At 35.3% G+C, this 65,238-nt stretch overlaps 2 protein-coding genes across 4 annotated transcripts in view; one reads left to right on the top strand and one right to left on the bottom strand.

Moving 5' to 3' along the window:
* Positions 1-6,229: 6,229 nt before the first annotated feature.
* Positions 6,230-38,549, bottom strand: LOC127841294 (sorting nexin-17-like). Of its 2 annotated transcripts, XM_052370016.1 has the most exons (16): positions 38,135-38,549; positions 25,754-25,828; positions 25,158-25,275; positions 24,181-24,245; positions 22,762-22,872; positions 19,831-19,924; positions 17,511-17,601; positions 16,527-16,596; positions 15,199-15,291; positions 14,777-14,917; positions 13,603-13,665; positions 12,531-12,635; positions 11,890-11,967; positions 10,849-10,935; positions 9,973-10,041; positions 6,230-9,142 (listed from the first exon to the last, which is right to left on the bottom strand). In XM_052370016.1, exons 1-16 carry the CDS (start codon positions 38,192-38,194, stop codon positions 9,059-9,061), a joined length of 1,404 nt encoding a protein of 467 aa, XP_052225976.1. In that variant the 5' UTR covers positions 38,195-38,549; the 3' UTR covers positions 6,230-9,058. The 2 variants fall into 2 exon arrangements, with proteins under 2 accessions (XP_052225976.1, XP_052225977.1); XM_052370017.1 differs by lacking the exon at positions 9,973-10,041.
* Positions 38,550-46,979: 8,430 nt separating this feature from the next.
* The window catches only part of LOC127841297 (heat shock 70 kDa protein 12A-like), a 19,227-nt gene continuing 968 nt past the window's right edge, over positions 46,980-65,238 (top strand). Inside the window, exons 1-9 of one of the 2 annotated variants that reach the window (XM_052370020.1) lie at positions 46,980-47,099; positions 60,639-60,789; positions 61,068-61,216; positions 61,498-61,577; positions 61,744-61,882; positions 62,618-62,765; positions 62,991-63,125; positions 63,279-63,484; positions 63,907-65,238. The exon at positions 63,907-65,238 is cut by the window's right edge and continues 968 nt beyond it. In XM_052370020.1, coding sequence (XP_052225980.1) covers positions 47,097-47,099; positions 60,639-60,789; positions 61,068-61,216; positions 61,498-61,577; positions 61,744-61,882; positions 62,618-62,765; positions 62,991-63,125; positions 63,279-63,484; positions 63,907-64,110 — 1,215 coding nt within the window. In that variant the 5' untranslated portion in view covers positions 46,980-47,096 and the 3' untranslated portion in view covers positions 64,111-65,238. The remainder of the gene's footprint in view (positions 47,100-60,638; positions 60,790-61,067; positions 61,217-61,497; positions 61,578-61,743; positions 61,883-62,617; positions 62,766-62,990; positions 63,126-63,278; positions 63,485-63,906) is intronic. The other variant, XM_052370021.1, reaches the window with a different exon arrangement.

The raw sequence follows: 65,238 nt of genomic DNA, 5'->3' as shown, positions 1-65,238 counted from the left end.
CAAATGCAACTTCCGAGGTGGCGCTCGGGCCCGGATGTTTTGAAATTTAACGGATAATTAACAGGGTGAATAGGTTTAATATGTTTTTCAACATATATCGCAATATTTTTAAAAAGTCGGCCAACGTAGTGCGATTCAGCGATTAAAAATTCATCTCAAACTGTACAGAAACATACAATCAAAACCCATTTGGAAACGTGAGGACCTTTTTAAGTTGTTGCATGGTAGAATTCGTAAAAGCAAATCGATGTCTTTTGACTGTGTGACGAGAAAATTCCCTGCCAATTATATCGCCCATTACATAAAACGATTGCTTTAAACCTGTACAAGTTAATGCGTGCACAAAAACATCGGCTTCTAGCAGATCTAATAGATAAATTTGCATTTTTCAAAAAGAGATGGAGCCCATACCATGGAGGTGGCGCTCAGATAAGGAGGTGGCGCCAATGCACATTTATAGCTATTTTGAAGTGAAATATTTTATGTTATGGTTGCTATTATGCTTACAGGACTCACATTATTTTTTGTTAGTTTACTTCTTCAGCACATTTGAGTCGCATACGTTTTTAATTAGAAAAAAGATAGTTTTCTAATAAAATATTGATGGATTTAAACGTTTGTCTTTGTAAGATAACAACATTAAACATGTATAATACAACAAGAGGGCCATGATGGCCCTGAATCGCTCACCTGACTCATTAAGATCAGATGAAAACTATGACCTCTATTGTCTACACAATGTTTTTCTATGATTTGACCTAGTGACCTAGTTCCTGACTCTAGATGACCCAAACACAATCCCAATACAGATTTCATCAAGATAAACATTCTGACCACAGTTCATAAATATTCGATGAAAACTGTGACCTCTATTGTCAACACAAGGTTTTTCTATTTATTTGACCTAGATTTTTACCCCAGATGACCCAAATACTATCCCACCCAGATTTCATCAAGAATCCTGACCAAATTTCATAAAGGTTGGATGAAAACTGTGATCTCTAATGTCTACACAAGGTTTTTCTATTATTTGACCTAGTGACCTAGTTTTTGACCCCAGATGACCCAAATAAAATCCCAACCCAGATTTCATCAAGATAAACATTCTGACCAAATTTCATAAAGATTGGATGAAAACTGTGACCTCTATTGTCTACAGAAGGTTGTTCTATTATTTGACCTAGTGACCTTGTTTTTGACCCCAGATGACCCAAATACAATCCCAAACCGGATTTCATCAAGATAAACATTTTGACCAAATTTCATCAAGATTGGATGCAAACTGTGACCTCTACTGTCTACACAAACAAATTGTTGACGGACGGACGCACGGACACACGCAGGCACGCACAACGGACGCCGGAAATCACACGATCACATAAGCTCACCGTGTCACTTCATGACAGGTGACCTAAAAATATGTGTCGCAGATAAACATGAACAGTTGTGGTTAAAATCCCATAGAAACAAGGGCTGTTTGTAAAACATGCATGCCCCCCCTATATGGGCTATAAGTTGTAGTAGCAGCCATTGTGTGAATATTTTTTTTGTCACTGTGAATGGTGGTGGTGGTGGTGGTGGTGGTGGTGGTGTAGTAGTAGTAGTAGTAGTAGTAGTAGTTGTAGTAGTAGTAGTAGTTGTAGTAGTAGTAGTAGTAGTAGTAGTAGTAGTAGTAGTAGAAGTAGTAGTAGTAGTAGTAGTAGAAGTAGTAGTAGTAGTAGTAGTAGTAGTAGAAGTAGTAGTAGTAGTAGTGGTAGTAGTAGTAGTAGTAGTGGTAGTAGTAGTAGTAGTAGTAGTGGTAAAGTAGTGGTAGTAGTGGCAGTAGTAGTAGAAGTAGTAATGGTGGTGGTGGTGGTGGTGGTGGTGGTGGTGGTGGTGGTGGTGGTGGTGGTGGTGGTGGTGGTAGTAGTAGTAGTAGTACTAGTAGTAGTAGTACTAGTAGTAGTAGTAGAAGAAGTAGTAGTAGTAGTAGTAGTAGTAGTAGTGGTAGTAGTAGTAGTAGTAGTAGTAATAGTAGTGGTAGTAGTAGTAGTAGTAGTAGTAGTAGTAGTAGTAGTAGTAGTAGTAGTAGTAGTAGTAGTAGTAGTAGTAGTAGTAGTAGTAGTAGTAGTAGTAGTAGCAGTAGCAGTAACAGAAAGCAGTAGCAGCATTACAAGACCAATACTTAAGAATGATCAACTGGGAAAAGGTAACCTAGAACTGGCAGTAAATATGGGGCTCATTTACAGGTCAGATTTGGAATCTCTGCTGTAAAATGAGATTTTGAATGAATTAAAAGAAGGCAAATCTGTAATAAAAAGATCATGCATAAACCGTAGTTGTTTCCCTTGTTTGAACCATGCTAAATCCTTACAAGTTTGGAAAGAATTGGATGAAAAATTTGGACTTAATTGCATAAACACCATTTTCTCAATTCAAGGGGAGGTAATTCTGTACTTCATGGACCAATAATGCTCATTTTTTGTTGGGTTCGTGTCCTCATTGATATAATAACACTGTGCAAATTTGGAAAGGATCGGACAAAAAATGTGGAAGATTTTTGAAAGTTTTCACAAAATAGGCAAAAACGAATAAACATGCAAAGTTCAACGAGCTCCTGCGGCCATGTTTTTTGACGAATCAAATTTCTTTGAACAACTTTTTCAGGGGAGCCTTCAAAGGTCATCCCTGTGAATTTTTTTGAAAATCTGATGAGCGGTTTCTGACAAGAAGATTTTTTAAGGTTTTTACCATATATGGTCATGGCGGCCATCTTGGTTATGTGATCAATTTTTTTTTAACAATTCTTTTGTCCCATGACCTAGGAATGCTCCACATGAAATTTAGTTGAAATTGGCAAAATGGTTTAGTAGAAGAAGATGTTTACAAATTGTTTACAGACAGACGGACGGACGAACGCCGGACGCTGAGTGATCACAATAGCTCACCCCGAGCTATCGCTCAGGTGAGCTAAAAATGTTAACGGAAAAAGATACGACTGTAAATTGATACATCCTGCATTGGCGCCACCTCCTTTCATTAGCGCCACCTCCTAAGCATTGGCTCCATCTCTTTTGGAAAAATGCAAACTTATCTTCTACGTCAGCAAGAAGCCAATAGTGTGTGCGTGCAGCATCTAAGATATGTTGTACGCAATCGTTTGATGCCATTAGCGATTTAATTGGGTGGACATTTTCTCGTCACACAGGAAAAACTCATCGAAATGCTTTTTTTTTAAACTCCACCATGCCACAACTTATAAAGGTTCTCACGTTTTTAAATGGGTTGAGAATGTATGTGTCTGTACATTTTTGGAGGAATCAATCTTCGCTGAATTGCACTACATTGCCCGATTGTAAAAATAATGCGAATTAAGTTGAAAAAAAAACCTAATCACCCTGTAAAATTGTCCATGAAATTTCTAAACATCCGGGACTGAGCGCCACCTCGGAAGTTACATTGGCTCATTTATTAATGCAACGCAAAAAAAGAGATGGCGCGCGTGATTAACGGAAGTGTGTTAAGTCTGGGTGCGTTATAACTTTTTCCTAGTGTGTTATATGCGTATGTCATGACATTATATTTTCCCTAGAGTGTAATATGCGAATGTCATGACATTCTATAAGTTTCATTCACTTGAATCATAAAAGTTGCCTCTAATTCATTACAAGATTTGTGTTTGACCTTATGATCTAATTTTGGACGCACGTGACCCGGATCGAAACAAGGCCTAAATGTCAAGATTAAGTCATAAATGTGGCCTCTAGAAATGGTAACAAAGTTTGGGGCGCACATGATCCAGATTTAAAATCAAAATCGCCTAAATAGTATCCAGACAAACACTCTGATCATGTGTCATGGATGAAACATGTGGCGTCTGCAGTGGTAACCAGCTAAAAGTTGACGACGTACACCGCAAGACACCGGATGCAGGACAAAGGGTGACCACAATAGCTCATCTTGAGCACATTGTGTCAGATGAGTTAAACATGAATTATTCCGTACACAGGTGTAGCTATTCTTCCTGTTTGATTTATTGCATTATTTTGGCACATGTTCTCATCGTTACAACAAAACAGTCACAAACAACCTTTACACGACTAACGAAACAGCAAATCTATAGACTAACAAAGGTCTTGTTCAATCGACAAACTTAACTCCACTACAATTATGTAACTTAACATGTGATTACGGAAACTAAAACTCTAAAGTCAAATATGCACTGGTTATCTCTAAATAATAATATTTATATACAAATTATATGAACAATAGCCTTGGACAAAATAATGAACAAATTAAATATGTAACTATAAGGCTTATGAATGTTGTGGCACAGGTATAAGCAATTGATAAAAAAAAATAACTACACTGACATAAATTGTTTTAATAGAATTAAAATATACGAAGACGTATGTTGAAGCAAGTATGTGTTTAGGTTTAATGCTCGACTTATATCTGCTATATTTCGCGAGGTATTTAGTATCTGGCCAAAAACGAATACTTTGACCTTACACAATTGTTTGTTTTCCTTAAGTAACAATGATAAACAGGCTTAAAAATATATAGCTAAACAACAAAATATTCACATAATTCCATCTTTATAATATTTATGATTTATATGAGTAAGCATAATCAAAGAAAATCAACAGTACACGGTTATATCGTAAATAAATCTATAAGTTGAGAATGAATATTTAGTTTTCTAGTTCAGCGATTGGGATGGCATAACACATGACAAATGTTGGTTAGCATAGCACATGACCAATGTTGGTTGGCATAACACATGGCCAATGTTGGTTGGCATAACACATGACCAATATTGCTTGGCATAACACATGGCCAATATTGCTTGACATAACACATGGCCAATATTGCTTGACATAACACATGGCCAATTGGAGGCTGATTCGTCTTTGAGTGCAATGCAATACATGTAGTATGCTTTCAACTGCAATACTTGCTTGAAACCCACTCAATAGGTTGAGTGTTGATTCGCATGTTTTATGTTAGTTTTACCTAGCGCTCGGCTATTCAAAATCGAATCATTAGATATTAATCACAAAACATGTAGTTTGTTCATGGGAATCTCAATCTCCAACGAAGAAAATATAAACACGGATTCTGGAATGTCAAAGTGCATTCATGGATAAACGTTGTAAACATAATCATTTTAGGAAAACGCGTATATCAACAAATCACAAAAATGTACATCCAAAATGAATACTCTGAATAACAATATAGGAATAATAATGAATAAAAAATGTATTTTCACTTCAACTAAATATTTTAACAGCTATAAACCTGGTGAAAAATGTAACTATGATTTAATTTGTGACAAATGTATGTTTATATAAGGATATATATAAATGTTAGAATAATGCCAACAATAAACGACTTTTTTTACAAGAAAACGATGCAATTACGAGTTTGTTAGTTTTGTTTTATTCTAGGTTATCCGTATTCCATCCTAGATTATCGGCACTAATTATTTTACAACAAAGTATAATTATAAAATAACAGTAAGAGACAGGACAGGCGGCAACGAGTAAATATGGAATTCAACACAAAATATGCTATTCTATATACAGTCTTATCAAAAATTTTCAAAACATTACTACACCAACTCTGAATATTCAATATGCCTACAAGTTAAACATCAGCCATTAATTATATGAACACAACTATTCGAAATTATTATAAATTACGTTGTTGAAAGCTGTATCTGAATAATGTATGTAAAATGCAACCGTAGTTGTGTTTATGTAAACGACAATAATATGGCACATGCTCATCTGAGTCAACAGTTACATATTCAAAGTTCAAAATTTGTCACAAAATATAACAGAATGATACAAATATTACAACGTTAAAATATTTCGTGAATTTTATAACTAGATACTAAATAGTCATATACAATTCAGCTCTGTTTAGGTATAAACAATATGAACACATGTTTTTTTCACAAAAGGGATACTCTGGAGTAGACTTATGTTCGTTTCACCTTGCAAGATTTAAAACATCAGGTACATACATGTGTAGATATCATTTACATTATTATAAGTAGTAGTAGTAGTAGAAGTATATAACTGTTTAATTCATTAATGACTTTTTGTGAATGAATTTATTTATTTAATAATAACAATAAAAACAATCTTAAAAATAATAGTATTTTTTCTTCTTTTTCCTATAGATTATTTTTTAATTATTATTATCATTTTATGGTAGGTTTAGTTTTCTGAAACAAACCCCTTTTGTATACAATAAGTAAAATGCATTGATTTGAAAAATATAAGGAAAACATATTATTTTGATACAGACAAGGTGAATCATAGTTATCATTTCAATACATCCATTCAAAGCCAATTCATCTTTAAATCAATCCAAATAGTCCAATAATAGTTATGTTGTTTTAGCCTTCGTTGAAAAATAAACATTTGTTATCGCTAACATCAAACTCTCTACACATCGCAAGTACATATGCAATTAAAAACATCCAAGCAAAATGCAATATATTGGATTGTAATTAATTCAGGTGGGAAAATTGTGTTTTTTATATAAAAATAAATAAATACAGCGATTTTACCTGAGATATAATTAGATTACAATAGTAAGTTTCAAATATTAAAAACTGGCATTCTGGACAACAAATCCGATAAAAAAACATGATTCCATTACAAAAATAAGCAAGATTTTCTAAGTTCTTATGACATCATATTTATGACGTAAAATACGTTAAATATAAGGAAGTTCAATCGTCCATTATGGCGTATTTTTCAATCAAAAGCATTCAATTTAAGATTTCAGTGACAAATTGTATTTCATTTCATTGATAAATAAAAATTACATAGTTCTAACCATTACAAATATGCAAATATAATATTTAATTAAATTACAATCTTACGGTGAAATCAACAAAGTCTGTATTGTTTTCAGGTTTGTTCCTTTCAGTACAAAAAATAGGGAACAAATATGATGACTGCAAACTGTTTTGAAAAAAAATGAGTTTTGAATATGTCATCTGAAATGACGCGTTTTCGTTAAAATAACAAAATAATATATACCCATATGTAAACAAGAACAATGACAACGATTTAACAAAGCAATTACTTAACAAACATTATGTTGGCATGTCATCGACATATTTATGTTAGACAATATTGATAATACTGTGTATACTATGAACAGAACAATACGCCCTATGAGAGGTTCGTAAATCTCTCTGTTATTGTTTTGATTGTGTACAAACATCTTCATTTGATAAAAATTGGTCACACAAATAGTCCGAACAACAGTTAATGGACTTGTTCACATTTAAAATAACTTTAATAAAAAAAATGAATGTAAGCACTATATATAAACAATTAAAATAGCACTCCTAAGAAAGAAAAATGTTTAAAATATCGGCATGTTTATAAAAACTTATCATTTTTAATCTTTTCAGTTATAAACCAAGTGTAAGGATTTTCATTCATAATACTACTCACACAAAAGTGTATTACTAAAATGGCGTTTTAAATATGCTGCCAATTTAGAAAGCCTGAGTGCTGTAAAGGTAGTATATTAGCTTTTACTCCTATTGGTACCGGGCTTAAATCGCAGTGAAGACAAACTATATTCCAAATAATACAGTTTTCTAATGAAAAGTTGAATGACATTGTTGGCAAATGTAAACAACTCTGATAAAGTTTGTTAATTAACAGCTACAATATCAGCATTTCAATGTAACAATATAGATCAATAATTGACAATTACATTTCGTTCTTACAACAACTTCTGGTGGATATATTCAGCAGCAAATCACATGTTTCATTTCCGTAAAGAAAAACACATTAAAAATCTCTACAATTAAACCCCACCTGCCCTTCTCTTAGAAAAGAGCGAGTTCATCTATTTTAGAAGAAAACAAATCAGAACACGTTGTTTAATACAACAAAACATTTCTACTTCTTTTCCATGAAAAGTCAGTTTCATATTTGTTTGTGGCAAAGAACAATCCACTTCATTTGGAATCAACCCAGCTTAACTGTATCCAAATCACTTTGTATCACAATCAAATGAAAGTAGTCCATGGCAAGAGAACACACACAACCTTGAAAAATGTCTTTTGTGTATTAAACACTACGAACTCTTTGTCATAAATAAAAATATTCAAATATTGTACCGAAAACTGCCATTCAATGATTGGTACACAAATTCAAATGTTAAATGTGAACACATTGTAAAGACGACTGTGAATGGCTTATTCTATATTATTTCATAACACAACTCATTTTTATACGTTAATAATTCATAATGCTTACTTTAAGTCATGTCGTTAGTTGTTTAATTTAACCATTGCCATAATAACAAACATTTCATCATTGCAACCCTCAATATGAAACCAATCAATACAAACCAATATCTTAAAACAGGGAAATGAACACAAACTATCTATTAAATCAATGGTTTTGATCATCAGTGCATATTTAAATGTCCTTTTAAACATTCATAGAAAACACCAAAAATATGTTAGAATTTCAATTGTTGAATGTAACTCTAAAGTAACCCTATACAACTGACATATCTTCAACAATTGTAAATAAAAGCGTTCAATTCAAATCTTATGTAGCATATTCGATAGTATTTTAAGAATGGAGGTGCAATTCAAATATTAAGTTGCAGTGCAATTATTAAATTGCAATTGGCATATTAAGTTGTTATTTAGATATTAAGTTGCAATTAAAAAATTAAATTGCAATTCAAATAATATTAAGTTGCAATTCAAACAGTAAGTTTCAAAGTTAAGTTGAAATTCAGATATTAAGTTGGAATCAACAGTACGTTTCAGAGTTAAGTTGCAATTCAACTTAAAAGTTGCGATTCAACTCTTAAGTTGCAATTCAACTATTAAGTTGCAATTCACATATTAAGTTGCAATTCAAATATTAAGTTGCAATTTAAGTACTTATTAGCATTTCAAACATTATGCAGCATATCGAAGACTATGCAGCATTTCAAATATAAAGTAGCATTTCAAACATTAAGTAGTATTTCTCGTCATCATATGAACCACTAAGCACACTGAATTCCGACCTTTCATCTAAAGGTCATCATCGCCGATGGCAGCGTCAAAGGCACTGTTGCCAACAGCGTCATTCCCTTTGCCTTTGAGTGACTTCAAGTCCTGAAATGTAACATTAGCTTTTGTTGAAATAGCAGCCATAAAAGGATTCAATGCTTTGTGCTATATTTGAACTCTTTCTCTGTGAACTAATGTGTATTTATCTAAGGTTGATTTGGTTAATATCATATAACTATGACATCTATGGCGTACTTTAATTTATTTCAATACAGTTTATAGAATTTATGACATCAAAAGCTAATGAAAACCAGAGAACTGTCACTAACATGAATACAGGTAATTACCCTGCATCGACTTGAAAGCATGGAATCATTTGAGATTGAAAAGTCATGCTTGACATAATGATTCTGACATATTTATTATGTTTCGAATTAATCGGCTGAAATATGTGCTAGTAATTCGCTTTGGAACTTCTCACATATTATGCGAACACATTGACCAACTAACCAACAGAACAACAGACAGAGTGACTCCAATATACTCATTCTTTGCGGAGATATAAACAAATGATAAAACATTATGCATTTGCAGTAAATTATATGAGACAATATAAGAAAAAGAAACTATAGCTTTTTTATACCTTTCCCCCATAAGAAGGAAAGTGAAAATGGCTTTTGCAACCAGCCTAAAACCAGAACAGCCTGAGAGTAACTCGCTGTCTGTTCAGTTTTAATGCTGTTTGCTGCTCATCAAGAACTAAGGGTTGGAAATAAGGCCTTTAATCTTTAGTAAGAAAGGTTTTTAATTAAATGTTACTTTCTAAGAGACTACAAATGCCTCAAAATACATATCTACGTGGTAAAGGTTAAAGGAACCAAACTTACGTATAAAAAATGCACTAAAAAGTTCCCATAAAGAACCAACACACTTACCGAAAACTTCAAAGGGTTTGGAACAGGTTTGTGGGAAAGCAGTACTTTGGAAGACGTATTTTCCTCTGCCTACAATGTGGGATAGCATGTGGGAATGTGTGGGAAGGTACATGAAAAGTGGTGGTGGTGCTTGTTATAGGGGTTACATAGCATGATCAAGAATAAAAGAGAGTATTTGTTACTCTGTAAGAAGACTTATGATGTAAAGAGTATATGCCCTCTGTGGTTTCATACCATATTTCAGGAAAGTGCAAGTATGATGTTACTCAGAGTGTATATTTCAAACATCATTTGTAACTAACAGTGTGACAAATGTATACATATACACTTGAAGTTCTGTCTTAAATTTTATATATTGATACTTGTGCACATGTCACTCAGTAATACATGGTTGCAGTTGAATAGCTCTTATATTAAAATTCTGTTTGAAATTATTAAGAGCTCTTGTTGCCTAAAATCCTTTAAGACACAGATATAGTTTTATATGTTGATGTTATTTTATTCAAATAGCGCCGAAATAGCAAAAAGTCTACAAAGGTACAGACAACAGACAACTATTGGCTTTAAAATATATGTTTCAATGATATTAATGTTGACAAATTGATTTGTTTTAGTCTATTCTGGAATAAAACGAAGAAAAGACAAAATAAAAGAACATTATGTCAATAACACGTGCGATATGCGCGGATTTGCTTCCATATTCACAATGTAAGTGTGGATGATGCATATCGACAAAAAAGTGTACAGAGATTGAAAATGTCACACTTGAATGTGAAGTATGGTCGCTTTTCACAAATTCTACAAGGAAATGCCATAATGGAAATGCATAATGGCTGAAGGGCAAAACACGTATTGGAGAAGTCTTCTGTATTTTACCTCTGAACTGGGTTGCTGTGTCAAGGTGGATGCAATGCTGTTCTCTCTATTGAAACTTCTTTTGCCTTTCTTAGACCGATCGGATGGCTGAAACAAACACATAAAACTAGACCGATCTGAAGGCTGTAACAAACAAATAAAACTAGACTGATCCGAAGACTGTTACAAACACATACAACACTGCTTACTTTGACAACAGTGATCAATATGCGGATTGCTTATACATATGGCTGCTTGGTTGAAACATTTAAGACATAAACAGACAATCCATTTGACCTCATTAGAAACATCAAACAATATAACGTTTATTTATCATCTTGGTAAAAGACAGAAATTGAGAGTATAGTGATAATGAAACTTCAAAAAACAAGATCAGGAGAGATCAAAATGTATCAACATCAGCTCTTTTTTTGTTAAAACAAGCACAAATTGCCTATACAATACAAAATAATGCATAAAGCAAAGACGAACACACAAAATTGATCAAAACTATACTCACTGCATTGAAATGATAAATGTAAAATAATTTTGGTGGTTCAAAACAATTCCTTAAACAATACCTGTTTATTAATATAAATTCATCAAAGGCACAGTTGTAAAGTTGATATTCCACAATTTATAAGTGTTCCGTTTTAAAAGGAAAGGCTTTTAGACATAACACAATAGACTTTATGCACAACAAGAATTATAAAAAGCAATAAAAACAATTGTGTTTTGCAATAAAAACAACACTACATACATATAGTGTTTATCGATTCTACATAGTTTTATGAAAAGAAATATATTTTACGCAAATATTCTTTTAAGTTTTTTCATCTTGTAATATATCTAAACATATTTTGTTGGCTTTTTGCTACAAATCATTATACAAAAATTAATTATCTTTGTGGTTTGCAATAAAAGCCACACCAAACAAATAGTGTTCATAGATTTTATATAGTATTTTAATTATCTTATATGCCTGAGTATGATACACGATTTTTCTTCACAAAAGGGTATTCAATACTTTGGTTTCAACAAAAATGTAATGGTGAAAGATACCTTTTTCATCTTCTTGCCTTGTTTCTTCATTATCAATTCTTCAACCATTCCTTGCAAGCACATCGACATTAGTATTGCCTAAAAGTCATTTTGAAATCAGCCTTAAATACCGCATTGTATTATTATGTTGAAAAAATAATGAGGAACTTAAAATATGAAAATATATATAAATATAATTTTATCATACACTATAGTTTTGAGGGCAGATTCCTTCGTCAAAAGTTGATTTAAGATGTTTGTATTAAAACATAATATTTAATTGTGTTTATTTACAACTCTTTTGTTCTAAATAACTAAAATTAAGAAACTACATGTGGATTATATACCAAATTTGGTAATTTTTTTATTGGCTTAGATAAACAGGAATTTTATCATATGATTTCTTGATATCATTTGGTTCAAATCAAGGAAGATAAATATATGAGCAGCTCTCTGGAAAAACGGACAAAACATTCCCCTTTTATGCTTGTTTTTTTTGTCTATTGTAAGTTTCTTCTCAGCAAATCAGTTTCAGCAAAAAGTGTTGTCCTTGATTAGACTGTGAAGACTGCACAGGCTAATGTGGGGCAACACTTAACTTTACATGCATATAGACCGGATTTCCTAGAGCAGCACTCACATTCATTTGCAGTCATGCTTACCTGATCAGACTGGATTGTGATCCACTGCAGACTGTCCCTAGCCATGAGATACTCAAAGGACAGTTCAAGCTGAGTTGAGTCCGTCTGCCGAACACCTTCTGGCACCTACACACAAGGTCACACAATATGCCAATCCGAGTTTAAACTCCCCCCAACCCCAAGCTATCGTTATAGAATAAATTTGAGCAGTGCTCTGTGAAAACTTGGCTGATCAAATGTGTGTAAAGTCTTGTCCCAGATTATCTTTGGCAGCACGCACAGGTTAATCAGGGACGACACTTTTCGCTTTCATTGAATTTTTTGTTTGAATGTAGTCTCTTCCAAACAAAGCTCCAGTCTAGGCGAAAAGTGTCGTCCCTGATTAGCCTGAATGAACAGCACAAACATTTAGGCACATGCATTAAGTCCCATTTTCCCAGAGCGTGGCTTATTAACTATCATTCATATCACAACCATTTATTGCTGCTATTCTGGAAATCACAAACAAAGTGCACAACTTGTTTATGAATATAGTTGTATAGACAGATGGTGAAACTAATATATGCCAAAATATTGCTGTGACCAAGTGGATATGGGGCCCGCCCTTTGACGGGGAGGTGAACGATTCAATGGCCCTATGGGGAGTGTTCTCTAGATCTCCCCAAAAGACATGAAGCACTGGTTGTACCCAGCAAACCGACTTGTGAGCAATTCAATAAACCTTAGTTTGGCTTTCGATGCAATTGAGCTTAAATGAATAGGTTTAAACTTATTATTTGCCCTCATTTGCGAGTGTTATAACTAAAATCAAATGCATGAGGGTTAAGTATAAATAAATACTTATCACACACAAACTATCTATTAACCCTTACAGTGCGGGAACCGAGTTGTGAAGGCCTTTGCAAACAGTTTGGATCCAGATGAGACGCCACAGAACGTGGCGTCTCATCTGGATCCAAACTGTTTGCTATTCTGATAGTATTCTTTGAAAAAAAATCGAAGAAAATGCTAATTTTAGAAATTTAGAAGACGACATTTTAGCAGACGACAAATTTCCCAGCATGCAAAGTGTTAAGATCTCAAGTCTACCTACAGTGGTAGTTATCCTCCAACATCGTATTCGGGTTATCTTAAATGATCCCTCTTTGACTGAGTCCTGCAAAACAAAACACACAATTACAAACAATCAAACAAAATAATGTCTACACGAAAAGTTCTTTATCTGAAACATTTGGAAACTCATGTTCATGCAATTGGAATTTTGTGTGTTCTCTTAAAAATACTACATTTATTTTTGTTGACATGCAATTTTTGTGGATGCATACAATTTGGCATTTTTGTTAAATCTTAAATATACGGATTATTATATAATATCTGATATTACATGTTGTACTTTAACGTTTGATTAAATCCATTAAATTTGTGTCTGCTGAGTAATTTTGGTTTCCCAGTAACACTAGAACTTTGTCACAAATGCAACCTATACAACCACACCGATTTAAGAATGAATAACTTAACTAGAGGGTAAACACGGTTTTACTATAGCCATATAATGAAAAAAAAGCCCCACCACCTGGTGGCCATGTTTTTCAACCAACCTGCACCATTTTAAAACTTGTCCAAGATATCATTGGCACATATCTTCTGACCAAATTTCATGAAGATCAAACAATCAATGTTGCCTTTAGAGTGTTCACAAGGCAAATGTTGATGCTGAACGCGGCAAAAAAGACGATCATAAAAGCTCACCATGAGGTGAGCTTAAAATGGGAGGATAAATGGATATGAAAAACATTTCTTGCATGTTTTCTGTGCGTGTGATGGCAGTTTTGAAGTTTCAATATAATCAACCGAGTCATAAGATATAAGTTTGATCCACAAACCTTTTTTGCTGACTTACAGAATGACCGATTGAACGACAGACCAAACAAGTGACTCCAATCTTCCCCCTTTGTATTGGTGTATAAACAAGAGATGTGTTTGTCAGAAACACAATGCCCCCTACTGCGCTGCTTTAAAGTCATATTTGACCTATTACCTTGAAGGATGACCTTGACCTTTCACCACTCAAAATGTGCAGCTCCATGAGATACACATGCATGCTGAATATCAAGTTGCTATCTTCAACATTGCAAAAGGTATGGGCCATGATAAAGTTTGCTGACGAACGGACAGACTGACAGACTGATGGACAGTTCAAAAACTAAATGTCGCCCTTCGGGGGCATAAAAATTGAGGCAATATCTGATAAACTCAAGTTAACTTACTGGAGCCAGCTTCACTCTAAAACTGAGCTCCTTGTTGCCAGCAGCGATGAGCACATGGGACTGATCATGCGGGTAGTCTGCCACACACGGGTGAAACTGCATGTACCCATAGTGCTTCAGTGTACGCGCTAGACGCAGGAACTGAAAACGTAAAACAAGATGGCGGCTTTGTTGTTGTTTCATTGTTGAGCCTTGTTCTGGGAAAACTGGGCCTAATGCATGTATGTGTTAAGTGTCATCCCATAATTGCCTATTATGGAGTCAGAGCTAATCAGGGATGACGCTTACTGCCTACACTATATTTTCGCTATGAAGAAACTTCCTTTAAACAAAAAATACCATAAAAGCCGAAAGTGTCGTCCCTGATTATCCTGTGCACACTGCAGCTTCATGAGTTATATAGTAATTGAACAATCACATACCTCTCGTTTTGATCCTTTTTGCTGTAATGATTTTAGATGTTCTTGCTGCTCTTTTGTTGTTATCACCCATCGCCTTTCAATATCATTCACAGCCTGGAAAAAGTAGCACTCTGAATCACTTGTCATTCCATGGACTATAACCCATGAAAATTTTGATGCTTTCCAGTGGTTTAAAGAGAAATACCAGTGAATTAAAACTGATAAATCACTGTTTTTTAGACAGTGAAAATTAACAGTGAAACATATCAATAATGTTCACTGTTATACTGTGAAATAACGTCATTTTATGTCGTTATTTGTAAGCCTAAAATAAAAAGAAAATTGATTTTTTGTTCACTCGTGATCATAGAAACAATGTTTTTTCAACGATCACTCATACATTAATATCATTATTCCACTAAATCGATCAAAAATCCTCTAAATAAACATATATGAAATATACCAACAAACAAAGAAGTGCAAACAAGGTTTTACTATAGCCATATAAGGAAAATAGCCCCGCCCCCGTGGTGGTCATGTTTTTAACCAACCGGCATCATTTTTAAACTCTTCCAAGATATTATTGGGATGAATCTTCTGACCGAGTTTCATGAAGACCAGACTATAAATGTGGCCTCTAGAGTGTTAACAAGATTTTACTATAGCCTTATATAGCCATATTAGGAAAAATGCCCCGCCCCTTTGCGGCCATGTTTTTCATGCAAACGTAACCATTTTCGAACTCATCCAAGATATCATTAAGACAAATCTTCTTACCATATTTCAGCAAGATTGGACAATAAATGTGGCCTCTAGAGTGTTAACAAGGTTTTAATATAGCCATATAAGGAAAAATGCCCCGCCCCCTGGCAGCCATGTTTTTCAACCAACCGGCATCATTTTCAAATGACGTCATTTTATGTCGCTACAACACCATTATTTAAGCAAAAATACAAAAATAATTATTTGTTAGCCTGAAATAAAAAGAAAATTGATTTTTTGTTCACTCGTGATCATAGATCAATGTTTTTTCAACGATCACTCATACATTAATATCATTATTCCACTAAATCCATCAAATATTCTCTACAAAAACATATATGAAATATACCAACAAACAAAAAATTATTGGTTGTAGCCGACAGGTACATTAATTTGAGTTTTCTTTTTTTCAGATTTAACTGATAATGTTATCACATAAATTAAGGAAAACAAGCTTAGTCATATATGAGTATATATGTATTTACATACCAGTCACCAACAATAAATCTCAATTTTGTTCCAATTTACTGAGCATTTTGACGTCATAATGTCAAAACAAATAATCCAGGTAGTATAAACCCTCTTACCTGAACATATAGAAGATTCATGGTAACTTTGTTTGCAAGCAGTTCATCATCAAAACTTGAGTCCCAGTAACTGAAATGTAGTTTTAACACAACATGACATTTTACAGATATTTTACAACAATTACTTGGCCATAATACATTGAAGTTTTACAGATATTTTATTAAAATTTTTTAGACATAAAACAATGAAGTTTTGCCACTATTTTACAACAATTATTTGGTTGTTACAATGAAGCTTTACCACTTTTTTACAAATTTTTTTTGGTCATATACAATGAAGCTTTACCACTATTTTACAACAACTATTTGGTCATAATACATTGAAGTTTTAAAGATAGTTTATTACAGTTATAACGTATGGAGATGTAAATATAAATATCAAAAGACTCAAATGATTATTTTTACATTATGTTATTATTTATTTAACAGCACACCAACCATCTTTAAATATTAATCTATCTGTAAAATATAAATCTCAACATACCTACAGATAAAAACTTGAAAATTAACAAAAAAGTTCTTGAATTGATGTCCCCGCTGTTTTCAAAGTTTGCGACAGACAAGATAGAATCTATATCTCTTCCCTTTAGCGCGGGATAATAACAGAATAAATGGATTTTTGGAAGACATGTCAAAACAAATGTATTTGTCTCAACATTAAACTAAGAATAATTAATCGGAAAATGGAACTAGAAATAGAAGTTATGTAGCATTTCCACGAAAATATATCAAGAAATATTGAGAAAACCACAAATGTTTGAAAATTAAGTTTGATAGTTTTTTTTTGTAAAATGTGGGAACTTTGTTATATTACTTGGGGAATTCTTTGTTAGAATCCAGAAAGTTTTTTAATGAGAATTAAAAAGTTTTCTATAGCAGAGTTGACTTTTTTTTATGGAAAAAAAGCTATATTTTTCTTTAGTAAAGGGGCAGATATTCTAACTCATGAGAACAGCAGAAAATGACCTGCAAGAATAATTGTACCTTTTCCGCAGTACTATTCTATGAACGCCTTGTTTGGTGGCCGACTTCAGTGAAATATACGGACTCTCAAAGTCTTGAAGTTTACGTACAACTGAAATAGTTTACAGAAATTAGCCTTCCTCTAAGAAAAGGGGGTTAAATGCATGTACATAAAGTGTTGTCCCAGATATGCCTGTTCAGACCACCCCTTGAATTGTTTTTTCCTTTAAAGGAAGACTCTTCTTGAAGAAAATCCAGTTTAAGCAGAAAGTGATGGCCCTGATTAGCCTGTGCAGACTGCACAGGCTTATCTGGGATGATACTTTAAACGCCCATGCATGGAACCAAAATTTCTAAGTTTACTTTCAACTGAAATAGTTTACAGAAAACTAGTCTTCAAACAATAAATTAACATCTTAAATCATGACAATAGGTTATAATTCATTGATTACTGTTACAATGACATACTACTAAGATTTTATATTATACAGGGGTCATTGCCAATTTAGAATGTTCATGGTTATTGAACAAAAACAACAAAAATCGTTGTAAACGATGGATGCTCCCCTTGTTTGACCCTGAGAAAATCTATTATTAGCCTTGGTGACATTGACCTTGACCCCAGTGACCTCAAACCTCATGAAAAGGTAGAGGCCCATGCAAGGTACCTACATGCCAAATATGAAAGAGATCAGTAAGGTATTGAAGGTGCTATGAGAAACTGTAACAAAAGTGCAACTGAAAATCGATTATTAGCCTCGGTGACCTTGACCCCAGTGACCTCAAACCTCATCAAAAGGTAGAGGTCCATGCAAGGAACCTACAAGCCAAAATCTGTGACATATTATAGGCGCTATGAGAAAATGTAACAAAAGTGTGATGGAAGGAAGGAAGGAAGTAAGGACAATCTAGCAACTATATGCCCCCTGAAAATGTTAGGGGAGCATAAAAACTGTCAGGGTACAACTGTTACTAATTATACAGTTTAAGGACGTACGTGGCAGATTAAATGCAAATTTTGCCACACATAGAATTTGATAAGTTTTGGTATTTAGGTAGAACCATCTGTTGTGGATAGAAAAATAAAATAAAAATCATGGGTCACCGTTGTTGTTCATTTTTTATTCGCACTTGAACAACAAGCATATTTTAGCACAAGAAGAATTCACCAATAAGATAATAAAATAAAAACTAGAGTAAATTACTGGGAAAAGTGTTGAAAACAACCTCTACTTATCACAAAATATGTAATACTGATTTAATAAGACTGTAAATTTAAATTAAAAAAAAATAACATGAATCGATTGACTAAAGTTTTTTATCAATTTTTAAACATAAACAAAAACAACAGAATTTCACATATGAAAATAAATAAAATTCATCAGTCATTTTAATTTTTTAGTGCCTTCCTGCACCTAGATTTTTTCTAAATTTACCTAAATGTTAAATGAGTTATAACTTAATACAAATATAAAAAGAAAACAAAAGGTCACCATTGTCATTTGTTCACAAAATTAATGCAGTTTTACGGAAGGTATTAAAATGCAATTTAAAAGACAATGAAAACCATGTACATGGTGCAGGTCAAAAAACATACTGGTGCATGTATTGCTGTATGCCAATGAAAATGTAGATTTAAATGTAAATGAAAACACAAATTATGTGAAGCAAGATGAGTAAAAGAAGAATAATACAGTAAATAACTGAAAACACGATGTATACAATATATTCAAGGGGCCGTCCAACAGATTTAGGCATGTATTGAAGCTTGTCATTAAATACTTTAAATGCTTTATATTGATAAATTTAAACATTTAAACTAAAAATCTCCAGTAAAAAAAAACAAGAATACAATTTTTAAAAAAGGAAAAAAGTAACCCTCAACAGGGCTCGAACCACTGACCCCTGGATTCCTGGAGAAAAAAGCCTACCGCCTATACCACTCGACCATCCAGGCTAATATTGAGAGCGTATGTATTTTTTACCTATATAAGCAATCCTCGTAGTTTCCCAAAATATTGTTTCGCGTCGATACGAGTTTTATCTGTTGGACGGCCCCTTTAAAGGGGCATATCAAAGGTATTTCATTTTCATGGACAGAAACTGATCAAACAATAAATATGGCCTCTAGAGTGTTAACAAGATTTTACTATAGCCATATAAGGAAAAACGCCCCGCCCCTTGGCAGCCATGTTTTTTCAAGCAAACGTAATCATTTTCGAACTAATCCAAGATATCATTGAAAACAATCTTCTGACCAAATTTCATGAAGATTGGACGATAAATGTGGCCTCTAGGTGAGCTAAAAACAACAAAGAATAAATATATTTCTATCACCTACTTGTCATTTCTCCATCACTCGCTTCTTTGCAGACTAGATATAGACCGAAGTAGTAGACAAAGTCTTCTGGCAGATCGATCTGAGAAGCAACTGACTGAAAATAGGAGACAGATCACAATAAAAATATGTTATAAAAGAGGAAATGGCCAGTATGTTTTATAGACAGAACAAAAATACCAGTATGTCATACAAAGAGCAAATGACTGCATGTTATACAGAGATAATGACCAGTGTATTATACATAGAACAAATTACCAGTATGTTTAACAGAGAGAACAAATGACCAGTATGTTTTGCAAAGAGCAAAAGAATGCACGCTATACAGAGCAAATGACAAGTATATTATACAGAGAGAACAAATGACCAGTATGTTATACAAAGAGCAAATGGCCAATATGTTATACAAAGAGCAATTGACCATTTTGTTTTACAAAGAGCAAATGGCAAATATGTTACACAAAAAGGAAATGACCAGTGTATTATACAAAGAGCATAAGAATGTCCATTATACTGAGCAAATTACCAATATATTATACAGAGAGAACAAATGACCAGTATGTTATGCAAATGAGCAAATAGAAATATGTTATACAATGAGGAAATCACCATATGTTATACAAAGAGCAAATTACCACTATATTCTACAAAGAACTAAAGACAATTATGTTATACAAAGAGGAAATGACCAATTTGTTAGATAATAATCAAATAATCAGTAAGTTACACAAAGAGAGAACAAATGACCATTATGTTAATTTAAACATAGAGCAAATTACCAATATGTAATGACCAGTATAGTATACAGTGGGTGCATGATCTGCATGTTATACATGTACAAAGAGTGAATGACCAATGTGTTATACAAAGAATGAATGACCAATGTGTTATACAAAGAGGAAATAATTAGCATTTTTTCTAACACCCTCCATATTTTAGAAAAGTCCTACATGATTGCAATTGTTTAAAGATTTTTTTTTATTGCAGGGAAAAGTTATTCATTGAAAACATAAATATAACAAAGCTTTTTGCAAACTGAAATATTCTTTATTGGGTCAATACATTGTATTTGAAATAGGTAAAGTTGCCAGAAACAACCTACTTTTCCCTGTCATACAATGAAGCTTTGCAAACTATAATTACTCATACACAAATCTTCCCAAAATCTTATTTTTCATTTAATCTCATGTTTCATTCTCTATGAAATCTTACAAAACATTTACAATTCAGAGGTGTGATTGAAGAACAACCTTAGGGGAGGAAAATACCCTACCCCTACCCCCCTTACAAGGCTCAACTAAATCTTCATGTGTATATAGCCCAGTAGATCTAGCAAAGTTAATAACTACAGTATCTTTCAAGTGATTTTGATATTGAAAGGGAGGAAATCAGGTGAAAGAATGAAAAATCACACCCCTTTGTGTATTGTCATTAGATCCTACAACAAGAGCTGTCAGAGGACAGCGGGCTCGACTATTCGAGTGCTTGACAGTATAACGTAAGCCATCATGGAGAAGGGGGGGGGGTATAATGTGGGTGTGTGGTCATTAAATAGATGCTTTTCAAAAATAGGGAAAAACACTTTTTTTTTCTTTTTTTTTGGGGGGGGGGGAAATTCTGGGGGGGGGGCATGGGGGATGGTTTGGGTGGAGTGCATTGTGGTATGTCAGGTAAGTGTTGATTTGTCAAAGTATGAATCAAATGTGATCATAAATAAAGAAGTTATGGCAATTTAAGCAAAATGTTCAATTATCTAAGTATAAAACTTAAAAGGGGCCATAATTCTGTCAAAATGCTTGATACAGTTGTCTGCTCTTGTTTATGAATGGGGTCATGATGGTAAACAAGTATGCTAACTATGAAAGTGATTTGTCAAGGGACACAGGAAATATTTGGGGTAGTACGCAAACTTTAACATAGATTTATCAATAATATGCATATACTAAGTATAAAAGGGGCAATAATTCTGTCAAAATGCTTGATACAGTTGTCTGCTCTTGTTTTTAGGTTTGGGTCATGATGGTAAACAAGTATGCAAAATATGAAAGCAATATGTCAAGGGACATAGGAAATATTTGGGATAGTACGCAAACTTTAACATTTGCACACTTACGCCAAAGCTAACGCTAACGCCAACACTGACACCGGGGTAATATTTGGGGTAGTACGCAAACTATAACATTTGCACACTAACCCCAACGCCAAGGCTAACGCTAAGGCAAACACCGGGGTGAGTAGGATAGCTCCACTATATATATTTCATATATAATATTTGAGCTAAAGACAAACTATTTGTTTCAGCCTTATAATAAAGCGTTAGAAATTACACTCAAAAGTCAGGGAAATCATTACATTCTCACTACAATGTCACCAAGTTCTCACTAGAATCTCACTATACAAAATGTGTTCTTACTAGAATCTCACTACAATGTCACCTAGTTCTCACTATGATGTCACCTAGTTCTCAATAGAATCTCACTATACAAAATGTGTTCTTACTAGAATCTCACTACAATGTCACCTAGTTCTCACTATGATGTCACCTAGTTCTCAATAGAATCTCACTATACAAAATGTGTTCTTACTAGAATCTCACTACAATGTCACCTAGTTCTCACTATGATGTCACCTAGTTCTCACTATGATGTCACCTAGTTCTCACTATGATGTCACCAAGTTCTCACTATGATGTCACCTAGTTCTCACTATGATGTCACCTAGTTCTCACTATGTTGTCACTAAATTCTCTATAGAATCTCACTATACAAAATGTATTCTTACTAGAATCTCACTAAATTTTCACTTGAATCTCACAACATTCTCACTAGAATCTCACTACATTCTCTCTAGAATCTCATTAAATTCTAACTAGAATCTCACTAAAATCTCATCACATTATCACTAGAAACTCACTTAATTCTCCAATAGATTTACCTCCAGTACGTCCTCTGTCTGGTCGGTGGACACGACACCGATAGAAATCTTGTGTCCGTTCATCAGGTACACATCCAGGGAGACATTCTCAGACTGCTCCTTCTGGGTCTCCTATCAAAGCAATGGAACTTTGTTTAAAGTTACGAAAATTCAACTTTTAACCTATTCATGTACATGTATATAACTTAAAATATTCTTACTAAAGTATTTTTACTTAAAAATAAAAGCTTCTGCATCACAAAGGAATTGAAAACTTTTTAATTAGCCTCCTTCTATGGAAAAATCGTCTTAAAAGTTGTGTTAGAAGTGTCGTCCCTGATTAGCCTGTGCAGTCAGCACATGCTTTTCAGGGATGACACCTTTTGCCTGAACTGCATTTTATTTAGAATAGACCTCGTTGAAACACAAAATTCTATTAAAGCGGAACTGCCCAGGCAAATCTGGGACAACAATTTTTGCATTTGCATTACGCCCAGTTTTCGCAGATTGAGACTTCAATGAGGTCATAGGGATTTCAGTAGTAATACAAACCCAGCCTCAATTTAACTTTAACATTTTTATTTATAATTATATACTTTAAAATATTCTTACTAAAGGAATTGGAGTATTTCAACTTAAAAAACAAGCTACTGCATAAGAATTCTGTATCTCACAAAATACTATATGTCCAAAATAAAGGTCAGGGGGCCTCTGAAGGGCAGGGCAGGGCTTCGGAAGGGTATGGCAGGGCGCCCTTTCATTTAAGCCTAGCTGGAGCTCTGAATGGAGTATGGTTTATTTATTGTGTAACAACCATTCAAGCTCCTGAGACTGTCTGTGACCACAGGAAGATGGCAGTCAAAAGCATGTACATGATTAATCAAATAACAAAGGGTTAAACTAGGCCCTCACCCTTTGTCATTCAGATACACATTTTGACCCTTTTGAAGTCTCTTAGAAAATCAAATGAAACAAGAGTTGACTATTGCCAAGCAATATATGTCCCTTACCGGCTCCACCATTGTCAGAATTATTTTTTTATTTTTTTTATTTGTTGCCATAGCAATCAGAATTTTTTACGTAAGAACAAAATGAAATGAAGTGCATAATGTCCATATTGCCATATATATATGTTTCAAATTTCATGAAAAAAATATGAAGAATTTTAAAAGTTATCGCAGGATCCAGAAAAGTGTGGCGGACTGACAGACAGACAGACACACAGAGCACAAACCATAAGTCCCCTCCGATGAAACCGGTAGGGGACAATAAAAGAATCTTCCTAGATGCAAGTTTTAAAGGCTCCATTTCCAACCATAAGATACTGATTAGCAACAAACCAGAACAGCCTGTGAATAAATACGTTGCCCATTTTCTTTTTTTTTCTGAGCGGAAACGGTTAAACAAAGTTTGTAAATCCGTGATCATGCCTCATCATACCTGCTGTGCTGTCAGCAGGAACTGGTTGAACACATCACTGTTGGCAATAGCAACTTCCTGACTCACTGTGAACACAGAGTGAAAAAAACATAATAATTATTAATTATATTAAATAATATGTGCTTTGCTCGCTCTGAGAAAATGGGGGTTAAAGTCTGTAAGTAAAGTATTTCTCAGATTAGTCTGTGCAGACCCACAGACTTATCAGGGAGGACAATATCCACCTTAACTTGATTTTTCCTAAGAAGAAACTTTCTTTATACAAAAAATACAATAAAAGCGAAAAGTGTTGTCCCTGATTATCCTGTGCAGACAGCACAGGCTAATTTGTGAAGACACTTTACGCACATGCATTTATCCACAGAGTGACTGATATATTGATGAGAAGAGCAATCTCCATGAATCCCAAAACAATAACATGTACTGGCCTGGCTACAAAGTATGCTAAAATTGTAACAACTATATTTTCTAATTCACCAGCCAGTTAACTTCAAATTTGTACTTTACCTGAATTTTTCACTGTCCATAAAGGCCAGTATTCTAGAAATTCTTTCGGGACATATTGTAGCTTTAATAGGGGACTTTTTAAAGAGACTATTAGTATATTTTATGATTTAACAACAGACGAAAATGAAAGATAAGTGCATTTAAAATGTTAGCTTTGTTTATTTTAGCATTTACTTTTGACATACTGTTTATGTTTTACCATCTGCTTTAAGGGCATAAAATACAGACAATAGAACTATCAGAATTTGGAATTTGATCATTGTATATAAACACTTTTTAAACTTAACAGGCCTTAACATTCAACCACAAGTGTTCAACTTCATGTAAAATATTGAGAATCTACAATGTAGCAGTCGCTTGCATTTTGGACTTATCTCTATCATATGCCATTTTATAGCTAATTTTATAACTTAATTATTTAAATTAATATGAGCAAATAAACCAAATAATATTATGAATATGATCTTTACCAATCTGTATGTATCTTTCAAGCATTTGTCGCCTTTCCTCCAGTTTTGGGCCAGCGACTTGAAATAATTTTTTGGGTGGAAATGGCGGCAAATTGTTCACTCCAAACTCCTTTTTGAGCTAAAAAGAATAAAATTACTAACTTTCACGCATTACCAATCAGTATTGTCAAAAACTATAATTTTTATATCATTGGTTATCATGGTCCTAAACAATATAACGTTTTTATATAATTATAAATTTTGGCTGGCAACAACTATACTGTCACTTCCCATGCCTGCAAGTCTCATATTCCAGAGCCTGAAATCTGCAAATTAAATAAAACATATAAAGGAAATTAAATCAGGTCCAATCTTGAAACTGTCCAGACCCTTAAGTAACCAATTAAATTTAAGCCTCATTTTAACGAACGTATTTATACTTTATATTTGGTCCAAATATTGTCCATATTTACTGAGTTAACTAGATTTTTTTTGCCCTTTTAATTCAAATTCGGCAAGATCACATTACATGTATAATAATTTCAAACCAATGAGTCTGGTCTCAAATGTTTATATGCATATTTATAAATATTAAAAGCAAAAGTGTAAATGTTTACCTGTTCATGGAAGCTGAACAGTAGGCTGAATCGGGCTGTGCAGTGAAACACTCCATTGATGTGAATGTTAAAACTCTGAAGGAAAACAAGAATAATGTAAAAATAGGAGTATACAATGGGTAAAAACATATAGCCAGCCCAAGCAAGAGAAATGGACATTGTGTAAAATCTGATACAAATGTTGGAGGTGTATTAACATTTGCAAGATTTCACAACCTGGTGTCTGGTAAAACAAGAGCACCGCCTTGCGGGTGCAGACCGCTCATCTATTTTCTTTTTAAAGGTGAAGGGACTCTCATTTTCAATCACAAAGGAGGGAGGAGTGGAGTGAAGAGGGGTGTATAGTGTGGGGTTGTGGACATTTATTACATTATCTTCCAAAAAAGCGAAAAAAAAAAAAAAAAAAAAAAAAATCGGGGGGGGGGTATAGTGTGAGGGTGTGGTGATAATTTGTGAGATGATCTTAAAAAAAAAAAAAAAAAAAAAAAAATCAAAAAAAAAATTTGGGGTGGGGGGGGGTGGGGGGTGGGGTGGGGGTATAGTGTGAGGGTGTGGTGGTCATTTGTGAGATGATCTTATAAAAAAAAAAAAAAAAAAAAAAAAAAATTAGGGGGGGGGGGGGGGGGGGGGGGGGGAGGGGGGGGAGGGCACGGGGGATGGTTTGGGTGAAGTCTATTGTGGTATGTCAGGTAAGAGTAGTTTCATCAAAGTATCAATCAAATCTAATCATAAATAAAGAAGTTATGGCAATTTTAGCAAAATTTAATAATTTGACCTTGAGAGTCAAGGTCATTCAAAGGTCAAAGTAAAATTCAAGTTGCCAGGTACAGTAACCTCATGATAGCATGTAAGTATTTGAAGTTTGAAAGCAATAGCCTTGATACTTCGAGTGGATCGAAACACAAAATTTAACCATATATTAAAAGTTACTAAGTCAAAAAAGGGCCATAATTCCGTAACAATGACAACCAGAGTTATGCAACTTGTCCTTTTACTGTACCCTTATGATAGTTTGTGAGTGTTCCAAGTATGAAAGCAATATCTATGATACTTTAGGGGTAAAGTGACCAAAACATAAATCTTAACCAAATTTTCAATTTTCTAAGTATAAAGGGCCCATAATTCCGTCCAAATGCCAGTCAGAGTTACATAACTTTGCCTGCACCGTCCCCTTATGATAGTTCATAAATCTTGCAAGTATGAAAGCAATAGCTTTGATACTGTAGGAATAAAGTGGACCTAAACACAAAACTTAATCAAATTTTCAATTTTCTAAGTATAAAAAGGGCACATAATTCTGTCAAAATGCCAGTCAGAGTTACATTACTTTGCCTGCACAGTCCCCTTATGATAGTTAGTAAGTGTTGCAAGTATGAAAGCAATAGCTTTGATGCTTAAGGAATAAAATGGACCTAAACACAAAACTTAACCAAAATTGTCAATTTTCTAAGTATAAAAAGGGCACATAATTCTGTCAAAATGCATGCCAGAGTTATCTAACTTTGCCTGCCCAGTCCCCTCATGATAGTAAGTAAGTGTACCAAGTTTGAATGCAATAGCATTGATACTTACTGAGAAAAGTGGAACTAAACGCAAAACTTAACCAAAATTTGCAATTTTTTAAGTATAAAAGGGCACATAATTCTGTCAAAATGCACGCCAGAGTTATCTAACTTTGCCTGCCTAGTCCCCTCATGATAGTAAGTAAGTGTACCAAGTTTGAATGCAATAGCATTGATACTTTCTGAGAAAAGTGGACCTAAACGCAAAACTTAACCGGACGCCGACGCCAACGCCAACGCCAACGCCAACGCCAACGCCAACGCCGACGCCGACGCCAAGGTGATGACAATAGCTCATAATTTTTTTTCAAAAAATAGATGAGCTAAAAATCAATAAGTCAAATTACTTCTTTAACAATAATTGGGAAAACACATTTGAAAATGGATTGACGCTAACAAAAAAATTCAATTATTGTTTGGATTAAAATGTTTAGGAAAAGATATTGAGTAAAATAGAAGGGAGCTGCTAGCTGGTCCCTAATATTTTTTAGTTCCCCCTCCTCTGGTTTGGTTAAAAACCATGATATGAAAGTTTGTTGAAATTTAATTTATTTATTTCAAATGATAAATAGCATAAAAAACTATGCTTAACAATTTAATAACAAATATTGGAAAAGAAATTCCCTAGATTCATTAAATTACAATGTATGAGAAAATATAAAATATGTTGGCTTTTGTGATCATATTTCTTTCCCTTAATGTTATCATTATCTCTATAAATAACTAAAAACATGACACATGTTCTGTTTGCATATCCTTCCCGCAAAAACTAATACAAAAAATAGTCAACGAACTATAATTCTCATCATAACTTTTTATTGCAGCCCAGTTTAATCTGGTAACATTCTGGGAACATCTACTTAAGAAATAATATTTTTCTATCATGGTTTGTTGTCGAATAACCCACAGTAAGGAGTATAGATGCGTAGGAATTAAATCACGAGTGCGAAGCACGAGTGATTTGATAACACGCATCTATACAACTTACTGTGGGTTATTCGACAACAAACCATCATAGAAAAATAGTATTTCGATTCTAACACGATTCTGATTGATTTGGTTCAAGCTTTAGGACGTGAACTATATTTTTCAATACTCCGCCCTTCTTAGTACTAAGTTCACTATTTAGTGACGTCATTGAATTGTACAAACATATGACGTCATTTTCATCCATAAATATTTTGCAAATGACGTCACTTTCATTGAAAACAACAATCGTAGAAACTAAATGACGTCACGTTTATTGATGCTGCTGAAAAGCTGACATGCTATAAATGTTTTCTGAATTACGTTTCCTAACAATTAACATTCTTTGTAGACGTGGTTATGCCACTTATCACCAAATATACAATTTATTGTTTCATTACATTTATATACATGCTACATTTATTACATTTCTTTTAGAGCGGGTTTTAGCACGTGCATTTTACTGCAATATTTTCTTTATTTATTCGGAACTATTTTCGAAACATTTAGCTCCGCCCATAAGTTATTGCAGAATAAACCACACTTGATTTCCTTCTTTGTCTATAGAAAACAAGTCGCGTGCAGTGTTAGAATAAAGAATTGAATACACATGTAGCATTTTTCTGCATTTCATCGGTGTATGAACTGTTGGGAAAATTACGCCTAATTTGCATTAACGCCAACAGCGTTTATGCATAAATTAGGTGTATTTTTCTCGACAGTTCATACACTGATGAAATGCAGAAAAATGCTATTCAATTCTTATAATTACAACACAAAATGATCTTAAAGCTGACATTCTATTGTGGTAATGATCATTAAAGTCCCTTTTAATCTAGCATATGAATCTATTTTCAGTTTCGGTTTCATCTCCGTCAAACGGTTATATCATTGAAGTTCGCGCAAAAATATAACATCATTACGCTATTGACCAATAAAAACAACGCCATTAAGTTTGGCACAAAACATAACGTCATTTTGGCAACTTGTTTATGACCAGAAAGTAGAGCCATGAATATTCATGTTTAAATTTGCATACCAAGTGGGTTCATCGGAAAATGAAAAACCGGTCACGTGAACAAATTATCCAATCAGATTGCAGAATTCATATGAATGTAACAGAAGTTGTAATTATTTAACTAACAAAACATTCCCAACTTTCATGTGGGCTAATTTGCAAAAAAACATTGCAAAACTACATGTATACGGTCAGTTCGATCATTTAAGTTCTTGACTATAAAATATAGTTTATGCTTTATAAGAAATAAAAATCATTATTTAAATGATACTTATATCTTACATAATACAATTATTTTTAAATATGTAAAATCCAATCATTTTGTGGGGGGTCAACTCAAGATACAATTAAACAGCTTTGTTGAATATTAAAATAAAAGTGTCAGAAAGCTGGACTTGTGATTTCTATACAGCTCACTGGGATACTCTCCCATCCTGTGTGGGCTGCTCCATGAACATGTTTCGAGTTGTGCATTGGCGTATTTGGGTAAAGTTAAAGGGATTTGTTCACAGCGTGATAAAATTACTTTTTTCAAAATAATTGTCACAGATAAAAAACAGGAGTCCCAATGAATATTGCACACGTCTTCAAATTTTCAGAAAAAAAACACATTTAAATAAAGAATGAATATAAAATAATAAGTAATATAATTGTTTGCTTCATTATTTAAAACCCAAATACAAAATCTACATAAGGAATCCCACTCATTATGTTCTCTTTATTATTACTTAAATAAACAAGGGACAAAATTGTCACAAAACCAGGTTTTCATTGTGAAAAAAAAATCTGATAAAGGGAGAAAACTCAAACTGAACTTTTGAAATGAACAAACAAAATTAACCCCCTTTGTAAGTTTGTTTTTAAAAAAAATCTATTTTTAGTCGTGGCGACCTTGAAATTGGAGATATTGACGTGATTCTTTCGTGCGACACACCGTCCCATGATGGTGAACAAATGTGCCAAATGATTTTAAAATCTCATAATGAATGACATAGTTATGGCCAGCACAAGCTCATTTATGGCCATTTTTGACCTTTGAACTCAAAGTGTGACCTTGACCTTGGAGATATCGACGTAATTATTTCGCGCGACACACCGTCCAATGATGGTGAACAAATGTGCCAAATGATTTTAAAATCTGACAATGAACGACATAGTTATGGCCCGGACAAGCTTGTTCCACCCGCCCGCCAGCCAGCCAGCCAGCCCGCCCGCATTCGCCAATCTAATAACCAGTTGTTTCCTTCGGAAAACCTGGTTAAAAATCATGTAGAAAATATAAATATATTTACATACACACCAGGGCTTTTTTTAAGCGGACGCCCGCTTGCCCGTGTCGGGTTAAAATCGTCGCGGGCAAGTGATTTTCCAAAGTAGATAGTCCGCCGGGCAAGTCCGTTTTGTATTAGCATAATTGCGGTATTTTTTCGACTTTTCCCCTTGTATCTATTTATTTTCTTTGGGTCAATATATTTTTTATCAAGTACAAGTAAAACGAGATTTGATTTGTCGCTTGCCTTGTATAAGCCAATCTAAACGCTCAAAACAAGTTCTACTCGAGTCGGCAGACGTTTCAACATGGCGGACAGTAGCGTCCGGCCGATCTTTTCTATTTTTAATAAAAGTAACTCGAAACACTCAAAGGAACAAACCAAAACAACCGAAAAAGAAAGGAAGAGAAAATATGAAAATGAATCACGAAAGCGTAACTTTCAAACATCGTGGCTTGATGAATTTGCATAATAACAAGCAAAATAAAATTGTTGGTAGTAACTATGCTATTCCAATTTTCTTGTATAAAACCACTCAAACTGAAACAATTTCAGAACATTTACTAGAACTGGATGAAAAAGCGTATACAAGTGATAGTGATGTCTATGAACATGAATATAATAACTGTGAAAAGGATTGTTCACAGTTTGAAAATCATGTTGAATATGCAGACCGTTTCAAACTTGCTAAGAATGCATATGAAGAGTTTCTCACTATTTTAAACTGTGAATAACTTGTATGTTACATATTCACAGTTTAAAATAGTGAGAAACTCTTCATCAACAATATCAACATGATTTTCAAACTCTGAACAATCATTTTCACAGTACTATTTTAAGCCCTCCCCCCTTTTCATCTATGCCATAACTTGTATAGATATAGTGACAAGTATACCGTTTTAAAATTTTTACAGTAATAAACTCTTCATATGTATTGTATTCAATAGTGACTATTCAATGAAATAAAACTGTCCAGATTTTGTTTTTTTGACAACTTTATATTATAAAAACGATTATTATTTTATTCTTGATAAATTGAATATAGCTGAAATTAAATCTAGCATAATAATGCATGTGAATCAATGCTTTAAAGGGGCCTTTTCACAGATTTTGGCATTTTTTTAACTTATTCATTAAATGCCTTATATTGATAAATGTAAACATTGGATCGTAAAAGCTCCAGTAAACAAGGGCTGTTTGTAAAACATGCATGCCCCCCATATGGGCTGTCCGTTGTAGTGGCAGCCATTGTGTGAATACGATTTTTGTCACTGTGACCTTGACCTTTGACCTTGTGACCTCAAAATCAATAGGGGTCATCTGCGAGTCACGATCAATGTACCTATGAAGTGTCATGATCCTAGGCAAAAGCGTTCTTGAGTTATCATCCGAAAATCATTTTACTATTTCGGGTCACCGTGACCTTGACCTTAGACCTTGTGACCTCAAAATCAATAGGGGTCATCTGCAAGTCATGATCAATCTACCTATGAAGTTTCATGGTCCTAGGCCTAAGAGTTCTTGAGTTATCATCCAAAAACCATTTTACTATTTCGGGTCACCGTGACCTTGACCTTTGACCTAGTGACCTCAAAATTAATAGGGGTCATCTGCGAGGTATGATCAATCTACCCATGAAGTTTCATGATCCTAGGCGTATGCATTCTTGAGTTATCATCCGGAAACCATTTTACTATTTTGGGTCACCGTGACCTTGACCTTTGACCTAGTGACCTCAAAATCAATAGGGGTCATCTGCAAGTCATGATCAATCTACCCATGAAGTTTCATGATCCTAGGCGTATGCGTTCTTGAGTTATCATTCAAAAACCATTTTACTATTTCGGGTCACCGTGACCTTGACCTTTGACCTTGTGACCTCAAAATCAATAGGGGTCATCTGCGAGTCATGATCAATGTACCTACTAAGTTTCATGATCCTAGGCCCAAGCGTTCTTGAGTTATCGTCTGACAACCACCTGGTGGACGGACCGACCGACAGACAGACCGACCGACCGACATGAGCAAAGCAATATACCCCATCTTCTTCGAAGGGGGGCATAAAAATCAAGAATAAAATTAAAAAAAGGAAAAGAACATTGCCCGGAGCAGGTTTCGAACCAGTGACCCCTGGAGTCCTGCCAGAGTCCTGAAGTAAAAACGCTTTAACCTACTGAGCTATTCCGCCGAGAACACATGCTAAACGTATTTTATACGTTATATAAGCAATCTTCGTAGTTTCACAAAATTTAACGACAAAAACAGAACTCTCCAAATTATTCAATCGTTTCGCGTTGCAACGCTTTATAATTTTTAGGTTTTAAAATCGTCAAAAGATGCATATAATGGCTATATTAGAGCATGGTAAATGTTCAGTATTACTGTTTCCTCACAAATGTCATAACCAAAACGAAAATTTGCGAATCTGAAACAACTTTTTTCAATTTTGTCAATTTACCAAAGCGTGAAAAGATCCCTTTAAAGATCAAATGACAATAAAAAATTGACTTCAAAAAAGGGCAACCAGTTTTTAATGAGGGCAAGTAGATGTTCAAAGTAACTTGTCCCCCGGGCAAGTGAGTGTCAATTTCTTACGTTAACCCCTGCACACCCTACTTATATACATTTACTTTTTGGAAACAAACATTATCATTACCCTGCACTGGTATTTCCATTTTGAAACAACTATACAACCAGTTGAACACAAAAGTCTCTGACAATCACAACAGTGTAACCAGATGAAATCAATTAAACATATGCCTAACAAGGGACAAAATTGTCACAAAACCAGGTTTTCATTGTGAAAAAAAAATCTGATAAAGGGAGAAAACTGAAACTGAACTTTTGAAATGACAAAAAAAAATTAACCCCCTTTGTAAGTTTTTTTTTTTTTTTTAAATCTATTTTTAGTCGTGGCGACCTTGACATTGGAGATATTGACGTGATTCTTTCGTGGGACACACCGTCCCATGATGGTGAACAAATGTGCCAAATGATTTTAAAATCTCACAATGAATGATATAGTTATGGCCAGGACAAGCTCATTTATGGCCATTTTTGACCTTTGAACTCAAAGTGTGACCTTGACCTTGGAGATATCGACGTAATTATTTCGCGCGACACACCGTCCAATGATGGTGAACAAATGTGCCAAATGATTTTAAAATCTGACGATGAACGACATAGTTATGGCTCGGACAAGCTCATTTATGGCCATTTTTGACCTTTGAACTCAAAGTGTGACCTTGACCTTGGAGATATCGACGTAATTATTTCGCGCGACACACCGTCCAATGATGGTGAACAAATGTGCCAAATGATTTTAAAATCTGACAATGAACGACATAGTTATGGCCCGGACAAGCTTATTCCGCCAGCCCGCCAGCCAGCCCGCCAGCCAGCCAGCCCGCCCGCATTCGCCAATCTAATAACCAGTTTTTTCCTTCGGAAAACCTGGTTAAAAACCTGGTTAAAAATACTGCAAGTTGTGAATGGTGTAAATTGGCAGACATCAAAGGTCTTTGAGGGGCCAGTTTCTAAGAATTTAAACTGTAAAGTTGTAACACATTATCAAGTGACCATTTCATATGGCATTTATCAATACTACTTTACTGGAAGCATGCTCAAACTGTCAGATGAAGCATTGGGGCTTAGCTCTATAGAGGATGGAATGTGGGAAAACTATCAACTACAATTTAGAAACATTACTGCACTTGATTTATTTGATTCTAAACAAGTGTGAAGAAATAAATTGTGTTGGCTTGAGTTTAAATAGGAGGTTGCTTTACAGGTTTTGTTTGTTAGTGGATTGACTTGAAGATCCCAGTTTTTCAGAAAGGTGCATCCTGTCTACTCTCAATTGGTTTGAAAGAGGCGTCATTTTTCACATTTATGCGTACAAATACGCTTGATTAAGCGCTTCCGAGAGCCCAGTGTTTAAACAAGTGAAATAACACTCCTGACATAGATTATTTTAATATTGGTAAATTAATGCATAATTGGTTTTCAAAATTGTAAAAAAAAAAGTGTTTGTAACTTTGAAAATAACTGTGAATTAAGTGACATATGGTTTAAAATTCCCTGTTCAGAATAAAAGCTTGCATGGTGCATTTTGAGCTGTCAGAGGAGCCACGTTCGAATTCCTGAGGGAGGCAATATTTTTTATTTTACCTTTTTTACTTGCTGTTATCTTTAGTTCAGACTATTTAAAACAGTATATATCTATTAGTATACATATTTAATAACATTCTTTTTAAAGACTAAATCTGTGAACAGTCTCTTTAAAAAATCTATTCCAATATGTGTAGGAAAGATCCAGCAGTACTGGGCCTGGTGTTAAGTATCTTTAACACAAATTACTGTAAACATTTACATGTGAAAGACTTTGTTGCAGCGGAGATACAAGCCTAGCATAGTGAATTAACGTATTAAGACTCGATTGGTCATTGTAGACTCAGGCATTTCTTTAATGTGCCCCAGGTATTCTTAAGTATACTTAAATGTACCCCGGGTACGGAAAATATCCTAAAACATACCCGGCCAATTTAGACTGTACCCGAGTTTTATTGCTGCCAAAAATCTGATAAAGTAAAACACGCTAAGGAACACGAAACAAAATTCTCTTTGAACAAAACCTGCCTCAACTTGCTTTTTGTTGTATGAGTTTTTTGATAATATAGAGGCCATCTTACAAAATATTGAAATAAATACTTAGAAAGTTAAACATAATTAATTTTTAAAAAATAGCATGATTGGCTGGGGGTTCCTTTTCCTACACTACGCGACCCGTGATTTTTGCCGCTATTCTCGCATCACCGCAATCGATGTAACGTGACAAATCGCGAGCGACAAGAAAATTTGGGTTATGTCTCGGCGACCGTCGCGCGATGTATCTCACTGTTGCGCAATCAGCGCGAATCAGCGCAAATCACCGCGAACCGCCGTGATTCCCCTTTTAAGCGATTTACGTTGAGGGTTTCACAACATTACATGTAACATATATGTATACACTTACATAATACATTGCTACAATAAAGCTTTTGTTGTTGTTGAATACAATGGGCGTATTAGCTAAAATACTCCTGTTCCGACATGAACTTGATGAAGTAATGTCGGAAGCTTTAGCGGCTCCAAATTAATATAACAGCGCAGAATGATCATGCAATAATTATTGAACATAACATGTAAACATTATTTAACTAATTGCATTAGCAGAATGTTTATTAAAACTTACAATCAATTATATTCCAGGCCCGAATACACTACCACTGTTCAAATTCCATATTGTTGCCATAGCGTAGCACTGTGTAAATTGAAAGTTACATAGTGTTTCGTCATTGGTCGGTTATACATACCTTGTTTCTCTATACATGGTATTTGATTTAGACGAAACTAATAATTTGGTAATTTACGAGAAATATCATAAAAGTTTTCCTTTTAAACTTTGATCTTACCGTGTGTGTTTATTGACGTCATTAATTATGGTAATACTTATTTTTGCATTTCATTAAGAATTATAACGTGTAGCCCTTTTGTTAACAGTGTTTAGCAAAATATTCGCGCCTTAAGGCACGGAAAATTGTTTAAGTAACACTTTCATTTAAAGTTTAAATGTAATCGGTAGATTACGTCTAATTATTTGGACTAAACTATGCTATACTTATTTATTTTCTGTTTCAGGCTCCAATGCGGATAACTCGTGTTACTCGCGTTACTTTCCGAGCGTTGTACATACATTCACAATTCTTGATAAGCCGGAAATCAAAAATACATTACTGTTCTGTTTTACATGTAAGTACATGTTATTATGGCATCATGTTATATAATATGTTGTTATTACATCATTGCCTATATATTAAAGCCATTAAACATTGTGTTTGTTTTGCTGAAAAAAACGAGTATATCAACGCAGCACTAAGCATTCGAAGAGTTCAATAAATTTGATGATGATGTATAATGTACATGCATTTCTCTGGGTTTTCACGCCCAAAACAAAAAACCCTCAACATTTGATTATTCATTGTGTACTGTCCAGCTGGTGATAGTGTTTGTTCTAGTGTCTAATTGGCACTCTTTGTTCGTGTTCAAACTGTGAAAAGATGTGACAATCACAGAAACAACAAGATGGTGCTGCCAATTAAGTGCGATAATGGATCAAAGGGCATTGACAAAAAATAAAAGTTTGCATATATTTTTCGGCGTTTACTCAGATGGTCTCTCACAACAAAAAAACTATACAAGTCAAGGTATTATGTTTTACTTCTATCAGTAACGATACGGATACGGCGTGTTTGATTTGATTTTTTTTTTTATATTACTTTTAAAAAAATATCAAATTGTTGGCGATATAACTGTTTTAAATATACCAAAGAAACATTTAACCGAAATCATCAGAATTCAATGTTCTCTGCGCTACGCAGTTTGTATAAAAATCAATACTTGCACACTGGTAAGTGTGCATACCTTGACCTTGTAAATTGCCGCATAATTTTCGCGCTCTTTTGTCGGGAAATATACATGATGGCTATATTGGAAGCATTTGTAAACGTCGTGTTAACATTAAAACATCGGAAGTGTGTTTCGGATTATAAATTATTATTCTCATTTGGGAATTTAACGGAACATTTATACTTAAGGTATAATTGTTTTGAATTGTATATTAATTTGTTACAACGCTTTACGTGTCAAAAAAAATGTTTTGATAATATTATGCATAAATAGCGCAATATCCAGGAGGAAAACGTTTTTTACATGAAGGCGTATGACGCAATAAAACTTTTTTTTGTAAGATCGTATTGCATTCGATCTAAATTTAAATACGCTCGTCCAATGAAAGCTGTGTACCACATTATGCACTGTTCTTTTTACACTTCTGAAAAATGGCGTAGTCATATAGTTATGTTAATGAAATTCTCAAACATATTTACCGACATAAATGTTTAAGATTATTTTTCGTAAGTGATGTTGCAATTATGTTGGATTATTTGATAATTGTGAACATTAGAAAAGCGTTATGTATACAGTTATCGTTACGATTCGGTTTATGCGCGTGAATTGGCGTATCATCGATATCCACTGCGATCACGGCGAATTGCGGCAAATGGCAGCGAATCACCACAACATTGAGGGGATTTAGCGCGAAGATTATCTTGCTCTCGCGCGACGTCGGAGTGACAAGTCGAGTGAAATTGCGGTGATTTTACACCCAAAAAGCAAAATGGCCGCCTTGACTCCGCTAATTAGGCAAAAATCACGGGTCGCGTAGTGTATATTTACCGTACCCGGGGTACATTGAAGTATACTTAAGAGTACCTGGGGTAAATTTATTTTAAGTAGAACTCGAGCCGACAATGACCAATGAAGCCTCATAAGTTATTAACTTAAAGTGCATTCCATCTAGATTGCCAATCCCTCTCCGTTTGAGTCAGAGTTAGGTTTACTGTTCATATAACCCTATTAGCAATACATCCCTATTGCTGGGAATTTCAAAGCAAACCATTTTGGTCAAGTAAACCAGTTCTATCATTAAGACATTGCACATGTTTTGCATGCAGCAGATACTTACCGTAAAAGTTGACCCAGATCCATCTGTTATCTCAGAGGTGTCGGGGATTGAAAAATGCATGCTGTCAACTTCTAAAGCACCCTCAATGCATGAAATTCACATAGGTAAAACACTCTAAACGTTGATTAAGTTTGCATTCAATACGGCGGTAAATATTAACACGAAATCTGACATGAGTGACTGTCAAAACTATATTTTATGCTCCTCCCCTTTCTGTGTTATGAAACCATTTATTATGTATTTACGTACGATTGGATACAATAACTATGGAGCACTTTGATTTATCCGATATCCAACTCATGTGTTGAAGTCTTTTTAAGATTCAACGAGCTAGCATTTACTCCAGGTTCATGCAAAAACGTCATAAACAGCTGAAAGTACGGGAAATGTCAAGATCGCCATTTTTGTCGGTGCTTATGAAATATTTGTGTTGTAAGAAGCGCTGAACTTGGGTTAAACTGTAGTAAAATTGTTAAATTTACTGCTTTCAGTTGATGACAGTCTTCTTCATCTATTTTGTATTGTACAGTACGACAATGTGCCGGATCATATGAACATTTAATCCAGTGAACTTTGGTTACATTTTACAGTTGAATTGTTTAACATTAAGTTCTTAATCCACAAGTATGTGTTACATTACAATTTGATAGGATTTATTAAGTGTTTCTGTTGGAGCAAGCAGGAAAATTCAATACCGCAGGCCCGTACCCAGGCACTGGGCCCAGGGGCCCGGGCCCCCCAGCTGACTGTCGAGTTATGATTTTTTAGTAATGGGCCTACTGCAAATTTTCTCACATAAAAGGGCCCACAGAACACTTCCCTGCAATACAAATGTGCAGATGTGTTTTATTGCCCCTGATACACAAGGGGATTAGCGCTAATTTACTCGCCAGTGGTGATAAGCCCCTAGGCATTGTTTTCTTATCACCTTGTAAACACATCCCCGTTCTGTCAATTACCCATTGTGCTCAATGCTTCATCTTTTGATGGTGGGTGTAACACGTCTTTTGATTGGACAAGGAAAGAGAAACAGCGAATGGATGGAACTGATACAGAAGGTCGTAGGTCTGAACGATTATAGTGTTTTCTTTTTTGAATTCAAACCTCCTCTAGAGTCATAGCTTATTGAACATTTCTGTGAAAACTGTCTTGTAGATGTTAAACATTTTATAATGAATTTACTTTGAAATTTTATATAGAGTAGGTTTGATTTCAAAGAGAAAATACTAGTAGGTTATATGTCAGTTACTGACATATAACCAAAGTAGTATTTTCTCTTTGAAATCAAACCTATTCTACAGTCATACTTTATGTTACATTTCATAATAGAGGTTTTTTAGTTTCAAAGGTTGCTTTTACTTCTTTATGAAGTGTAATACATTTCTGAAATCTAAAGCTTTAAACATGTGTGTGAATTTTACACCAAGGGGTCGTTGATAAAGCATGTAACGCTTTTTTTACCATTTTTACCCCGGCATGTCACAAACTGTTACAAAATCTTGGACCCCTTTCCTTAAAGTACGTCACAAACTCACACTTTCAACATTTTTTTTAAATTAATACTTAATTTAAATTTAATCTAAAACTCAATTCACTATTTAACCGTATTAAAATTTCACTTACCGGTAAAAGAGCTTTTACATTACAGGCTTTTATAACCGTAGGGTTGTTACGATGAGCAGTATGAATATTTATCCACATGTTAACCTCTAATAAAAACGAAATTATAATTTAGATTTTCTTTCAACTCTTTACTAACTAAAAATGGAACAGTCCAATTATTTCGTCATTGAAATTTGTGGAGATTGTGCCTATTGAATAAGCCGGCCCAGCCAAGTTGCCTATTAAACATTCGAACAACAGAATCAGGAGATACGCAATTCGTCTTATTTTGACATAAAACTAATTCAAATATTTCACAAATTTTTGAAAATTATTTTTAAATTCTACTAAAGAAATAATAAATAAATTATACAATTTTTTTTAAATAAATGTGTGACATCACACATGGCCTGACTCCCCTCCCCATGTCACAAACTGTCACTTTCTTACTCACCCTCCCCCCACCTTGAGCGTGACATACTTTATGGACGGCCCGTAATGATTAAAGCTTTAGACTTCAGAAAGGTGCTGATTTACTTGTTATATATCCATAAATTTATAACACAACATATGTTTCTATATGCATTAAAATTCACCTTGAATAGTGCCTAATAAAAAAATCTATTCCGGAGGGGCAACCCCTCCCGCACCCTCCCCGTTTGGGCCCCCCCAGTCAACATTTCCTGGGTACGGCCCTGATACCGTGACGCAATAATCCATTCCAGAACGTCAATTCCATACCGAAATGATGGTGAAATATCAGTGTATAGATGTTTTGTTAAAAGTAAATGCATCGGAACTTTTTGCATAGTATTACCAGACGTGTATTGTAACTATATTGGGAAACCCATTGCAAAACATCAATCCAAAATGAAATAAAAGTTCTTTCTCTCACATTTTTTACGTGACTTTTTCAATTTCAGATGTTGCGAAGTTTTGAAATAAATTGTTAAAGTAGTACTTATCGGTTTTTTTATAACTTTGCGGAGTGGAAAATTGTACATTGATTCCGTCTTTTGAATGGCAAGTTAAAGGTCATTCATATCAATATATTTCATGGCCAATGAAGATGTGCATATGTTAATGTTGTGGGAGTATAAAGCACCAAAAGAGCATTTAAATTTGTCATATTTATTATTGCACAGTCACTACGGCGAAAAGTAACGCTATCTATCTATCTATCTATCTATCTATCTATCTATCTATCTATCTATCTATCTATCTATCTATCTGTCTGTCTGTCTGTCTGTCTGTCTGTCTGTCTGTCTGTCTGTCTGTCTGTCTGTCTGTCTGTCTGTCTGTCTGTCTGTCTGTCTGTCTGTCTGTCTGTCTGTCTGTCTGTCTGTCTGTCTGTCTGTCTGTCTGTCTGTCTGTCTGTCTGTCTGACTGTCTGTCTGTCTGTCTGTCTGTCTGTCTGTCTGTCTTCTGTCTGTCTGTCTGTCTGTCTGTCTGTCTGTCTGTCTGTCTGTCTGTCTCCCTCCCTCCCTCCCTCCCTCCCTCCCTCCCTCCCTCCCTCCCTCCCTCCCTCCCTCCCTCCCTCCCTCCCTCCCTCCCTCCCTCCCTCCCTCCCTCCCTCCCTCCCTCCATCTCTCTCTCAATATATATATATATATAAGCGGCCATTTTTTAGTTTCAATCGCCGCTGATGAAGACCGTGAGGTCGAAAGCTTCGGTATAAAATGAATACAGCGTTTTTTACAGGTGCTCCAAAATTTACGGACAAACGCATATTAGATATGTTAAAAAGGCAGAATTGGTATAACATGTCTTCATAATTTATTAGTTTGCAATAACACATGTTAATGCATCACATAAAATATGTTAGAAATAAAAAAAAGAAAACTTATTTGTTCTATAGATGAATGTATTTACATTATTATTTTTCGTCGGAAAATAAATATAGCAAGCACTTTAATATAAAGCTTTTTGTGTTGTTTTCAATATTGCAAACAATTTAACATGTTTAAATTTGTAAATTCTATTGAATAGCAAAAAGTTCGTCATTTAAGACTAAGAAACAATTGATTGTTTACTTGTCTGACAAAACATTCAAACATCTATCTACAATTAAAGACGCGATATGTTTACATAGGAAGATGTGCTTAATAACATATCCCGTGTTTTTAGAGCCAGTCCCTTACTAAGATCACGATGACTTATTCTACAGGTTTTGTTTTAAAATAGAGCGTTTGACAGGCCGGAAAATAAATAACGAAAATGCTCCAAAATGCCGTAAAAAGTAATTCTCAGCTGAGAAAAACGTATTTGTGAAAATATTGAGAAGGAATCGCCACAAAATAATGATTTTAGTTATATAAATGATATGTATTATTTTCTTGTTTACATAGATTTTATTTTCAATATATAGTATTACATAGGTACATGTTTTATATATAGCAGTTCATGTAAATATACTTAAAGGGAGCATATAAACATAGTTGTATTCAAAACATTCTTATACAACACATATTTCAAAACACTTCAAAGAAGCTGATTTTACATACTTACTAAATATAAATTATTATTTCTATATTATATTGCACATATGTATGTGAAAGATAACCTAAGTGTTGAATAGAGTTATGTATAATTCTCTGATAATGCAGATTTAACGATATACAGAATTGATAAAAAAAACAGTATCAACACGTTATATTAACAAAAAACATATGTAATGTTAAATCATAAACACAATGGTATGATGCATTCAGAGATGAAGAGATTAAAAGCAAAAATTAAAAATTAAAAATATCTTAGGTTATCTATATCATGCTTTTAATTTTGTGTTGAAAAAAAAAGAAATAAGAAAAAGAAAAGACATTTCCAGCGTGTGTATATATATATATATATATATATATATATATATATATATATATATATATATATATATATATATATATATATAACATATATACGACCGAGGATGTCTAAATTGTGCTAACAGATGTAAAGGCATAGAGAAACCTAAAAAGGTGCATATAATGATATAGACCCTTTTCAGTGTGTATAGATAAACAATGCTGTATAAATGATGCAACAATCGTAATAACAGATGAAACTACAACAATCATCACGTTTAAATTCTAAGTCTGTGATAAAATGGTATTTAATAGTTCCCGTTCACTATCAAAGGATTCTAATTTGTTTTTTGAAATTGAAATTTTTCTCAAGTCATCTTGTTCATATATTAGGTATTTCTTGGCTCCTGCAATTCTTGGAATGAATTTATTAATTTTACACTTGTATAAGTATAGCTTTAAAAATAAAATTACATTATTTATGGTACTAGCAGACTTTGTTAAATATCCAAGAAGAAAAGTTGTCTTATCAATTAATGAAAAAGATTGTTCTGGCAACATTTCGTCAATAATTGTTTTAGATATATGACATTCCCAGAATAAATTTTCTAAAGTTTCATCAGTTTGTTTGCAAAATGAACATAATGGATCATCAGTAGTTTTCATTTTATTTAAGAGACAATTTGTTCCAAGTATTCTGTGAGTTATTCTGTATTGGAACCACTGAACTTTTACATCATTGGTTATTAAAAAGGGTAGCTCAAAAATGCAGTTCCATTCTTTTTCATTAATTGTGGCATCAAGTTTAGTACACCATTTTGCTTTTACTGATGGCTGTTCATTATTTTTATTTATAATTGTGTATAGTCTTTTTGCTCCAGATTCTTTTTTCAATATCAGTTTTAATAAAGGGGGCAAAAAGGGTTTTATAATTTGTTGGGTGGGACAAGATATACAATATTTCTTCATAAACTCATTTACTGCTCTTTTCACCCCTGTATTATCAATAAAATTTATAATCAAATCATACATTCTATTTATTTCGTCTACAGGAATAAAGGTTCCATTTTTAAATATATCCCCTATTCAATGAATTCCAGCATCAAACCATGACTTAAAGAAAATACTTTTATTTCCTATCAATATGTTTGGACTATAGAAAAGTGGATAATGCAGGAATTCTTCTGTGTTTAATTCCAATTTATTACAATAAAGTGAGAAGCTTTTTAAAACATCTACCCAAAAAGGATTGGAAATTCTATTAGATATATTCAACGCGTAATGATAACTGCAATTGAAGAGTTTATAAGTATCAAAATACTGTTTTGTGATATCAATCCAATTTCCCTTAGAGGATTGAAGTTTTTGTAGCCAGGTTAGTTTCAATGCTGGAATAAATGCATCCAAATTGATCATTTTTAAGCCTCCTTCATTATGTTCCTTAACTATTGTTGTGAACTTTATTTTACTATACCCGTCCCATTTTAATTTAATATGGTAATGGGTGGGTTGGGCAATGATATGAACAGGTGATTGAATAATGACACAATAAGTGTTTTACAATTACAATCTTTCCAATTGGTGTTAACATTCGTCTTTTCAAATTTTTCAGCAAATTTCCCATTTTAACAATTTTTTTTCATCGTAATTTATTTTTAACATTTTTGACAGGTCAACATGGAATTTTATTCCAAGCAATTTAAAGCTTTATTGAAACCAATTTAGTTTCCATTTTGTTTTTATGGTATAGGAACCATACGTGTTCTTGCCAACCGATAAAACATTTGTTTTATCAAAATTTATATTAAGACCAAAAATATTTGCAAAATTCTGTGTAACAGTAAGAGTCTCATTTAGGGGTTGTTCGGTACCGTCTAATAAAATAGTAGTATCATCAGCAAACTGGGATATTTATGTTCAGTTCCATGAATGGTTATACCTTTTATATTTTTGTTATTTCTCAATACAAGTGACAAAACTCCGGCGCAGAGGATACAAATGTAACATGAGAGAGGATCTCCTTGCCTGCAGCCCCTTTCAATAGGGAAAAAGTAAGATAAGTACCCACACTGAGAAACGGCTGATTTAGAATGTTTATAAAACCTCAAACCAACGTTTTATGTCAGGACCGAAATTAAAGAAAGAAAGTGTATTTTGTACAAAGGACCAGGCCGATCAATCGTATGCCTTTTCGAAATCAATTAGGAGAAGTAAGCCTTGGATCTCATTTTCTTCAGTATAGTGCATAATATCATAAATTAACCTAGTATTTTCCCCTATGTATCCCCCTTTAATAAAACCCGTCTGGTCGTTATGAATTAACTTGTAAATAAATAATTTAAATCTGTTAGCTATTACTCCAGAGGCAATTTTATAAACAGTATTTAAGAGAGTAATTGGACGCCAGTTTTTTTTATATAAAGCCTCGATTTATCACCCTTTGGAATACAAGTTATGATACCTTGAGTTTGTGTTATAGATAAATCATAAATGTCCACACTTAAAAGCTTCATATAAGGATCTGACAACAAAAGTACCCTTTTTTTGATAAAACATTTTATAAAATTCAGCACTGAAGCCAGAACTGCCTGGGCTTTTATTATTTTACATATTTTTTAAAACTGTTGAAGCCTTCTCTAAAGTTATGATACCTTTGATTGAAATAGATTCACTCTGGTTTAATGTTGGGCAATTTATGTCTGAGGACTGCTCCGCATACTCCTGTATTATGCGATCGCAATTTTTTATTCTACGCTAAAGGCGACATGCCATTTCATCTGAGAGTAAACATGAGGCTTAGATACAACACGTTTATGGTGTTTTGTGTTGGTTGTCCGTGACTACCTATTATATTATCGTAAATGTCATAAAATATCAGGATCACAAAATGATATATTGCTATAACAAACCAGTCGCCTTGGAAAATGAGGATGTCTTTTTTTTGGAACTTGGCTATAATGCGCTCCAATTTGAGCATATCTTCAACTGCAGAATTATTATTGAAAAACACCTGCAACACCAACGTGACATCTTCTACAACTTTATTGACTTTAAGAAAGCTTTCGACCGCGTTTGACATGATGACCTTTGGCATGTTATGAGAGGATTTAACATTGACGAAGGTCTAATGCAAGACATCCAAGAAATCTACTGAAACGCCGCCAGTGCAGTACTTCTCAACGGACACAATGGGGACTTCTGTAGGACATTAGTAGGCGTCCGTCAGGGATGTCTGCTCTTTCGTCCTGTTCAACCTTGTGCAGATAATGCAGGAGACTCTTTATTACCACCACACCTCTATCTCCATCGTTGGAAGACCCATCTCCAATGTGAGATTCGCTGCTGATATTGACCTCATGGGTGGCACCAGCAGTGAACTTCAAGATCTCAACAACAGACTTTATGAAACAGAACAGCAAGAGCATACGGGATGAATGTCAGCACTGAGATGTCGAAGATCATGGTGAACAGCACGACCAAAACCAGCACATACATCCCCATGAACGACGAAAAGCTAGCAGAAGTGACCAGCTTCAAGTACTTTTGCGCAACCCTGTCCAAGGATGGTGCAAGAACCGCTGAGGTCCGAATAAGAATTTCCATGGCGACGGCAGCGATGGCCAGACTGAGCACGTTTTGGACAAGCAGTTCCATCAGCTTCCCCACCAAATACAGACTCTTCAAGTCCCTCGTAGTCTCCATCCTACTCTACAGCTGCGAGACATGGAAGCTTCACGCGGACACAGAACTCCGGCTACAGGTATTTGCGCATTAATGTGTCCGAAGACTGCTCCGCATACTCCTGTATTATGCGATCGCAATTTTTTATTCTACGCTAAAGGACGTAATGCTCTTTTAAGCAGAGTTTATGAATAATCATTTGCATATATCTATTTGAACGCGCAGCAAGATGCAACCACACCCTCATAGACGTCGTGGATGAATGATTGCAATGCATATATGTAGTAAATGATCTTTAACAATACCACATTAAAGTTATCGTTGAGATCTGAAGCCGTTGTTTGAAAATAAGCTTTGAATAAGTATTGTCATACAAGTTCGATCGAGTGTTTAGCATTACTGTTATTTTACCTCACTATTACAATGTGTACATAATCAAGAATATTTTTTTAAATGTATGATGCATTAACAGCATGTACAGGAAAGATATCAGCATCCAACATGTCTAATTTGAAAAACACATATTCTCAATTACAGGGATATAGCTACTGTTTTCCTTGATTTAATGCATGCCTTGCTGTAACAAATGAAGCGCTATACACGATTACTGTTGTCTTGGCGATGTTTAATTGTTAATATTAAGTTAGGGGACAGACCCTGTCTGATCCTTTTTCATAAAATTGTTTTAAACTTATTTGATATAAATCTCGTTTTGTATTCTAATGTCCGGAAAAGCATTCACTTATTGCGCAAACGGTGTTACAGTAAAAATAAAGCTGCGTGCAACTCAAATTCCGCGTTCGTCCCAATGATTTTGAACACTTGAAGCCGCCTGTTACAGTGATACGGAGTACAAGTGAAGTTCGTAACAAGTGGAACGAATGGTATGATTTTGTTTTAGATTGTAGTCTGTATACCTATTACTCCTTATATGGTATTAATTGATATGATAATGGTATCAAAACCTAATGAAAAATATTCTCACTTGAACAAAACTGTCAAACGCAGATTTCATCATTATCATGATTGTTATCAGTTTACATACGACGAATGTAATCCTTAATACGTGGTTGCATTTAGCCCTACAACAGGTACCTAAAAAGACTGGATTTACGGTGCGAAATAAAGACTGCGACCCATTTATTTAATGAAGATTGTAGATCATTTTATACCGGTTGAGTGAAGGATAAGGCTTATTATATATTCAAATCTGAAAATTGGACATTTACTTTTAGATAAAATTATGAAGTTTTTTTACCATACAATATTCAGATTAATACTATTAAATCATACCTGTAATCGAAAGAATTTCATGTTTTCTTACTGTGTTTTCTTCAAATTTTAATTACGCAAATATCGTAATGGCAGTATAAATATGTTTACTGTTATATATTAGCGAAAACCGTATTTAGAGGGTTATTTCGATTTGTATGTCTATTTTTTTATTGAGTTAAACAGATTTGTTTATGATTGACATTCAGCACTCTTTTTTCGTTTAATAACAATTCGGCAAGCCGATTATAGATCATCCACGTAAAATTGGTATCTGCAAGCAGAATATAACTTCATACCACTACTTCTAAAGTAAAGTTATACTTAAATTTATCAAACTTGTTTACACTAGTAAAATATCATTGATTAAACAAACGAATCTTGTAATATTTGGTACTTCAAAGATATGATATCTGAAAATTATCTGTTGTAGCCTGAACCATATTCCTTAAAAAGCTTTAAACATCACGATAGTAAAATGTTTGTTAGCGAAAGATACTGTTTCATAGTTTATGTTAAGACTTTTATTTCACGTTGTAATTGTATCGGATTTAAAAATATCTTTTTATTTTACCTCAGCGACATTTGATAGTAATATTTTGTTTCAAAGCATTGTTTAAAGCTGAATATCTCTTCCCCTTCAAATATGGTGTTTTGTACAACATAATTACGCAGCATTTAAAGAATTATCCAATCTTAAAAATGCAATTATGATTCGATTTGCTTAATACTAATAAGTTTCTTAATAACTGAGAGCAGGTTTACACAACTTCAACATTTTGAAAAACATACACTCAAATGTCAACACATTTCTTTATGTGGATTATGAAGTGCCTATCAAACACATATACACACAGAATCAGAATTGTATTATTTTCGGATTGATTTGTTGTTCTGGGGTGTTGTCTCTTTGGCGTTCTGCAATCACACAATAACGATGCCAATAAAAGGCGCCATCACGCCGAAATGGGCAAAATAATGACGAACCTTTATGCCGTGTAATCATTCTACCGGGTACGGTCTTGTCGTCGTCTAGCTTTAATTTCGTCAATTTGGCGTGCTTGTGTGTTAGAAAGTCGCGAACAAGGCAACACGAGAAGTCAACATCTATTTTGTACGGAATCCGGAAAGTGCCAAGTTGATTGTCGCGTGTCGACCTTCGACAAAATCAAGATTTGAGTGTCGCATATCGCGCTGGGTTTTAGAAAAAAAAAATTGACTGTCGATTGAATCGTCGCGCGTCGTATCGTGCGTCGAGAGAATGTCGCATTCTCTCGACGCACGATACGACGCGCGACATTTTCTCGACGCACGAAATGACACTCAACACTATATCGAGCAAATATCGCGCAAGTGTCGCATGTCGACCTACAAATCCCTAGGTCGACACACGACATTCTCTCGACGCACGATACGACGCGCGACATTCTCTCGACGCACGATATGACACTCGCACGGAATCCGGATAGGGCCAAGTTGATTGTCGCGTGTCGACCTTCGAGGTCGACGCACGACATTCAAGCGACATTCTCTCGACGCACGATACGACGCGCGACATTCAATATGATATATCGCGAACATGTCGCCTGTCGACCTAAAAATCCTAAGGTCGACACACGACATTCTCTCGACGCACGATACGACGCGCGACATTCTCTCGACGCACGATATGACACTCGCGCGATATATCGAGCAAAAATCGCGTAAGTGTCGCATGTCGACCGGTGTGGGAGTATTTTTTTCATCTGCAAGCAAGGTGTTATAGTAACTTTTTCAGTTAAAGTAAAAATAGCGGCATCTAGAAGCAGCAATAACAACAGCAGCAGCAGAAGCAGCAGCAGCAGTAGCAGCAGTATCAGCATCAGCAGTAGCAGCAGAAGCATCAGTAGAAGCAGTAGCAGCAGCTGCAGCAGAAGCAGCAGTAGCAGCAGTAGCATCAGTAGCAGCAGTAGCAGCAGTAGCAGCAGTAGCAGGAGTAGCAGCAGTAGCAGCAGTAGCAGGAGTAGCAGCAGTAGCAGAAGTAGCATTAGTAGTAGTAGTAGTAGTAGTAGCAGTAGTAGTAGTAGCAGCAGTAGTAGTAGTAGTAGTAGTAGTAGTAGTAGTAGTAGTAGTAGTAGAAGTAGTTGTAGTTGTAGTAGAAGAGATTGTTGTAATAGAAGAAGTAGTAGTAGTAGTAGTAGTAGTAGTAGTAGTAGTAGTAGAAGTAGTAGTAGTAGTAGTAGTAATATTAGCAAAAGAAGTAGAAGTAGTAGTAGTAGTAGTAGTAGTAGTAGTAGTAGTAGTAGGAGTAGTAGTAGTAGAAGTAGTAGAAGTAGTAGTAGTAGCAGTAGTGGTAGTGAGGCTGGTATTAGTGGTTGGGACAGTGGGACTGGTGGTAGTGGTAGTAGTAGTTGTAGTTGTAGCAGAATCAGGAGTAGTAATAGTAGCAGTAGCAGTTTAGTAGCAGAACCAGCACCACCAGCAGTAGCAGTAGTATTAGTTGTTGTAGAAGTAGTAGTAGCTGCAATGGAAGCAGTAGCAGCAGCAGTAGCAGTACCAGAAGTAGCGACAGCAGCAGCAGCAGCAGTAGCAGTATGAGTAGTTGTTGAAGTAGTAGTAGCTGCTGCAGTAGAAGCAGTAGCAACAGCAGCAGCACTAGCAGCAACAGCAGCAGTAGCAGTAGCAGCAAATGCATTAGTAGAAGCAGAAGCAGTAGTAGTAGTTGTTGCAGTAGAAGCAGTAGCAGCAGTAGATGCAGTAGCATAAGTAGCAGCAGTAGAAGCAGTAGCAGCAGCAGCACTAGCAGCAGTAGCAGAAGTTGCAGCAGTAGCAGCAGTTGCAGCAGTAGCAGCAGTACAAAAAGTAGTAGAAGTAGCAGCAATAGTAGTAGTAGTAGTAGTAGTAGTAGTAGTAGTAGTAGTAGTAGTAGTAGTAGTAGTAGTAGTAGTAGTAGTAGTAGTAGTAGTAGCAGAAGTAGTAGTAGTATCAGTAGTAGTAGTATAGGTAATAGTAGTAGAAGTAGTAGAAGTAGTACTAGTAGAAGTAGTAGTAGCTGTAGTATTATAATAGTGGTAGAAGTAGTAGTAGTACTAGTAGTAGTAGTAGTAGCAGAAGCAGTAGCAGCAGAAACAACAGCAGCAGCAGTAGCAGCTGTAGCAGCTGTTACAGCAGTAGTATCAGAGGTAGCAGCACTAGCCGCTGAAGCAGCAGTAACAGCAGTTGCAGGAGAAGCAGCAGCAGTAGTAGTAGCAGTAGTAGCAGCAGTACCAACAGTACCAGCAGTAGCAGCAGTAGCAACAGAAGCTGCAGTAGCTGAAGTAGCTGCAATAGCAGTAGTAGCAGTAGTAGCAGCTTTAGTTGTAGTAGTAGTAGTTGTAGTAGTGGTAGTAGTAGTAGTAGCAGCAGTAGCAGCAGTAGCAGGAGTAGCAGTAGTAGTAGCAGTAGTAGAAGTAGTAGTAGTAGTAGTAGTAGTAGCAGTAGTATTAGTAGTAGAAGTAGTAGTAGTAATAGTAGTAGTAGTAGCAGCAGTAGCAGCACTACTAACAGCAGCTGCAGTCGCAGCAGCAGTAGCAGCTGTAGCAGCAACAGCAGTAGTAGTAGCAGCTGTTGCAGCACAAGCCGCTGAAGCAGCAGTAGCAGCAGTAGCAGGAGTAGCAGCAGTAGCAGTAGTAGCAGCAGTAGAAGCAGTACCAGCAGTATCAGCAGTAGCTGCAGTAGCTGCAATAGCAGTAGTAGCAGTAGCAGCAGTAGAAGCAGTAGCAGCAGTAGCCGCGAGGCAGCAGTAGCAGCAGTAACAGCAGTAGCTGGAGTAGCAGCTGTAGCAGTAGTAGCAGTAGTAGCAGCAGTTGCAGGAGTAGCTGCAATAGCAGTAGTCGCAGTAGTAGCAGTAGTAGCAGAGTTAGCAGTAGTAGCAGTAGTAGCAGGAGTAGTAGTAATAGAAGAAGTAGTAGTAATAGTAGTAGTAGAAGCAGTAGCAGCAGTAGAAGTAGTAGCAGCAGTAGAAGCAGTAGCAGCAGAAGCCGCTGAAGCAGCAGTAGCAGCAGTAGCAGCAATAACAGCAGTAGCAGGAGTAGCAGCTGTAGCAGTAGTAGCAGCAGAAGCAGAAGTAGCTTCAGTAGTAGTAGTAGCAGTAGTAGCAGTAGTAGCATTTATAGCAGTAGTAGCAGTAGTAGCAACAGTAATAGTAGTAGAAGTAGCAGTAGTAGTAGTAGTAGTAGAAGTAGTAGTAGCAGCAGCAGTAGCAGCACTAGCAGCAGTAGCAGCAGTTGCAGCAGTTGCAGCAGTTGCAGCAGAAGCAGCAGTACAAGAAGTAGTAGAAGTAGCATTAGTAGTAGTAGTTGTAGTAGTAGTAGTAGTAGTAGTAGTAGTAGTAGTAGTAGTAGTAGTAGTAGTAGTAGTAGAAGTAGAATCAGTAGTAGTAGTAGAAGTTATAGTAGTAGAAGTAGTAGAAGTAGTAGTAGTAGAAGTAGTAGTAGCTGTAGTATTATAGGAGTAGTAGTAGTAGTAGTACCAGTAGTAGTAGTAGTAGCAGAAGCAGTAGCAGCAGAAACAACAGCAGCAGCAGTAGCAGCAGCAGCAGTGGCAGCTGTAGCAGCTGTAACAGCAGTAGTATCAGCTGTAGCAGCACTAGCCGTTAAGCAGCAGTAACAGCAGTTGCAGGAGAAGCAGCAGCAGTAGTAGTAGCAGTAGTAGCAGCAGTACCAGCAGTACCAGCAGTACCAGCAGTACCAGCAGTAGCAGCAGTAGCTGCAGTAGCTGCAGTAGCTGCAGTAGCTGCAATAGCAGTAGTAGCAGTAGTAGCAGTAGTAGCAGCAGTACCAGCAGTAGTTGTAGAAGTAGTAGTTGTAGTAGTGGTAGTAGTAGTAGTAGCAGCAGTAGCAGCAGCAGCAGGAGTAGCAGTTGTAGTAGCAGTAGTATAAGTAGCAGTAGTAGTAGTAGTAGTAGTAGTAGTAGTAGTAGTAGTAGTAGTAATAGTAGTAATAGTAGTAGTAGAAGCAGCAGTAGCAGCATTACTAACAGCAGCTGCAGTCGCAGCAGCAGTAGCAGCTGTAGCAGCAGCATCAGTAGCAGCTGTAGCAGCACTAGCCACTGAAGCAGCAGTAACAGCAGTAGCAGGAGTAGCAGCAGTAGCAGTAGTAACAGTAGTAGCAGCAGTAGCAGCAGTACCAGCAGTATCAGCAGTAGCTGCAGTAGCTGAAATAGCAGTAGTAGCAGTAGCAGCAGTAGAAGCAGTAGCAGCAGTAGCCGCGAGGCAGCAGAAGCAGCAGTAACAGCAGTAGCTGGAGTAGCAGCAGTAGCAGTAGTAGCAGTAGTAGCAGCAGAAGCATGAGTAGCTGTAATAGCAGTAGTCGCAGTAGTAGCAGTAGTAGCAAGAGTAGCAGGAGTAGTAGTAATAGAAGAAGTAGTTGTAATAGTAGTAGTAGAAGCAGTAGCAGCAGTAGAAGCAGTAGCAGCAGAAGAAGCAGTAGCAGCAGTAGCCGCTGAAGCAGCAGTAGCAGCAGTAGCAGCAATAACAGCAGTAGCAGGAGTAGCAGCTGTAGCAGTAGTAGCAGCAGAAGCAGAAGTAGCTTCAGTAGCTTCAGTAGCAGTAGTAGCAGTAGTAGCAGTAGTAGCAGTAGTAGCATTAATAGCAGTACTAGCAGTAGTAGCAGCAGTAATAGTAGTAGTAGTAGAAGTAGTAGTAGTAGTAGTAGTAGTAGTAGCAGCAGTAGCAGCAGTAGCAGCAGTAGCAAATAACTGCAAAATCATTGCATGCTATGCATTATCCAGATTTTTCATCAAGATTCAATAACATGAACTGGAATTGTTGACTCTTTTAGGTATTATCTGCCTATGTCAATGTTGAGTGCGAGCTGCACATCATAATTATGATATTGGTTCTTAATCCATGAACAATGAAATAAAAGCACAATGCTTTATAATCTGTAGATTATGTAACTTTTTCAATCGTTTATCAGTCTATTAACAACCATTTATTGTAATAACCTTACATATAGATGATACAAGTGTTGTTTATTCATAGATAAATAATGGATGGAACTTGGAAATAATTTGATCTGGAAATTTTTGAAAAATTTGGAACCTTGATTCTGAATTTTGTCAAACATAGTTTTGTTCCGTGAATATAGGGTATCATGTTTTGCGTTCATTATGTTATGGATTTTGTTGTTAATCTGGTTTAAAATATATAAATAAATCACATGTAGAAAAGAGAAGATAGTTGTTAAAATTATATTTATTATTATATCATTATATAACACAGCAAAACATAACTGCAAGAATGTTGAGTGTACACATTATTAAAATAAAAGTTTCGTTCAACCCAGTACAATAAAATATGCATCATTTAAAATGGACAAATCATAAATTATTACATGTAACTGTGTCATGAATTAAAAGTGAGCATATAGACGGCTACAATTTAATTAATTCATGCGCGTAAATTGTTTTGTCAGATTGCATGTTCAGTCCACACTAATCAGGGAGACACTTTCCGCTTTTGTCGTATTTTTCTATGAGCGAAAATCCAGTTATGGCAGAACGTATCGCACCTGATAAGCCTGTGCGGACTACAGAGCCTAATCTGGGACAACACTATGTACATGCATTAAAACCTCTTTTTACAGAGCGAGCCTAGAGTATTTATTAAATGATTAATTAAGTCTTCTTACAATATTTTTTTTAAAAACACTCAGCACACCGTGCAATCGACTAACGCATCGTCTGCGGTACATCCATCGGCTGCGGAAGTGTATACATGTCGGGTAAAAGTGTTCTTTGAGAGCCTAAGTTAGAATGACTTTGTGACCGTAATCCTTACCTTCATAGCTGCTTACTTTTAAAGAAATCCGCTAGAATGTGGTAAAAAATCAAACAAAATTCACCACTCTTTCTGTCAAACTCTAATTACACAGGATTTAGACCAAAGATAAATATGCACAACATTGTATTAAAAAAATCAATCATTTCTTTTCAGTTATTCCAAATTACAGCATCCAACATGAACACACAACACTTTTATTAACGTTTAAATTCGAGTGGGGTTGGAAAAACGGCTCAGGACAACGGCCGTGGCTACTTAATAGATGGTCATGACATCGGCTGCAAAAATAAAATTATGCTCAAGCCATCGGCTGATGCAATGTAATAATCCTGTGTAATTAGAGTTTGACAGAAAGAGTGGTAAATTTTGTTTGATTTTTGACCACATTCTTACGGATTTCTTTAAAAGTAAACAGCTATGAAGGTAAGGATTATGTTCACAAAGTCATTCTAACTTAGGCTCTCAAAGAACACACGCAAATCAGCTCAATTCAATACGCAAAATATAAAGAATAGGGAAATACGTACACTCCGCCTTTACCCGACATGTATACACTTCCGCAGCCGATGGATTAACCGCAGACGATGCTTTAGTCGATTGCACGGTGTGCTCAGAAAACTCTCAGTAACAAATGATTTATTTGATAACAGGCGCAGAAAAATTAGTTGATCTTGAAAAAAATATTCAGGAAATGTACATGAAGTTCCAAGCTTAACTAAACAGCACTGTCATTTCAAGCAATATATCGAATAAATGTCTTGTTACTCGATAGTGTGCACGAAAATCGTCGATATTTTCTGGTATTCCCATGTAGTTTGGTACTGTTTGATGTTCTTGTTTTGAGAAAGTATACTCAAAATAGTTAGTATACTGTATTCTTAAATAACCCATCCAAACTAAAGCGCATTCCATCACTTACCCTACCAAATATGCGCATTAAAACTTCCGTTTCCAGACTAAAGTGCATGATCGAAGTCGACCCTAGTTTACAGTAAAGATAGTATAGTTTTACGGCAAACGAAGTTAAACTCCTTGTCTCTATTATAGATAATAGCATATAAAAAATAAAAAATAACACCAAAAAAGGCTTCCATCCTGAGCTTAGAACCAGAAACAAACATGTGTTTAATGTATGGAATTTCAGCCGAATAAACATCTTAATATGACGTGAACACTAACACGTGGGTGTAAAATAGCGTGAACCCAAACGACTATACTCGCAACAATCACGCACCAAAGACTGAATTTTGAATACTACTCTAGTAGTGCTACTATTACTGCTGCAGCTACTACTGATACAACAACTACTTCTACTGCTACTGCTGGTGGTGCTGGTGCTGCTACTGCACTGCTACTGCTACTATTTCTTAAACTACTACTACTACTACAAATACTACTACCACTACTACCAGTCCCACTACCACTACTACCAGTCTCACTTCCACTACCGCAACTACTATCACTACTACTACTACTACTACTACTTCTACTACTACTACCGCTACTACTTCTACTACTTCTACTACTAATATTACTTCTACTACTACTACTACTACTACTACTACTACTACTTCTACTACTACTACTACTACTACTACTACTACTACTACTACTACTACTACTACTACTACTACTACTACTACTGCTACTCCAGCTACTGCTGCTACTGCTACTGCAGCTACTACTTCTACTACTACTACTACTACTACTACTACTACTTCTACTTCTACTACTACTACTACTACTACTACTACTACTTCTACTACTACTACTACTAATACTTCTACTACTACTACTACTACTACTACTGCTACTTCTACTACTACTTCTACTACTACTACTACTACTACTACTACTACTACCACTACTACTACTACTACAAGTACTACTACTACTACTACTACTACTACTACTACTACTACTACTACTACTACTACTACTACTACTACTACTACTACTACAACTGCTACTGCTACTACTGCTACTACTACTACTACTACTACTACTACTACTACTACTACTACTACTACTACTACTACTACTACTACTACTACTTCAACTACTACTACTACTGCTACTCCTGCTACTGCTGCTTCTACTACTACTACTACTTCCACTACTACTACTACTACTACTACTACTACTACTACTACTACTACTACTACTACTACTACTACTACTACTACTACTACTACTACTACTACTACTATTACTACTACTACTACTACTACTACTACTTCTACATTTACTACTGCTACTACTACTACTACTGCTGCTACTTCTGCTACAACTGCTACTCCTGCTACTGCTGCCACTGCTGCTACTGCTGCTAGTGCTGCTAGTGCTGCTGCTGCTACTGCTTCTCCTGCTGCTACTGCTTCTACTTCTGCTACTGCTTCTACTGCTGCTACGGTTTCTACTGCAACAACACCTACTACTGCTACTGCTTCTACTGCTGCTACTGCGCCAACTGCTGCTTCTGCTTCTACTGCTGTTACTGCTACTGTTGATGTTGCTGCTAGTGCTGCTAGTGCTGCTGCTGTTGCTACTGCTTCTACTGCAGCTACTACTTCTACTACAACAACTAATCATACTGCTACTGCTGCTGCCACTGTCCTTACTGCTGCTACTGCTCCTGCTGCTGCTACTTCTTCTACTGCAGCACCTACTACTTCTACAACAACTACTACTACTGCTACTGCTGGTGGTGCTGGTTTTGCTACTACACTGCTACTGCTACTATTATTACTCCTGATTCTGCTACTACTACAACTACTACTACTACAACCACCAGTCCCACTACCACTACTACCAGTCTCATCACAACTACCGCTACTTCTACTACTACCGCTACTTCTACTACTACTACTACTACTACTACTACTACTACTACTGCTACTACTACTTCTACAACCAATACTACTACTACTACTACTACTACTACTACTACTACTACTACCACTACTACTACTACTACTACTACTACTACTACTACTACTACTTCTGCTACTTCTGCTACTACTGCTGCTACTTCTGCTACTACTGCTACTCCTGCTACTGCTGCTTCTGCTGCTACTGCTGCTACTGCTGCTACTGCTGCTGCTGCTGCTGCTGCTGCTACTGCTGCTGCTGCTACTGGTGCTGCAGCTGCTGCTGTTATTGCTGATACTAGATGCCGCCATTTTTACTTTAGCTGAAAAAGTTACTCTAACACCTTGCTTGCAGATGAAAAAAATACTCCCACACCGGTCGACATGCGACACTTGCGCGATATTTGCTCGATATATGGCGCGAGTGTCATATCGTGCGTCGAGAGAATGTCGCGCGTCGTATCGTGCGGCGAGAGAATGTCGTGTGTCGACCTAAGGATTTTTAGGTCGACAAGCGACATTTTCGCGATATATCATATCGAGAGAAGGTCGCGCGTCGTATCTCGCGTCGAGAGACAATTCAGTCGACAATCAAGATTTTCTTAAATATTTTTTTTTTCTAAAACCCAGCGCGATATGCGACATTCAAATCTTGATTGTCGCATGATTGTCGCGCGTCGTATCGTGCGTCGAGAGCACGTCGCTTGAATGTCGTGCGTCGACCTCGAAGGTCGACTCGCGACCATCAACTTGGCCCTATCCGGATTCCGTAATTTTGTCTTATCGACGAGTATATTTGTCGTTTTACATATTGCCGTAATATCGCCATTTTAAGTCCCGCTTATACGTAAGGACGGAACAAATCACCCGCCATATAGGCAGGTCATATACAATATTGACTAAAACTTATAGCTCATTGATCGATTACAACATACATTTAAATAGCTTATAAACCACGCCTTAAACACTTACTCAGAACAAGTGCAACACCGTATAGTTATTATCATAAAGCGCAAGATAAGCAGTAAAATTATTTACCTAATTTATTATGCCAATAGTGTCTTTCCTGAGGTGGAATATTGTTTTAGATACATGTACCTTTCTCCAGAGGGATCATGGTAGTTTAGTTTCTCCTTTCTCATTTGATCTAAAAAAAAGTGTTGGTCCGATAATAATATTCATGCCCTTTGCTTTGAATAACCTATTACATATGTTATTGCTAGAGGATTTTTGTTTTAAAATCAAGTCGTTTATAAAATGGTCTGCAATATGTTTTGCAATTATTTTAGTCTGATCAGATTGAAAGTAATTTGATGGATCCACACATGTTAAGCCCACAGTTGATCAGAGTTGACTCTGCATATTAAACACATGAATTCTTCTAATAAAAATGAGATCATTCATTGGACTTGATTGTTATGAGCATTGTTTATCAATTTTATTTGAGTGATTGTGTTCAAAATGATTTTGCTTTTGCGTCTATCTAAATTGACAGTGGTGTTATGCCTGTTTCACCATATATCATGAAGTTTATTATGGAACACACAATATAACGGCACAAATCAAAGGCGCCACCACGCCGCAATAGGCAAATTAATGACGAAACGTTGACATTTATCATTGTGCGTTTATAATTTAAATTACAAAGTTTAGGTTTCAGTTGAACTTTTTCGAACACATTTTGTCGCTATATCTAAACATTTTGAACATTGGAGTGTATTGTTTTTTTTACACAATTATAGAATGGCTAATATATAAGAAAATAGTATTTTAAGACAGGTTCTAATCACCAATGTAGCCCGTTGTGCTATGTGAATTTTACAGCAAAAGAAAAACGCAACAACAAACAAATAAGAAATTGATCGGTTGAAATTGATTGCAAGGTATTTGTACTATTTGACGAGTTCGAGTTTTTGATTGTTAAAAATAAAATAAAACATACATTCTGCCTTCTTTTGCGAAATACTTCTATATGGAATTTCGTTAAATTAAACATGCGATCCAATGATTAGGAAAATTGTTTAAACCATCTTGTAACCTTCCCTCGGTCTCGGACGTGATACCAGTGATTTCTGCCAGGTATTTTTCTTTATTTGAAGAAAAGCGTTAGTCGCCCTCGTTTTTGAAAAACGATGTTGACAAAACTCAAAAGATGAAATTTCCGCATTTTAAATGGAAATGTTCTATATTTTATCCTTGCTAAAGAATATAGGAAGGCAATATGTCTAGAAAAGAAGTTCCATTATGTACAAAGGTTAACTGGCACATTATTTATGTGTCTTTTTAATTACTGAAATTGTTTAAGCCAATAGCCGATCTCTGTATTTGTATGATTTTGCCAAAGACCTTTTCTCAAAACCGAGTCAACCGTTTATGAAATGCAGATGAATGCATATAAAAGTTTCCATTTACCGACTTTATATACTTCATCTTATATGGCATATATAGATTTGGAGTAAAATTCCGGTTTTTTTTTCAAGCCACTTGATAGTTTCATTTAATTATGTATATATATAGTATACTATTTTAGTGTTATTATGGACTTGAGTTTATCCTACGAGTTGAAGAAAGGTGTACATGGCAAGGCAATTCTGAAATTAATTCAGAAAATAAATCAACATAAACAGCAAAACAACTAACAAACAAAACACAATCGCAAACAATACCAACATTATAGGAACACAATCACGAGGCAATTACATTCAATGAGAAAGTTGATCTACTGCTTTTCTTCTCAGTCAACCGTCGACGATCGAGATCACTCTCCGTCTCCGATACAGAACTTATACAGAAGGTCTCTACTAAACTCCCCCCCCATGTGTTCATGTGGGTCTCCAGAAAACACTTTCTTTGAAGATGTCCACATTTTACGAACCTCAGATCCCACTGTTTTGCCGACATAACGTGCCCTATTACTACAAATAATCTTTTAAATATCTTCAACCGATTCTCTTGTGCAGAAAACACATTTTGGTTTTGAACAGCGATATAGCATAGCTTTTTTGCGACATACGTGTAATCGGCTCTCTAATGTTCCACAATAAACCGGGGTAACCACGTGATAGTCAAGATGGCAAAGTCCATGCCGAGGCAGGTATTTTTCGCCGTTTTATACAACTCCAGCAGCTGGAGTTTTACTTCTTTATATTGTAATAATTTCTAAATGCCGCTCACTTTCCAGAAATATAAGCAAGACAGTTATCAACGTTTATTTCGTATTAAAATTCGCTATTTATCTCGACTTCTCGAGATTTAAAGCGAATTTCAATTTAAAGTTAGCGCTAATCACCTTTTTACTGATGTGGCTTGAAAGTTAGCGTCATTTTAAAATTTAACAAAAGTAATAATGGCTATTAAACGGCGAAAAGTAACCGGCATGGACGCCGCAATCTTGACTATCGAGTAATTACCCCCTCTGTACAAGTTCCTTCTATAAAATCATTTAGTGGTTGTATAAATATATATATTTGGATATTTAGGCTGCCACAGGAGGAACTCTAGTGGTGGCCGCTATTGACTTTGGTACTACCTATTCTGGATGGGCGTTTTCATTCAAAAATGAATTTGAGATGGAGCCAACGAGGATCGGTTCAAAAACATGGACTGGTGGCAAGTTATCATCCCCAAAAGGTACCTAAACTTACTTATCTAAACAGTGAAACAATAAGTTAATATACATTGGGATACAACATCTTTCAAGGCACACATTGTTTGAATTCAATCCAATCAAACATAAAAATACACGAAAAGTATGATACGTAATTTATATTACAACAATGTTTTCATCAATATTTGCAAATTCACTATCAATACTTATAGTTCACAACACTTTTCAGAAATGATTACGTGATTCGTTTTGTGGCGACAATCATTAAATATTTTTCATGATTCGTTTTTATTGTTTTAAGCACCCACGTGCATACTAATCAGACCAGATGGAAAGACGCTGGAAGCATTCGGCTTTGAAGCTGAATCGCGCTACAGCGAATTAAGCGAGTCAGAAGCGTACAAGTTTTGGTACTACTTTAGACGATTTAAAATGTCATTATGGAATAAGGTAAACTTTCGATTTTTTCAGATATTAAGAAACATGCACACCCATATGCTTAAATTTTAATAACGATAATATAACATGTAGGAGCTGAAGTAAATCCAAAACCTTGTATACGCACCAAATGGTTTATATCAATAACATTACTATGATGATTGAAATCACCGTCTTGCGCTATTAATATCCCTTAAACGCTATACCAGAAACTTTTAACAAACTCACTTGAGTACTTATATTTATATTTGGATTGTTTTCATGTAAAGCATTCTCAATATTTCAATTTTCAGCCGATTCACAAAGACATGATGCTGACGGACGAAACTGGTCGTGAACTGAGTGCCTTGCATGTGTTTGCACTGTCTATAAGGCATGTCACTATGCTTATTTTTATTTCTATTGAACCGTATACTATGATTGTTATTTTATATTGGCATTTGGAGGAAAACATGACATTCAGTTAATCGTTTTTCGCAGCGTTTAATGATATCTTTTCACTTGTAATTTCGCTATACTCAGTAAATGTTTCATAACAGATTCATGAAAGACGATCTGTCAAAAGTAATTGAACATCGAGTAGCTGGCTATAAGGAAGATGACATTACCTGGGTACTTACCGTGCCAGCAATTTGGGATGATTCGGCAAAACACTTTATGAGATTAGCGGCGGAACAGGTAGTGTTAGTTCGATTGATAAAAACATGATAGCACTTAGGTCGATTACGATATACATTTTGTATAGCTTAAAACACATTTGTAACATTAACTTAAAACAAGTTCGATACCGCATATTCATTCAGAAATGCAAGTGAAACAAAAACAGTTAAACTCATTATTTAATTTACTATTACGGATAGTGTCTTTCTTGAGGTGGAAGACAAATGCAACCATCTTCATGGGGATCATGGCAGTGCAGTTTCTCGTTTTTAGTTTTATCTAAGATATTGTTCCTCCGATAAAAGTATTCGTGGTAATTGATTTGAATTATCTATGAAATGGGCTATTGCGCAAGGAATTGTTTGGGATATTATGTCGTTTTAAATTATCTGTAATGTTTTTATCTGATTAGCAGCGGAACATGTAGTTCTAGTAAGTCTGTAAAAGCTGCAAGCGTTACTCGTTATTTAAATAGCATTCTCAAATTATAATTGATCGTCTTATGTACAACATACATTTGGTGTGAGGCATCCTGGTGTAGGGATCTAATTTGGTATCTTTCTAATCCTAATGACTGACACAGTCCTTTGTATTGTCACACTGCATGAAACACTACACGTATTCGTATTATCATTTAAAATGTTTATTATCCATATACAATGCATTAATCCTGTCATGTAGTTTTGCAAAGTCATTGTACATCAATAGTATTATTGATGCAGCATGATACAATTTTATTGTTTTTACCTGCAGGCCGGAATATCGGCTGACAAACTGATGCTTGCGCTCGAACCAGAGGCGGCTTCTCTTTACTGTAGACACCTTCCTGTACAAATAGATGGGGAGTCTAGTCTGTCTACGTTTCATGCTGGACAAAAATATTTAGTTTTAGATGCAGGAGGTACCTATGTATTAATTCCTTTGTTAATTTTCGGGATTTTAAAAGCAATACTTTTCATTTTGCGATATATTCATGATTTGTACGGAACGTATTTGAAAGTTCTATTCGATAGGGAAATATGTGTAACACATGGCATTTAGATTTTAGCAACTGTGACTATTGGACTAATATTTTTTGAATAATCGAGAACGTTTTCCGGTTTTCAACAATGTATACACATGTTAGGAGGAACGATCGATATCACAGTGCATGAGGTGTGCGATGTCGACAGCATCAAGGAGATTCATCATGCGAACGGTGGAGACTGGGGAGGAACGATGATTGACAGAGAATTTTTGAATTTTCTTTGCACTATAACAGGTGCATACTGAAAGCAATTATTTTACATAGTTTGTAAGAAAATCGTTTAAATAGCATTGTAGCATTAATGATCTCGAAAAATGTTGAATTGTTTGATTTGTTTGTAATGGCATGCAATTCAATCCGGTTGATGTGTTCACATTTCGCTTTCAGATACAGCGGTTATAGGGCAATTTAGAGAGAATCATATGGAAGACTATATTGACCTGCTACAGGACATTGAAAACAAAAAAAGAGCTTTAGATACGAAAACTCGTAGAGTGACAATCAAAATACCATTAGTACTGTCGGATCTTACGAAAGATATGACAGGACAGTCGATAAATGAGAATATACAAAAGTATGGTTATGGAACGCAGGTATATTTGTAATATTTATTTCATGATAGGTGAGGAAATAATTAACGCTTTGGGGTAATTAATTTACAATATTTCCTTACTAACGACTCCGCCTGTTTGTATAAGATTGGAATAGACATCGACTCGGACATTTCTATCGTACTATACATTCTGCCTTATACGCAACAAGCTATTAATCGATCAATAAAATAATATCTTGCACTTGCTATAGGGACGTCTTGAACAAAAATACTTCACAATTTTTAATACATGTTGTGTCACTGTCAATGCTACATTTCGAATCAAAATTGAAATAATTCGTTAAATGATGCAACAAAACTTTATTCATATTGTTCACTGAGAACTTGCAAAAATAGTTATCAAAACATATGTTTTATATATATCGTTTATAAAAAGACATTAAATATCTTTTGTTGTTGAAGTTGAGCCTGGTCGGAGACAAACTGCGTCTGGAGGCGGATTTCGTACGTTCATTCTTCCGTTCATCGGTGTCGAAAATAACTGAGCATTTATCCAAATTGCTGCGCATGCCTGAATGTGTTGGCGTTGAAGTCATTCTGATGGTAGGTGGTTATTCGGAGTCAATACTTCTCCAGGAAACTATCAGGCAGTGGTTTTCTGATTAGAAAATCTTTGTTCCACCAGAGGCAGGACTTGCGGTTCTAAAAGGGGCAGTCATATATGGACATTGTCCGAAAGCTATTTGTGAGCGCATTTCAAAGTATACATACGGTATTAAGACATCGGAAATCTTCGATAAGTCAAAGCATCCTATGTCAATGCTTTCAGTCACTGACACTGGTGAATCCATATGTAAAAACACGTTTTCCATCATTGTGAGAGCTGGTGATAAGCTTGTCCTTGGTGTAGAGCAGGTGGAACGAACGTACCGTGTAATGTCGTATGATCAGAAAATCATGTTTTTACCAGTTTTTATCACGACTGCCGAAGATCCCAAGTATACGACGGATGTTGGGTGCACACAGATTGGCACAGTTATGATCCCACTGGCCGGACTTGGAAAGAATCGATCGGTTTTGGTGCGCATGTTTTTAGGTGGCACGGAAATAATTGTTGAGTGCGTGGAAGAAGCTACCGGCAGAATAACACGTTTATATACAGACTTCTTGATGTAGTTCCGATTATTTGCTCACCAGCATGTTTGCGATATGCAAATATTTGTTTTGTGGTACACGACATAAATGTTTATTCACCTTTAGGGACATTATTAAAGCTTGCTATATATTGTGTCGTTTTGAGTTTATAATTTTTTTTCTCGCACATGATTTTATTTTATTTTCAAGCTGCATGTTTCTTCTTATCGAATTGTTGATCAGAAGTACTGAAATCTGAAAGACCTACAATTACTGCAATGCATGATGTTGTTGTTGAAATAAGTTTATCAAATAAATTTGGACGGATCTTTGTACTACGATTCTTCTAAACCTGTGGACATTCATATAGAGGAACAAATGTTTGTTAAAACGTATTGTTTGCTAAAATGTCAAACCATTCACACGCCCTGAACGTGTTAATTGTTAATGCAGCTGCAGCATTAGCAAAATATTCTTAATTAACGTTATCAATAAGATATGCACTTTATACAACTTAAAGTTGAATGCATTGTGGTCAGGTATCATATCTAAAAAGTTCAAATATTGTGGCAAATGTGGTGCATATATTTACTGAATAATAAATACTAAGTTTATCAATTACATTTTATAAAATCGTTATTAAAGGGGCTTTTTCACGTT

Source organism: Dreissena polymorpha, chromosome 8 (assembly GCF_020536995.1).
Source record: "Dreissena polymorpha isolate Duluth1 chromosome 8, UMN_Dpol_1.0, whole genome shotgun sequence".
Lineage (NCBI taxonomy): Eukaryota > Metazoa > Mollusca > Bivalvia > Myida > Dreissenidae > Dreissena > Dreissena polymorpha.
This window is presented reverse-complemented; position numbering and strand designations above follow the sequence as displayed.

Coding starts and splice junctions, on each gene's coding strand:
- LOC127841294 (XM_052370016.1), bottom strand. CDS start 38,194: ATGCATTTTTCAATCCCCGACACCTCTGAGATAACAGATGGATCTGGG. Junction 16,597..17,510: donor AGAATAGTACTGCGGAAAAG/GTACAATTATTC, acceptor ACTACATTTCAG/TTACTGGGACTCAAGTTTTG. Junction 11,968..12,530: donor TCACAATCCAGTCTGATCAG/GTAAGCATGACT, acceptor AATGACTTTTAG/GCAATACTAATGTCGATGTG.